Genomic DNA, 72,089 nt, shown 5'->3' on the forward strand with positions numbered 1-72,089 from the left:
GGATTCTGCACCTCTGAGCTTGATTGCATTGGTTTGATCAAATTCTATGTTGTAATAAGTAACAGATATAAACAGCCAGCACTGTAGAAATCATATATCGGCCTCTTACCATTTAATTACGATTACATTACAGTTTATGGTAGCACTTTAGTTTAGCCTGTTATGTATAACACTTTTTTAAATGGTAGATTTACACAGATTTACATCTGGCATGAGTGAACATTTTGCCCTCAAAGTTGACATGTGGGCAAGAAAATGGTCAAGCATAAGGATTTGAGCGAGTTTGACAAGGGCCAAATTGTGATGGCTAGACGACTGGTTCAGAGCATCTCCAAAACTGCAGCTCTTGTGGGGTGTTCCCGGTCTGCAGTGGTCAGTCTCTATCAAAAGTGCTCCAAGGAAGGAACAGTGGAGAACCGGCCACAGGGTCATGTGCGGCCAAGGCTCATTGATGCACGTGGGGAGTGAAGGCTGGCCCGTGTGGTCCGATCAAACAGACGAGCTACTGGAGCTCAAACTGCTCAAGAAGTTAATGCTGGTTCTGATAGAAAGGTGTCAGAATACACAGAGCATCTCAGTTTGTTGCGTATGGGGCGGCATAGCCGATGACCAGTCAGGGTGCCCATGCTGACCCCTGTCCACCGCCCAAAGCACCAACAGTGGCATGTGAGCATCAGAACTGGACCACGGAGCAATGGAAGAAGGTGGCCTGGTCTGATGAATCACGTGTTCTTTTACATCAAGTGGATGGCCGGGTGCGGCGGCGTGGCTTACCTGGGGAACACATGGAAATAGGTGCACTATGGGAGGAAAGCAAGCCGGCGGAGGCAGTGTGACAACAAACAGTTATGGTGGTGTGGTTAAGTTTAAGGGTAAAGTTAGGGAAGGGTGTGGTGGGATGGGTAAGTTTAAGGGTAAAGTCAGGGACAGGTGTAGTGGGATGGGTAAGTTTGAGGGTAAAGTTAGGGACAGGTGTGGTGGGATGGGTAAGTTTAAGGGTAAAGTTAGGGACAGGTGGGATGGGTAAGTTTAAGGGTAAAGTCAGGGACAGGTGTGGTGGGATGGGTAAGGTTAAGGGTAAAGTTAGGGACAGGTGTGGGGGGATGGGTAAGGTTAAGGGTAAAGGCAGGGACAGTGTGTTGGTATGGGTAAGTTTAAGGGTAAAGTCAGGGACAGGTGTGGTGGGATGGGTAAGTTTAAGGGTAAAGTTAAGGACAGGTGTGGTGGTATGGGTAAGTTTAAGGGTAAACTCAGGGACAGGTGTGGTGGTAAGGGTAAGTTTAAGGGTAAAGTCAGCGACAGGTGTGGTGGTATGGATTAGTTTAAAGGTAAAGTCAGGGACAGGTGTGGTGGAATGGGTAAGTTTAAGGGTCGGACTAGGGAGAGGTGTGGTGGGATGGGTAAGTTTAAGGGTAAAGTTAGGGACAGGTGTGGTGGGATGAGTAAGTTTAAGGGAATGGCTAGGGAGAGGTGTGGTGGGATGGGTAAGTTTAAGGGTAAAGTTAGGGACAGGTGTGGTGGGATGGGTAAGTTTAAGGGTATGGCTATGGACAGGTGTGGTGGGATGGGTAAGTTTAAGGGTAAAGTTAGGGACAGGTGTGGTGGTATGGGTAAGTTTAATGGTAAAGTTAGGGACAGGTGTGGTGGGATGGGTAAGTTTAAGGGTAAAGTTAGGGGCAGGTGTGGTGGTATGAGTAAGTTTAAGGGTAAAGTTAGGGACAAGTGCGGTGGTGTGGGTAAGTTTAAGGGTAAAGTTAGGGAAAAGTGCGGTGGTGTGGGTGAGTTTAAGGGTAAAGTTATGGACAGGTGTGCTGGGATGGGTAAGGTTAAGGGTAAAGTTAGGGACAGGTGTGGTGGTATGAGTATGTTTAAGGGTAAAGTTAGGGACAAGTGCGGTGGTGTGGGTAAGTTTAAGGGTAAAGTTAGGGAAAAGTGCGGTGGTGTGGGTGAGTTTAAGGGTAAAGTTAGGGACAGGTGTGCTGGGATGGGTAAGGTTAAGGGTAAAGTTAGGGACAGGTGTGCTGGGATGGGTAAGATTAAGGCTAAAGTTAGGGACAAGTGTGGTGGGATGGGTAAGTTTAAGGGTAAAGTTAGGGACAGGTGTAGTGGTATGGGTAAGTGTAAGGGTAAAGTTAGGGACAGGTGTGGTGGGATGGGTAAGTTTAAGGGTAAAGTTAGGGACAAGTGCGGTGGTGTGGGTAAGTTTATTGGTAAAGTTAGGGACAGGTGTGGTGGGATGGGTAAGTTTAAGGGTAAAGTTAGGGGCAGGTGTGGTGGTGTGGGTAAGTTTAAGGGTAAAGTTAGGGACAGGTGTGGTGGTATGAGTAAGTTTAAGGGTAAAGTTAGGGACAAGTGCGGTGGTGTGGGTAAGTTTAAGGGTAAAGTTAGGGACAGGTGTGCTGGGATGGGTAAGGTTAAGGGTAAAGTTAGGGACAAGTGTGGTGGTATGAGTAAGTTTAAGGGTAAAGTTAGGGACAGGTGTGGTGGTATGAGTAAGTTTAAGGGTAAAGTTAGGGACAAGTGCGGTGGTGTGGGTAAGTTTAAGGGTAAAGTTAGGGACAAGTGCGGTGGTGTGGGTAAGTTTAAGGGTAAAGTTAGGGAAAAGTGCGGTGGTGTGGGTGAGTTTAAGGGTAAAGTTAGGGACAGGTGTGCTGGGATGGGTAAGGTTAAGGGTAAAGTTAGGGACAGGTGTGGTGGGATGGGTAAGTTTAAGGGTAAAGTTAGGGACAGGTGTGCTGGGATGGGTAAGTTTAAGGGTAAAGTTAGGGACAAGTGCGGTGGTGTGGGTAAGTTTACGGGTAAAGTTAGGGACAAGTGCGGTGGTGTGGGTAAGTTCTAGGGTAAATTTTAAGGACAGGTGTGGTGGGATGGGTAAGGTTAAGGGTAAAGTTTGGGACAGGTGTGGTGGGATGGGTAAGTTTAAGGGTAAAGTTAGGGACAGGTGTGGTGGTGTGGGTAAGTTTAAGGGTAAAGTTAGGGACAGGTGTGGTGGTATGGGTAAGTTTAATGGTAAAGTTAGAGACTGGTGTGGGTAAGTTTAAGGGTAAAGTTAGGGACATGTGTGGTGGTATGGGTAAGTTTAATGGTAAAGTTAGGGACAGGTGTGGTGGGATGGGTAAGTTTAAGGGTAAAGTTAGGGGCAGGTGTGGTGGTATGGGTAAGTTTAAGGGTAAAGTTAGAGACAGGTGTGTTGGTAAGGGTAAGTTCAAGGGTAGGGTTAGGTGTAAGGGAAGTGTCAACAGTGTAATTACAAATGTAACTACAGAAATTAATTACAGATGTAATTACATGCAGGTAATTTAAAAAATGTAAGTACAATGTAAAAACATGTATGTACACAATAAGTGCATTGTATCAAATAATTAAATAAAATGTTATAACATAGTAGTTAAGGCCACCTAATATAATGCTCAACACTGCAAACTACACATACAAGAAAATGACTAAATATGATGGAACATGAACAAATCTACTGTAATTGTAATGCCGCAATCTTCATATTACAGACCAGTAATACTCACCCTGCACATATATCAATAGTTCCTGAGAAATGAGTATACAGTCAATATACAGTAGAGTTCAAAAGGGATTTTGTAAGCATATGGCTTATATCTTACACACACCAGACTCTATCTCAATCCTTGTCACTTGCACATTAAGACCAGTATAAAACTCCATGCGTGCTCACACTGAGTCATTGTCTGGTCTTTGTTGTTGTTGCTAAGGACTCACCTCCATTGTCTGAACGATTTCCAAAGATATTCCTGTTATTCTGTTTTCTGTATTTATTCCGAGGAAGAAGTGACTTTGATTTAATCCATATACCTATAGCTTGGCCAAGTTCCCAGTTTGATATCCTGAGTTTTCCCCAACAAATTCCTGTTTGATCTGTGGAAGATAAGGAGAGAATCTGTTCTTACCTGTATCGTTTACCTGAGCTCCCTATAGCCGTTTGTGGAGACTTTATCTCTTGTATATCCTGTTAAGAGACTGTGTGGTGGCATCTTCATCCATACCTGAATATGAACATTGATTTACTCGCCTCTTACTCCGTTCTGTTCAATAAACTCCCACGACTGGGTTCACTCTCCTCCTCTGTGTGATATTTGTGATAATGCATATCCCACCTGGACATCACTTTTGGCTACTGCATATTGTTTGTTTTATTTCCATATTGTTGCACACAAGTCTATTTTGCGGCTGGAATTGTGGTGAACTTACTGGTTCTTCTCACGTATTAAATCTGTGCGATTATTTTATTTTATTTTATTTTTTTAATTGGTTTACGCAAATGTTTGTTGTCCCGTATCATGAGTGCCAGGTTTTTAAGCAATAGTTTCAAGTTAAAAAACCTTGAGCCCTTGCTCTCTTGACTCATGCAGTTTCTCTACATTATGAATTGTTGTAAATTGACTTCAACTGTTAAAGTTTCCTCATAATTAAGAGCAAAAAGCAGGAGCAGAAACGGACACGTGTAGAGGGGTTTCACAAGAGTCTGAAACTTCCTCCTTCGGTTTGCTCTTGTGGTTCAGGATGGTAAGAACGATATGCCACGGAAGGACTGACAGCAGTGGCTCTTTACTCAGAGCAGAGAAATCCTTCTCAGAACAGCAGCTGGATACGCTCATTTCAAAAACATTTTATTTTATTTTATTTTCACAGAGAAGTGCGGCAGACCTCGCTGGGCTGTAACTTCACCGGAGTTTAAATGTGACCTTCATCACTTACAGATGCTTTTAAACACTTTAAAGTATGTATTGCATTCGCGTTTATGTCACTGTCTTAATTAGAATAACTAGTAATGTTCTAGCTTTTATTAATAAGTCATTTATAAACATTATATAATGCATTAAACGGTTCATAAATGAGAAAATATTAAAATCAAAGTACATTTGGATCTATATTGTACATTAATGAAGCAAATTGTAATGTTATATTATAAAACATCTAATGTATTTGTTATCATTTTCTTTTATTTATCTTTTCTTCTATGTTAGAAACTGAAGGTTTTGTAATTGAAAGATTTCACTTTTTTCTTTCAGTTGTCATAACCATGGCATCTGTCCGGCTTGTGCTTGTGCTGTGGATATATATTAATGTCTTGATTAAAGGTGAATCAACATTTTTTTACTCATTACATTTTGATTACGAGACCATTTCTCTTCTTTTTCTATTATTTTAACCCTTTTTTATTTATCTTAAATGTGTTGTTCTTTAAACAGGAAAAACATTTACAAAACCTGTTACCCTTTTCATCATTTGCTTAGAACATTGGGTAACACTTTACAGTAAGGTTTCATTGGTTAACATTAGTTATCATTACAATCAACACTACTTCTACAGCACATATTAATGTTAATTTCAAAATGTACTGATACATTATTAAAATCAAAAGTTGATAGTTAACAAAAACATGAACAAACAATGAACAGCTGTATTTTTATGAACTAGCATTAACAAAGTTAATAAATGCTGTAAAAATGTATTGCTCATAGCAACAGCATTGGCTATACAGTCAATTATTGTATTACGATATCAAATATGCATCAAATACATGTTTAAACACACCAAAGTTAATGTTTCTCTGATGTCGTGCAACAGCTCCCCACATATTTTGAAATAGGTTTGTTGTCGGGAATGTCACGCAATGTTGAGTCACAAGACTAGTGAAGAGGATCGTGTGTTGCTAGTTCATTCATTATTAAAGCCCAGTTTCTTTCCCTGCATTCATGTACAGTAGTGTCCAAAAGTTGGAGGGGATGTTTGTTTAAACTAGCCCTACAAGATCAATTAAACCATCAAAATATTTTAGATTTATTTTATATATACATTATATTTCATAGTGAAATAAAACCTGTAGCTGTAGTTTGCCTTTTTTGCCAAATTATTTTTTTTCAGATAAATGCCTTTACCAAAATTAGTTATTGGTTCTTTCCTCATATAAAAAAAAAAAAAAAAAAAAAAAATATATATATATATATATATATATATATATATATATATATATATATATATATATATATATATATATATATATATAAATATATAAATATATATATATATATATATATATATATATTTTTTTTATATATAATATATATATATATATATATATATATATATATATATATATATATATATATATATATATATATATATATATATATATATATATATATATATAAAGTGTTACCCAAATGGGTAGCAACTGAATTTAGGCTAATAGTTTGGGCTCTGTTGTTAACCTTTAATATTTATGTGCAAGTAGGTGCTCCCTATATAGTAATTAGTTATAATTTAATTCAGTTAAGTACAGACACTTTTTTTTCAGTCAACTATATAATATTTATCAATATATTAAAATAAATCTTCAAAACCGAGGTACGTACCGAACCATCAGATTTGTGTACCATTACACCCCTATTAACTATTGACATTAATGATATCTGCAATATGTTATGTTGGTTCTGTTCTGTTTACCCTAAGGGGGCTATCGCTGCTCTCCGTGCTCTTATCCATGCTAGGCTGAATGGATGCGCAGGGAGTTCTTGCCCAGAACTGAACCATACCGCTAATACAAACTGTATGCTAACTGATAATCATCTTTGATGATGGTGGTCCTGACAGAACATGTGTTCCCCATACTAAAGTGTTACCGAAATCTTTAACACATTTTTAATAATATTTGAATAAAGGGTGAAGATGTTTTGGCCACTGCTGTATGAGTATGATTTAAAACATTGATTCTTGATTTTAAAATCCTTCATATCCATTTATTATCCGCAGGGATTCAGGCATCATCGTGTGCCATGGTCCACACTCCTGCCTCAGTGGTGCTCGCTGGCTCGCCCGTATCAGTGTCCTGCTCCATCGAGGACGACTGCTTGCTGACTAAAGGCAAAGACTTTCGTGTGGTGTGGAAGATTGACAGCGATTTTGCCCCCAGCAATCTCTCTTACCAGGAGAGTAACAGGACCTATGGCATACTCATCCCCAGCCTACCACACACAGCAGACATCATTTGTGTCCTGTGTGTAGACGATAACAACTGCCAAATAGTCGATGGAGTGACAGTTGAAGTGGGATGTGAGGATCTTTTTTTTATGATAATGGACCTTTTCACATTTCCAAGTGTAGTGGTGAACAGGAGCAAATGTAATTTTTTTTTATTAAGCGTTTCCACGGCTTTCCGAGAAATATCGATAAACTACTAGATTTGCGATGTTGATAAACACGTCATGTGGAAAGGGTCCATGATTAAGTACTATGTTGCTAATTACTAACTGCAGTCATAGAGCTTAATCAGGGTCCATTCCATATTTAATCTGACACGAATGAAAACAAGGCTTTGATGTTGGTACGAACCTCAACCAGCAAAACATATGTTAAACAGACTGTATTTCCATCCTTCACAGCCTTGTTTCCATTCACACCAAATTAAATAGGTTGTCTGCTCTAAAAGGTCAGTTTTGACATTCACATCAAGAAATTGTATTTGAAGGATATGATATTTTCAGAAATGTAATAATCAAGAATATTCACCAGGCCAAAGTTCACCAGACTTCTAAATATCTTTCTTTTATCTTTAAAGATCTTCCAACTGTTCCTAAAAACCTGACCTGTGCTTTGGATGTAACACAGTCAAACAGACTCCTGTGTCGATGGGATCCTGGTCAGGAAACAGCCAGACTTCCTACAAAATATACTCTTCACGCATTGGGGTAATAATTTCTGCTGATATTTTCAAAACTGTAGCTTGTTCATGGGTCAATCTCACAAAGGTTGTGAGTCACTCTAAAATCTAAATAAAGGGGAAAAGAGAAATGAAAAATGAACAAAGTTGATTTTAGGATCATTAGGATTATTTGCATGGCAGTTTCATGACAATCAAGTACATATCCCTTGACAAATTTGCTTTATAGTAGTGTGTCTAGAGGACAGCACGGCCTTAAAGCACGAAGGTCCCCGGTTTGAGCCTCGGTTGAGCCTTTCTGTGTGGAGTTTGCATGTTCTTCCCGTGTCAGCGTGGGTTTCCTCCGGATTCCCCCGCATAGTCCAAACGCTTGCAGGTTAGGTGGATTGGACATTCCAAATTGGCCGTAGGTGTGTGAGTCCCAAGTCATATAATGGGAAATGTTGGGCAAAGACCTAGCAACTTGTCTTGGGCAACTCACAGGTATCGCACACCAGACGCACCAATCACTCTCCCAATGCGATGACGTACCACTCATGGAGGGGTTCTGGATTGGATTGGTTGATGAGATCTGGCTGGGGATGCCCCGGGTAAATTCCTGTTGGACGCAGACCGAATACTACATCAACTTTGCCTTGTGGGTAGACAGTGGAGCGACGTGGAGAAAGATTCCATCCATCACCACCCCAGAGCCAGAACCCACGCCCACTGCGGTTATGGATCCAGAGTGTGTGAGATGGTCATAACATCTGTGCCAGTCGGGGTTTTAGTGGAGCTGGACACAGAAGAATGTCTGATAGACTGGGAAACGGAAGTAGTGCCTTCTATCCTGCCCACCTACAAACCTACTCTTCCGCTGATTCCTTCCTACACTGATGTGTGTTCATCCCCACTGGTCCTGCCCAGCTCTGTGTCTTCTATGTCTTCATCGTTGCCAGTGGTCCCACCCAGCTCTGACTCTTCTATGCCTTCATTGCCACTGGTTCTGCCAAGCATAAAGCCTGTTTCGTCACCCTGTGTCAAGTCATTGTCATTGTCACAACCTTCCTCTCCCGCCTCCTCTGCATAAATCAGCCTGTCCATCAGCCCCATCTCCGCTGGTTCCCTTCTTCTCCTCATCTTCTCCTTTAACGCAATGCTGTGTGGATAAGCCTCGGGTCTCTCCACCTTAGCCCAAGTGGATCCCATGGCTCTGCCTCCAGCATCTGTACCCATCACTCCACCTCAGCCCATCGACCTGTCGGCTACGCCTTGGCTCCTCCCTTTCTTGGCTCCACCAGAGACCATTGTACTCACAGCTCCACCTGGGCTCCCTCGTCCCTCCGGCTTCACCTTGGTCAGTCGTCACCCTGCCTGCGCCACGGGCCTACAGATCTTCAGCTTCCCTTCACCCCTTCGGCTCCAGCGGGCTCTGCTCTCCCTCCGACTCCACCTTGGTCCTTAGTTGCACTGGCTCCGCCTCAGACGCTTGTCACTGTGGCTTCACCTTGGTCTCTAGAACCATCTGTGTTGCTCTGTCCCATCTGTTCTCGGGCTGCGCCCTGAGCTCCACTTCTAATGGCTCCATCACTGTCAGTCGTCCCCCTGGTGTCATTAGCCAAGACTCCACCATGGCTCCTCCCTCCATCGACTCCACCGTGGGCTGTCCTCCTGGCTGTCTTCTGTGTTGCTCTGGGATCTCGTAGGCCATCCATTCCTCCCTGGACCCTTCCACCATTCACTCCTATATAGCTCCTCCCACCATCAGCTCCTCCATTTGCTCCTCCCTGGTTCCTTCCTTTGTCTGCTCCACCCTGGTGCCTCCTGCTGGCATCCCTGCTGATCTTTGTTCTTTCCGCAGCTCCTCGCCCACCTCCAGATCCCTTTGTCAAACTGTTACGACCATAGAGGCCATGTAAAAATCACATTCAGTTTAGTGTTTTATTTTATTTTTCAAGTTCAGTTGTCCGGTATTGTCATGTTGTTTCACTTCTGCGATTACCTTGGCTTGTTTTATAGAATAAATACATGTTGTTTTTAGAACCATTTTGGACTCTTTTTTTTATCTTAATTGGACTTTTAAACCATGGCAAAAACAGCTTGTAAACATAACTTATCACCAGAAAAATGTAAATAACCCGTTAAACACAAAAGTAGTATGCAATAATTAAAAACATTTCCCCTTATAGAAACTTTTTGGCGTAAAGGGTTCTTTAAAATTGAGTCTGGAACTTGAGTCAGTCAGTTCTATATAGAACATAATTTTTTCTAAGAGTGTATAATAAACTTTTTGACTTTGTGAGATTCACTCGTGATTGTTCAATGGTAAATTAAATGGTGACATAACTGTGGTGACAGGTTTTTATAAATTTTCCATTTCTCCAGGGACAGATCCGAAAAGGTTCAATATGAGATCCCACCTGGAGAGCATTTCTGCTTGATTCCACGGAATTCTTATGATTTACTTTCAGAGTTGGAGGTTTATGTGACAGCAGTGAATGTCCTTGGAAATGCCACCTCTGCTTCTCTGAAACTGATCCCTTATAAAACAGGTAAAAAGAGCAATCAGCTTTATCCCTCTGTCAAGAATTCAGAACAAATGTGTAATTAGTGACTTCATACCAGGATTGTGCTCTATTCAGAAGTCAACGTAGAATTTTTAACTTAATTCATTTAATTGCTGAACGTATAAATATGAATTGATATACATGATGTTGAACAGTAGTTTGAGTAGGACTACAAAGCAGTACTTTGCTACTTAAAGCTACATTATATTTCTCAGCAACCAGGTGATAACTTAGCTGTTTCACAAATGTTGTGTTGGAATAATAAAATGCGAAGTTCTTTGAATTGCAATTGAGTCATTTTCTCCTCATGTCAAATTCTTTCAAAATCAGTCCAAAAAAAAAATCTGTCAAATCTTTCTTTGAGGTAGACCATTTATAATCAGCCTTTCAAAATCTTCCTTGTATTCAAAAATAGACCATGACATAAGTGGCCTGTCTAACGTATGTGTTGTGATTCAAGTATATATATCATGTATTGAATTACAGCAAAGATCTACGCTCCAAAGATTAAGAGGGTTGAAGCACTTAGGTCTGGCTGCTTACAGTACAGCTGGAGTCTTTCCCCGTCTCAGGCCTGGTTGCTGTTTAACTTCAGTGTAGAGTTGAGATTGAACAACCAAATCGGAAAAGAGATGGTAAGTGATTGCTTTTCATGATAATATTGCTTTTGCAAGTTATCCAAAAAGTGTCTTAAATATTCCTTCTATTATAGGTTTTCTCCTTCAGAAAAGAACAAGAAAACACAATAAAAGTATGTGACCTCCTTCATGGGACAGACTACATCAGCACAATGCGAGTGGAGTTCGGCTCATGGAGTGAATGGAGTGATCCGATAACAGCCACCACACTTATGAGGGGTGTGTTCACTGTCTTAAAATAAAATACTGTATTCACAATTTTACAAATGACTGTACAAATAATAATATTTATAACCTTTATAAGGCCCCGTCCACACGTAATTTTTTTTTATCATATCAGTGTTTTGTCCAGGCGGATCCAGCGTTTTGGGAGCCTGAAACCGGTATTTTTTGAAACAGGGTCCCAGAGTGGATAAATCTGAAAGCGACACCCTTGCGATTTTGTGTGTACAGCCAATCTGTATATTTTGTGAAACGATGATATCATCACACCATGTCTCGCGCATGCTCCAAGTCTTCTTCTCTGTTTTTAGTGTGTTTCTGTGGCAGAATTACAGCGCCACATTCTGGCCTGGCATATATACTACATCGTTTTGAGTCGATTTCAGTGGGTTTGTGAGTACGCAGATGTTTCTTGAGACAAGGGGAAAAAAAGATTGGATAGGGAAAGTGGATGGGGGGTGGGTGTGGCGTGGGGTGGGGCGGAGTCGGCATGGGGGAAAACAATCCATTCCCCTTCACTGGAAAAGCATGGTGTTAACCCAGTATAGCCAACGTAGAATCACTTCTGCCGCCCGACAGAGCAAGATACATAGAAAAACTGAGCCGTATTGGGTCGGATTGTCCGTACAGTATCTGTGACTAGACAAACAACCCAGCGGGATGGCCAGAGGGGCCATTTTCTTGTCAAAATGCGTGTTTTTACTAGCCTGGCTCCGCCCTCCTACGTACTTCCGCTCAATTTTCATTTTCCTTCAGTTCTCCGTCTGGGACTGTGGTATAGTCTTAGGTTTTCCCCGAACAAATTTTTACCGGTCCAATCAGCGAACAGAGGGCGTGGCTGAGAACGATGACGTTGATGTCGTGCGCTAGTTTGAGTTGTAGTACAGTAATAGTGGCGGAGAAAGATGCGAGTGAAGCCATTCATTCCGTTGTGGCACCGCCTAAAGAGGCCCTGTCCCAAATGGCACACTTCATGTGCACTTTCGGTCTTGTGGACTTAAAATGGCCGCTGCGTGCGTGTGTCCGTTAAGTCCACGAGACCGCAGGGTGTCCCATTTGTCATTTTAGGTCTCATAAGGGTGATATGCGCCCTCGATACGCACTTCTGCCGAGCCCGCACTGGTGTGGGTTACACAGCGGACTTCTTCCCGACAGTCAAAGCGGCATTACGTCGTGAAAGTGTGGACTCAGAGGAAGACCGTGAGGGTTTGGGACAGGGTCAGAGTGGCGGGAATACAAACAAAGAAACACAGGAAATAATGAAATACAAACTAAAAATCCATGAAAACTGAACACAATGGTGACAAGAACAGAACATATTTATCTGTGCAAAAATATTTGCTGTACTGACACTAGTTGTTTGTTTTTTCAGCACCGGTTGGACAATTGGACACATGGCTTAAAGTGAATGACCAGGACGCACAGCTCTACTGGAAGGTGAGAGTCTTTCTGACAGTCACTGAGATTTTGCCAGGTAAGACGTTCCTGGATCAACATTCCTGTCCGAAAATTAAGTCCTAACCCTATCCTAACCCCTCAACCTAACCGTACCCATTACTTATCTGTCAAATCAGAGGGAAATGAAAGCTGAGTAACGCTGGTGTAGAAACACATAACCATCAGTGTAAGCCTAAACTTGAGATAAACTGTAAACGTGTCCCTCAAATTTGACTGGTTGGTCGAAAAGTTATTTCAAGATCAACAAAGATGTTGATCCAGGAGCAAGTCATATTAGGTGAAATCATGTTTATCCTTTCTGACAGTCTTGACACAACCAAAATGATCTTTCTCTCTCTCTAATTTTATATTATATAGTGTATATACACCGATCAGGCATAACATTATGACCTTCCTAATATTTTGTTGGTCGCCCTTTTGCTGCCAAAACAGCTTTGACCCATGGAGGCATTGACTCCGCTAGACCCCTTAAGGTGTGCTGTGGTAACTGGCACCAAGATGTTAGCAGCAGATCCTTTAAGTTCTGTAAGTTGTGAGGTGGGGCCTCCATGGATCGGACTTGTTTGTTCAGCACATCTCACAGATGCTCGTTGGATTGAGATCTGGGGAATTTGGAAGTCCTCAAACCATTCCTGAGCCATTTTTGCTTTGTGGCAGGGCGCATTATCTGCTGAAAGAGGAAATACTGTTTCCATGAAAGGCTGTACATGGTCTCAACAATGCTTAGGTAGTTGGTACGTGTCAGAGTAACATCCACATGTATGGAGGACCCAAGGTTTCCCAGCAGAACATTGCCCAAAGCATCGCTGCCTCCGCCGCCACGCCTTCTTCCCATAGTGTACCTGGTGCCATGTGTACCCCAGGTAAGTGACACACACACACACGGCCATCCACGTGATTCATACTGTTGGTGCTTTGGGCGGTGGTCAGGGGTCAGCATGGGCACCCTGACTGGTCAGCGGCTGTGCCGCCCCATACACAACAAACTGAGATGCTCTGTGTATTCAGAACCAGCATTAACTTCTTGAGCAGTTTGAGCTCCAGTAGCTCGTCTGTTTGATCAGACCACACGGGCCAGCCTTCGCTCCCCACGTGCATCAATTACCCCTTTTCCACCAAGGCAGTGCTAGAGCTAGTCCAGAGCCAGAGCTAGTCCCAGTTCATAGTTGGTTCGACTGAGGAGCCTTCTAAGAACCGTTTGCTTTTCCACATGCTGAGAGCCACAACAGAGCCAGGTCTTACGTCACTGTATACATCTCATCTTTCTCAGCAACGCTAGCGAGGCAGCGGCAGCGTTGCCATGTCTGCGGTTATGCCGCAGGCTTTTTTTCATGACCGCGGCTTGAAGCGACCCCAATTATGTAATATTTAGCCCCGGGAATGCGAATTTTAGTAGGCAACCATGCCAAAAAACCACATATTTTACCCCCAAATGTGATTTTTACCAGGGAAGCCCCCCTGAAACGCGATTGGGCTTGTTTTGAGTAGCATTTGGGCGGGTTTTGTTGTGAAAACCTGGCGACCCTGGGCAGAGGGAAACACAAACACACCAGGCTTGTTCAAGATGCATCGGCGCTGCGGACACCGATCCACGTATGATGAAAAACGAATGAGTGAATCAAAAGCATAAGGAGTCGTATGCTCTCGCTGGACTCATTATCATACACCAATCGGTCTCTGCAAAGCACTGCTGCGAACAAGCCTTCCATCAACAATGCAAACGTTGTGTTACTGTTGATTCACAAGGTTTTATGATCCTACATCGGCATCAAAACACAACGAAAACACAGCGAATCCAACGCATTCACGCAGTTCGCCGTAATTTGTATAGATGGAGATTACAAACGAGCAGCAGCTGTTAGCTCCATTAGCTGCTATTTCAACAATGGCGGATCTCAAGTTTGTGTTGGTCTTGTTGACCCCGCCCCCAGCGCCTGACGTAATCGGTTCTTACTTCTAGCCCTGTTCTAGCCCAGCAATGTTTTGGTGCTACTTAAGAACCACTTTTCCTGGCTCGGAGCTGGGGCTTTGGGTGTGGAAACACAAAGAACCGATTTGAAACTAGGCTCTGGCTCCGATCTAGCTCTAGCTCTGCCTTGGTGGAAAAGGGGTAAATGAGCCTTGGCCGCCCATGACCCTGTGGCCGGTTCTCCACTGGTCCTTCATGACCCTGTGGCCGGTTCTCCACTGTTCCTTCCTTGGAGCACTTTTGATAGAGACTGACCACTGCAGACCGGGAACACCCCACAAGAGCTGCAGTTTTGGAGATGCTCTGACCCAGTCGTCTAGCCGTCACAATCTGGCCCTTGTCAAACTCGCTCAAATCCTTACGCTTGGCCATTTTTCCTGCTTCTAACACATCAACTCTGATGACAAAATGTTCACTTGCTGCCTAATATATCCCACACACTAACAGGTGATGAAGAGATCATCAGTGTTATTCACTTCACTTGTCAGTGGTCATAATGTTATGCCTGGTCGGTGTAGTGTATGTGTGTGTGTATTATTATATTATATACATAAACACACACACACACAACTAAATTTATGACCAGTCAGTTAGTGATTGAAATTTCTCTGACACATTTCACATTTGTGAACGTCATGAAAGTTCACAGATAAACTCTTTTGACAGAATCTGCGATTGTTAAAAAAAAAGTACATTATACACTAGCAATGGATGTTTATGGGAAAAGCCACTGCTGCAGGATAAATATTCAGATTATGTTATGTCCAATGTGTCAACTCACTGGTTATCTGGTAACTTTCACATGCAAAGATACCAAGAAGGGTCATGAAGCAAAACTTTGTTCGTTTTTTCTGTGATGACTGACAGCATGTCTCAGATGTCTTGAACCTGAAACGTCCCTTTAACCACAGCCCGTCTCATTTTAGCCCTCAAAACGTTTTCGTGCCAATGGCAGGATTTTGTCATACACTGTTGAATCAAAGGAGCCTAAAAAGACTTTGTGTGTAACTCAAGAAAGCCACTGCTTCTTCAATCTCACCAAGTGGATTAAGAAAGTCTACCTGAGAGCCACTAATGCAATGGGGAGCTCGGATCCTACCCAAGTGCCGGTGTATCGGAAGAAAGGTATTCCATTCCCACCGTAGGATATTTCTGACAGATGTCGTCCCAATGAAAAAATGAAGATTGATGTCTTCTTCTGGTCTTGTTTTAGGGCTGGACTCTGTGTCTAATTTCCGTGTGCATCATGAACTTGCGAACTCCCGGTCTGAGACGTCTGTGCTCATGGCGTGGGAACGTCCAAAGTCCTCCGGTGTCACGGGATACGTGCTCGAGTGGAGAGCTCTGTGTGAGACGCCGGAAGCTCCTCTGTCCTTCAGTATGATAGACAAAAACAACTCCAGCGCCATAGTAACAGGTATGTACCATTACACTAGTGTGAGATGGTTGTCTAGTGGGTTAAACCATGGAACTGGTACGCAGAAGGTTGCTGGTTCAATCCCAGCGGTCACCACCAGTGTGTCCTTGAGCAAGGACAATCACTTTACTCCATGTTGTTCCAAGGGGATTGTCCCTGTAATAAGGGCACTGTAAGTCGCTTTGGATAAAACCGTCTGCCAAATGCATAAAAATAAATATACTATTATCATGAATAATAATGTCAATCATTATGAACAGACAGTCAAAAGTTTGGATCAATTATGATTATGTTCACCTGAGTCGTGTTTGGTTTGGATAAAATCATCTTACTTACCCCAACTTTTCAAATGGTAGTATTTCACAGCAAATCAGCATCTCAGAATGGTCTTCTTAAGGATCATGTGACACTGAAAACTGAAAATTCAGCTTTGCCTACATAGGAATAAATTGCATTTTAAAATATGCTAAAATGTTGATTGAAATCGTGAAATAGCCTTAAACAATTACTAAATAAACTGCAAAATGTTAAGTTTTCTAATATATGTACGGATTGATTATGAAAGCGTTGCACAAGCTCGGGGCATCATCGGCTGGACACTATTAAGGCCTGTTCACACCGGGACGATTTTCGTGCACGTTTATCGCCGGCGTTTAACTCCTCGTGACTAAACAAAGGGCGCCAATGTGAGTGTGCACACCGACGCGTAAAACGCCAGGCGTAAAAGCGTCATTTAAAAAAAAACGCCTCGGGTTCGTTTTTTTATTTTGACGCGGCGCGTTAAAAACATGCCGACCAATGAGATCGCCGCTTTTGTTCACGTGCCTGGAGCTGCTGAAGTGACAGTAAAACACCACTTGGTGGTGCTCAAGCACAAAACGGTCTTGCCGAGCACACATTGATACAACGAAGAAGTAGTAAGTAGACAAAGAAGAAGATGAGCTGCTAATGCTGCTTGCCAGTTAGCAAAAAGTGTGTGAATGGTTTTGGCCATAGACATAATATGCCTATGGTTTTGGCAAGCACGTAAATACTGTCTCTCTTCTTCTTCTGTGTGAGAAGCGAGTGTCAGAAGCGTAAAGTGTGTACCGGGAGCGCTATCTACTGAATGTGCACGTTCACTCGGCGCATCGATGAAATGAAAATCACTCAAGACGCGCCGAAAAATGTCACGAAAAACGCTGGCGATAAGCGCACGCGATATTCGTCCTGGTGTGTACAGGCCTTTAGCCAGTGTTCAAAGTCCAAAGTGCGAAAAATCAGCTGAAACTGTGCTACGTGTTAGTTGCCAGGTAACCATTTTATGAATGGAGGGATTTGAGAATGTGATGTGGTTTAGTGCGAATATCTTATCTGATGTTCTGCATGTTTTGGAGTACATCATAGCTTTCAGTTTCTCCAGGGTTTTTTTCTTTCTGCAAGTGCTATATCATCCCCTTGGAATTAGGCTAAGGATATGACATTTTTGTTATTCACATATTCTTATTCTGTGACAACTTCTTTACATTAATTGATGTTGTTTTTTAAGTTGTGTACGTTTGAGAACGTTTTATTTAGAAAATTAAATGGTTCTTTCTACACAGTCAAATGGAATGCAAAAATACTTTAAAGTCCCAGTGAACCGGAAGTTGCAACTGATTTTATTTCAGTGCTGTGACATATTTCCAAGCGGAACGGAATATTGAATAGAGGGCAGGGTTTTACTTGAGCCACCTATAGAATTTTATAATTCCAAGGTGGCGACATGTTTGAGTCGCTTACAATTAACATTTTGGAACGCAACATGCGTCAAACATCTTCCCAAATTCATAATGAGAATAATTTATAAATCTGTTGTTGTCAACAAAAAGAAGCACTAAGGTCTTCCTGTGTGTTTCCGCCAAAATAAAAGCTCTGTTTAATGTTTGAAAAAAATCAACATTTCTTGTTTTTCAAAGAAGTCTCCTATGCTCAGCAAGGCTGCATTTATTTGATCAAAAATACAGAAAAAACTGTAATATTGTCAAATATTACTCCAGTCTAGATCATCTGTTCTCTAAGTGACTATATAGTAAAGTGAAATTTATTCCTGTGATCAAAGCTGAATTTATCATCATTACTCCAGTCTTCAGTGTCACATGATCCTTCACTAATCATTCTCATATGAGGATCTGATGCTCAACAAACATGTATGATTATTATCAGTGTCGAAAACAGTTTGAAAAAAATGTTTCAGGATTTTTTGAAAGCTTTCTATTTCAGAGAAATGCGGTTCTTTTGAACCTTCTATTCACCAAAGAATCCTGGGGAAAAGTGAGCATATTCAGCATAAGAGACTATGTGCATATCCCAGTGTGAACTGTAGTACTGTAAGGCTTTGAATATTAACACCTGACCACTCTTGTTGGTTTGCTACTGTTACAGTTAAAAACTGTACAAGGGTAAAAACATGACAGGCAGACATGATGTAAGCAACACAGCTACAACTAATAACATTGATAATGGCTGTGTGAATTATCAACAATCGTATTGGTGGCGCAGAATAAAAATCTGCTTAGGGCCCCATAAAGGCTTGGGTGAGCAGAAGAGAAACATTTGAATTATTCCAAACATTTGACCAGCAGTGTAATAATAATAAGTGTAAAATTATGTACATAAAGTAACCTTAAAGTCTTTTATATTTGTATTTGTTGCTGAAGAAATGCATGCAAATCTAATCATGGCTGTTTTATTTCAGGTTTAAGGCCTTACAAGCCCTATAATGTCTCTGTTTATCCCAAATACGTTGACGGGATCGGACGTCCTCTTACCTTAATGGCATACAGCAGTCAGAAAGGTGTGTAGTGCATGAAAGCAGCGGACATCTGAGGGCTTTCTGTGGACTGGGGAAGTGATGTGCAATAAAGCAAAGCTGGATAATGGTGCAACACTTCCATCTAGTGGGCTCAAATGTTCCTAGATGTATAATTCTAGCATGCTGACAAATGTTTTATATATTCTCACAGCACCCTCTGTGGCACCAAACTTTACAGTTGTGGATACCCGTCATTCGCAGGTCGAACTTCGCTGGGATGAAATTCCCCTTGAACAGAGAAATGGGATCATTCAAGGATATACTATTTACTTTTCGAATAAAAGGGGTGATTTGCAAGGTATTTGAGGATTTAGAGAAGTTGATAAAAGATTTTTGGAAGGAAGATTTCATTACTATTTTATTTACCATAATGTTTCTATCCTTTTTCAAGCTAAACAGACTAAGATGACCAACGTTGTGGTGGGAAATCTTCAACCACTTACCATGTATTTTGCCTTTGTAAGGGTTCATACAATGGGCGGAAGTTCAAACGGAACAGTTCAGGTCCTGTCAACTGGACGTATTGGTGACTATTTATGACCATACTGTTTGATTTTATATATATTGTATGTATGTATGTATGTGTGTGTGTGTGTGTGTGTGTGTGTGTGTGTGTTATACATATATATATATACATATTATAAATCACAGCTTAATGCACTTCATCAGACAAACTAATTTGACATTCTATTTATTGTATACCGTATACACTATAAAAAAAATATTGTTGGTTTAACTTAAAAAAGTAAGTAACCTGGTTGCCTTAAAATTTTGAGTTCATTGAAATAAAAAAATTTAGTTAATACAATTAAGGGAATTGGTTTAATAAATAGAAACTCAAAATATTATTGTATCTACATAAATTAAAAAAAGTGTTGTGATAAATCATGAAAATAACACAATTTGGCATGTTTCACTGCATTATTACAAATAAAACCCAATTACCAATATGCTTCCAAAATCTTTTAATAATATTTGAATAAAGGGTGATGTCGATCCTCAAATGTTCATTGTATTAACTCAAATTTTTTATTTCAATGAACTCAAAATTTTAAGGCAACTGGGTAACTTACTTTTTAAATATATTTTTACAGTGTAGAGGACAAAGTATGAATATTGAGACACAACTGATTTATTTTCATTATTGGTTTGACTGATTATTGAAAATGTTTTTCAGATGGAATGGAAATGGTGCTCTTTGTTATCCCAGCATGCATTGGGTTATCACTTCTTGTCATCATTGTTGTGTTTACTTGTCTGGGAAAACATGAACGGTGAGCAGACACAGAATTGTGTAATACACCGAAAAAAAAAGTTGTCGTAAAAATAATTTTCGTTAGAAATTGCTAGTAAATTTGATAATGAATTAAAAGGAAACGGCAATATACATTGAATTAGCCCTCTGAGTACCTCTGAGTAGTTTGTGTGTTGATCAAAAATTAGAGATTTTTCTATTTTAAAGAAATTATTGTACTATATTTTAGTTGGATAATAACTTATTTAATATTTTGTATTTTTAGGGGATTTTATGGCACTAAATGATATTTATGCAGTAGTTACAAAAAACATTTATTCACTTTTTGAGCATGGACCTTCTCTTAAACTGTCATAAATCGGAAGTTTGAGCTCTTTTTTATTTTTATTTTAATTATTTTTTAAAGACACTTGGCAGAATATTGCTGAAGTGAAAAAAGGTTGAAAAAAGTTATAAAATTTTAAAACTTTTGTTACGAAAAATGCACAAAAATAAACATTTTATAAAGAATATACATTTTCTTAAACAAGTTTTACTCTAAAACCGTGAGAAAATACATCTTAAAAAGGTGTTTTCCAAATTTGAAAAAATTAGCTTTCAGTAAGAATTTGTTTGTGCGCAGTACCAAACGTTTCCACTTGTTACAATGTGTCTCCCATTTGTGTGTGTGTTCACACAGCAAGTACCAAAACATTTACCAAGTTTCGTACCATTCCAATGAAGTAAACAAATGTCAAACATAAAATATGACTGAACAGCACCAGAGAGTTAAATGTGACATTTTGAAGTAGAAGACTAAAAGAGTATATTATTGAAAAACATACACCAATAACCTTAATTTACAACTTCTAGAAATCATTTTTACAGTGTTCCAGTAATATAACAGTTTATGTCTGGTTGTCATAGGGTGAAGATGTGTTTGTGGCCTATAATTCCTGATCCTGCCAACAGCAGCATTAAGAGGTGGACCACCACTGACTCACTGAAGGTATGATTAACTGCTGTATAAGCTATAATTTAACTAATTAACCTGTTAACTGTCACACCCTTTGAGCGTTGACATAGAAATGCACTATCCAACTTCAATGGTTGTATTCATGAATGGTTTGTGTAACCGGTCCTACTCGAACCACTCCACGCAAGATTCGGACCGGGGTCACTGGCGTGGGAGGCGGGTGCGCTAACAAGTTACGCTTAAGACCACAGCCTCTAACGCACCTCTTGAGATGAGGAGAGTGAGGTTTACACGCACAGCTCTTACTGGCCTACATCTGTTAAACACACCCCCCTAAACCTCACTCCCAGCTGGGTCGTGGCACCAAATGTTACCAGTCCTCCTCAACCCTCTCCAAGTGGGATTCCAACCATGGTCTCTGGTGTGGGGGGCGGGTGCGCTAACAGCCTCTAACGCACCTCTTGAGATGAGGGGAGTGAGGTTTACACGCACAGCTCTTACTGGCCTACATCTGTTAAACTCACCCCCCTAAACCTCACTCCCAGCTGGGTCGTGGCACCAAATGTTACCAGTCCTCCTCAACCCGCTCCAAGTGGGATTCCAACCATGGTCTCTGGCGTGGGAGGCGGGTGCGCTAACAAGGACGATAAAGACCCGTCCTCTAATGCACGACTTGAGATCAGAGGACTGAGGTTTACACGCACAGCTCTTACTGGCCTATGTCTGTTAAACTCACCCCCCTAAACCTCACTCCCATCTGGGTCACGGCACCAAATGCAACCGGTCCTGCTCGACCCGCTCCGAGCAGGATTCAAACCCAGGTCACCGGCTTGGGAGGCAGGCACGCTAAAATAGATGCTAAAGAGGGGAATGAGGTTTACACACACAGCTCTTAATGGCCTACATCCGTTACACTCACCCCTCTAAAGCTCACTCCTATCTGGGTCAAGGCACCAAATGTAACCGGTCCTACTCAACCCGCTCTGACCGGGATTCGAACCGTGGACTCCAGCGTGGGAGGCGCACACACTAACAAGACGCTAAAGACCACAGCCACTAGCATGCCTCTTGAGGGCAGGGGATTGAGGTTTACACGCACAGCTCTTACTGGCCTTTGTCTATTACACTCACTCCCCTAAACCTCACTCCCATCTGGGTCACGGCACCAAATGTTACCAGTCCTACTCGACCCGCTCCGAGCAGGATTCAAACTGTTGTCTCCGGCATGGCAGGTGTGCACACTAACAAGACGCTAAAGACTGCAGCCGCTAGCACACCTCTTGAGGTCAGGGGAGTGAGGTTTACACACACATCTCTTACTGGCCAACATCCGTTAAACTCATCCCCCTAAACGCGATCCGCTCCGAGTGGGATTCCAACCATGGTCTCTGGTGTGGGAGGCAGGTGCGCTAACAAGGACGATAAAGACCTGTCCTCTAACGCACCTCTTGAGATCAGGGGACTGAGGTTTACACGCACAGCTCTTACTGGCCTATGTCTGTTAAACTCACCCCCCTAAACCTCACTCCCATCTGGGTCACGGCACCAAATGTAACCGGTCCTACTCGACCCGCTCCGATTCAAACCCAGGTCGCTGGCTTGGGAGGCAGGCACGCTAAAATAGATGCTAAAGAGGGGAATGAGGCTTACACACACAACTCTCAATGGCCTACATCTGTTACACTCACTCCTCTAAAGCTCACTCCTATCTGGGTCACGGCACCAAATGTACCCGGTCCTACTCGACCCGCTCTGACCGGGACTCGAACCGTGGACTCCAACGTGGGAGGCGCACAGGCTAACAAGACGCTAAAGACCGCTGCCACTAGCATGCCTCTTGAGGGCGAGGGATTGAGGTTTACACGCACAGCTCTTACTGGCCTATGTCTGTTAAACTCACCCCCTAAACCTCACTACCATCTGGGTTGTGGTACCAAATGTTACCAGTCCTGCTCGACCCACTCCGAGTGGGATTCCAACCATGGTCTCTGGCGTGGGAGGTGGGTGCGCTAACAAGGACGATAAAGACCCGTCCTCTAATGCACTACTTGAGATCAGGGGACTGAGGTTTACACGCACAGCTCTTACTGGCCTATTTCTGTTAAACTCACCCCCTAAATCTCACTCCCATCTGGGTCACAGCACCAAATCTTACCGGTCCTACTCGACCCGCTCCGAGCAGGATTCAAACCCAGGTCGCCGGCTTGGGAGGTAGGAACGCTAAAATGGATGCTAAAGACCGCAGCCTCTAACGCACCTCTTGAGGCCAGGGAAGGAGGTTTACACACACACAGCTCTTAATGGCCTACATCTGTTAAGCTCACTCCTATCTGGGTCATGGTACCAAATGTAACCTGTCCTACTCAACCCGCTCTGACCGGGATTCAAACCGTGGTCTCCAGCATGGGAGGCGCACACACTAACAAGACGCTAAAGACCCGCTTCTAACGCACCTCTTGAGATGAGGGGAGTGAGGTTCACATGCACATCTCTTACTGGCCTACGTTACACTCACCCCTCTAAACCTCACTCCCATCCGGGTCACGGCACCAAATGTAACCGGTCCTACTCGACCCGCTTTGAGCAGGATTCAAACCCAGGCTGCCGGCTTCGGAGGCAGGCAAGCTAAAAGGATGCTAAAGACCGCAGCTGCTAACATCAGTTGCTAGCTCACCTCTTGAGGGCAGGGGAGTGAGGTTTACATGTACAGCTCTTACTGGCCTTTGTCTATTACACTCACCCCCATAAACCTCACTCCCATCTGGGTCACGGCACCAAATGTTACCAGTCCTACTCGACCCGCTCCGAGCAGGATTCAAACCCAGGTCGCCGGCTTGGGAGGCAGGCGTGCTAACAAGGATGCTAAAGACCACGCACCTCTTGAGGTCAGGGGAGTGAGGTTTACACACACAGCTCTGACAGGCCTACGTCCGTTACACTCACCCCTCTTAACCTCACTCCCATCTGGGTCACGGCACCAAATGTAACTGGTCCTACTCGACCCGCTCTGAGTGGGATTCAAACCATGGTCTCCGGCATGGGAGGCAGGCACAAAGAAGGACGCTAAAGATCATAGCCTCTAATGGCCAAATATGCAACCTTGAGTCTCAGATCTGTCTAAGGATATGTTTTTTGTAAAGATTATAAAAAGGCTTGATTATAAATTAATGCAGTAAATTTAGCAAAATTTGAAACATGAGATTGCCCACTATGGTGAGGAGCCTGCTAAAAGGTTTTAAAGTACCAATTCCATGGTAACACAATGTCCAAGTTCAAATTGGTTTTCACAGGATGATTTTTGAGTGTGTCAGCTTTCCAATGATACCTAATGTATGATGATTACTGAAATAGAAATCAAACTGTTCAGTAAATTCATATCTTAAAATGTTTTTGTCCAAGGGCTTGCCTACCTTTAAAGAAGACAAGGACCCTGTGTTGGTGTATCTGTCCCACTTCAGTCTTCTTGATCTGTCTGAGAAAGAGCCGTTCAAGAGTGACTACGTCAAGGAGAGCCAGTGGTCAGGTGATATCAACAGCCGCAATGACAGTCACAACTCTTTCCAGGACCGCGGCAGTTGCGACTCGGAGCAAGACAGGGACTCCATCCCTTATGCCACAGTGGTTTTCGGGGGTTCGTATCAAAGCCATTCGCCCCCACTGCCAGCCTACGTACGCTCCGATTCCACACAGCCCCTGTTAGAGGGGGACGAGCCTGGCAGCCCTCCACCATATGAGAATGTGTCGCTAGGTAGGCGTGTTCCCAAAGTAAAACACTTTACTGCATTCCCTCGGAATTCCGCTCAAAGTGAGGATAATGAAGAAGTTTGGGAAGAATTTCCTATGCTCAGATCGTTAGAGATCAGGGATACTGATCATAACTAAATTTAATTTGAGTATATAGAGAAACATGCAGGGGCCCCGAAAAAGCAACACAGGCTCATTGGAAAAACGACCTAACTTTTTGCAAAACTCAGAAAACATCAGGGGCGTTTCCTCCGAGGAGGCAAGGGAGGCACTGCCTCCATACAAAAATCACTATTAGAATAATAAAACCATGAATATATTACTAAATGTGACGCTAAAAAGTGTATAAATCACTCTAAAGTAACACTGTCCAACAGTGACACCAGCAGGTAAAGGGTCTCTCTTGCCTCCTCTGAGCTCCTTTGAGTTATAACAGACCCCCTAAAGCGTGCGGTGAGTTAAGTGGGGGGGTAATTGAGAACGAATGGCGGACAGTCAAGTGAGAGGAGTCAATGCCTCAATCGTGATATGGTTAGATATGATTGGTTTGTGCGATAAATCCCGCCTCTTGTTTTCATGCGCATTCTGAGTTGGCGAATCAGTCTGAATTGAATGAACAAAATAATGCCGTTTAATGGGAAGAGTAATTAAAAAGTAAGTAAACAACATTTAGACATTGTCATTTAGACAATACCGCTTTATGTCATTTCAAAATCAACCATGAAATGGCCTGAAAACATCAACTTTATTAAAGGTACATCTTCGTGTCTGTGACGGACAGTGTTTACAGAGATTGATAACTGATGACAATAAGTAAACGTCAGTTCACTAATAAAATTAGTTAGTAACATGAGCCTATAAGCGGGTGCACAATGCGCATACACTCTACCTATTACACACATTTGTAATTACTAAAAATAAAAGGATTCCTCTCTGGAGAAGCGTTCAGTCTTTCCTCCATGTAAATAGTGAATCCGCCATGGTGTGAGCACAATTGGCTTTTAAAGGGAATGGGAGATGAGACTCTGATTGGTTTATTGCGCGTTATGCCCAAAACACACCCATGACTCATTAAGAGACGAGGTACAACACTTTTGGACCATGCGTCTGGCGCACCAGCCGTTTTTTTCAGATCGGTAATATAGGGTCATTGCACTAAAACAGCAACAATTTTTATTCATTTTCAAACAAAATGATTGCAGGTTACAGGGGTACTTCATTTCATGCAGTTCCTTGCTAAATATTATGTCATGACCTCAAAACCCTTTAACCACAGTGCATGATTTGTAAACTAATACATTTTGACGTTTCCATCACATAACCAGCTCCATATGTGTGGCTCTTCTGATGTAGTAAACTTTATTTGAACACTATCAGTATGTTTAGGGTTTAGTGTAGGCGGTACGTTATATACAAACACGATAGCATTCACCTTTTAGCGCCACTCAACAGACAGTTCAGAACTGATACGATACATACAACAACCAACACAATAAAACGTTGACAGATTTACGTTCATCTGTTTCTGATAGAACTGAATACGCTTTTAGAGCCACTCACTGGATATTTGACTTGACAAAACGTGCAAAACTTAAAGGAACAATCCACCGTTTTTAGAAATAGGGCTTATTCAACTTCTTTCCTAAATTTAGATATGTGGGCAAATGCATTTTTGTCTCAGTGCATGCATTTAGTTTGGCAGGTTCGCCGCTAGCTTAGCTTAGCATAATGAATGGAATCCTATGTTGCCAGCTAGCATGTCCCGAGTAAAAGTGATCCAAACCCCCCCCCCCAAAAAAACACCTAATTACTTCTTGTGGCCTGCGTATTCACAACGAATACAAATAGCGATGCAGATTAAGACTAGGTGATTTCCTAGGCAGATATTAACTTGGGACTATATTAGGGGGAAGCACAGCCGAAGCACTGCTACTTGGGTGCAGAGATATCACGCAACACATGAAATCCCCAAACTTTGATAATATAGTCCCAAGTTAATATCTGCCTAGGAAATCGCCTAGTCTTAATCTGCATCGCTATTTGTATTCGTTGTGAATACGCAGGCCACAAGAAGTAATTAGGTGGGTTTTTTTTTTTTTGGATCACTTTTACTCGGGACATGCTAGCTGGCAACATAGGATTCCATTCATTATGCTAAGCTAAGCTAGCGGCGACCCTGCCAAACTAAAACAATGCATGCACTGAGACAAAAATGCATTTGCCCACATATCTAAATGTAGGAAAGAAGTTGAATAAGCACTATTTCGCCAGAGACACGTTTTCCCAATGAGCCCGAGTTGCCAACAAGTATACATTCACACTGAGCCTTTACGAGGTCTAAACCTGATGGATCACTGTCAAATATGGGGGGAAATCAGATGCGTATGGTTTTATATTATATGACATTATAACTCAACATTCATCATAACGGCACAATTTATTTTCCCCATATACATTACTGTTCAAAAGCTGCATTTATTTGATCACAAATACAGTGATATTGTGAAAAATAGTATTACTTTTTTAAATAACTTTTCAATTTTAAAATGTCATTTATTCCTGTTATCAAAGCTGAATTTTCAGTCTTCAGTGTCACATGATCCTCCAGAAATCATTCTAATATGATTATTTGCTGCTCAAGAAACATTTATGATTATTATTGTTATCAATGTTTAAAACGGCTTCATATTTTTGGGGGAACCGTTTAACATGATACATTTTTACTGTCACTTTTGATCAATTTAATGCCATTTTTTATTAATAAAATATTAATTTCTTTAAAAAAATCTCACTAACCCCAAACTTGTGAACAATATTGCATAATTATGTATATTAGACCATGAGCTGACTAAAATATTAATCAACTTTGAAATGCAATGTTCCACTTTGATCGGTTCGTCTATCATTGAATCTGAGGAAAAACTCTGTTTACAGTATGTCTGTGACTATTAGGACCACCATAATATTGCCAGGGACTGTATATCGATGACCGGCTGGTGTTACAACAAATGTGAGAAAGTGGACCCTTCAATATGGCAGCTCTAATAAAGCAAGGCCTTCCAAATGAAAGAGCTAATCAAGCGTGAAACTTGTCACAGAGGCATTTTATCAAGGTAGCCAGACAGCAAGCATTTACCTAAACATGAATGTCTATTATTGTGTAAGCACTTAAAAAAAATAAGAATAATGCTGCACGATATCCAGAATCACGTGTTAAAAGAAGCACATTCTGGTTTGTCGTGAATGAAGGGATGTTTGAGTCTAATTGATGGATCTGTGGGAGTAAATAGGACTGGCCAGTACTGATGTATGTTTCTTTTTTTGGGCTGTATTTTGTATTGAATATATGATTTGAATTATGTATGTACTATTAGAAAAGGAGCACGTCTGAATTGTATCTGTATGTTTTTATGTTTTTGTACGAGAGAAAATCTAAAAAAGGAAAGTGATAAATGTTGTTCATTTACTTCATAATGACTTACCTGATGTTTTGCTGTATACATTCACCTCTTGTCTGTCTGTATGGTGCTTTGAATTCAGTGTTTTATATGCGTTTTAAAAGAGTACAAATTGTGCTTGCATCTGGAAATGTAGCAACACCTCCTCTGGAAGGACAAAATAAAAGACTTGCATTTGGCCATTCATAATATTATACCGGTGCATTGTTTCCAGTATGTAAAGTTTATTCGAAAATGGAAAGTTTTTTAGAAGATCTGCAGAAACTGTTTTTTTTTTATAAAGGTGCTGATGGGCTACAAACCAGCATAAACGTGCACGTGTAGCTTCATGGGTTCAATCTACTAAATCTCAAGAATGAATTGTGTCTTACAGATGTTTCAAGTCAATGGCAATAAGTTTAGCAGTATAAGCTGATTCCTCAATGATTCAGTGTTTTGAATAAACTGGTTGTGTGACTGATTCAATGACTCATAAAGACAGGCGAATAAACAAATGGTTGAATGAATTATTCAACGCTCATTCAGATTACTTCAAATGTGTCAGTTTTGCGAATTCAAAAGAAAAAGAAAGTTCTAAATACTCATAAAAGTTAATTTGCTTGAACTAATTTGTTTAATTTGAGTTACTCAAACCAATTCATTATTTTGAGCGTTAGGATTTACAGAGGAGTTTCGGTTACTGAGCGTTCACACCGCCGCCGGCGAAAACGTCAAACTTCGCTCTGGCTGCCCTGCCAACGACGCTGTAAAAAAAGATTTGTGGACGTGCTGACGTATATCGAATGCTTGGTCTTTATTTAAAGGGGCTGCAAAGCAAACAATCAATCATGTTGTTCGGCCTTTGTGCAAACACACAGGTAGGGTATAACCGTATAAGATAACCTCATGAAATCATTTAAATGTGAAAGTAAAAAAAAAACTAACAACAGATAGATTGAAAGAACTTAACATGTTTGCTAACGAAATAAACCAATTAAAAGCCATTTGTGTGGTGTGTCTTCTGTGTTCATGGTTAAGTGCTAGTCTAATTTCAACATGCAGTTTATAGGAGACGTTTGCTAACATTGGTCAATAATTAACATTGATTTGTGTACAGCCTACATTACAATAACTGTCCTGGTTAATGTGCAGGATTAATGCAATTGGTCGAATCGGTGTTGTTTTGAGCAAATTAATTGTATTCCTGTTGAAAACTCTCATGAAGATGGGCATCTCTCAACTCTCATGAAGATGGGCATCTCTCAACTCTCATGAAGATGGGCATCTCAGGAACTGCTCTCCAGTGGTTCATGTCTTATCTCTCAGGTAGGGTCCTTCAGGGTGTCATGGAGAGGTGAAGTGTCTAAGTCACATCATCTAGCTACTGGAGTTCCCCAGGGCTCAGTGCTTGGACCACTTCTCTTCTCCATCTACATGCCATCACTGGGATCTGTCATTCAGAAACATGGCTTTTCCTATCACTGCTATGCCGACGACACTCAACTCTACTTCTCATTTCAACCAGATGATCCCACGGTTGGTGTTCTTATCGCTGCCTGCCTAACAGACATTTCTGCCTGGATGAAAGAACATCACCTGCAACTCAACCTTGCAAAGACAGAACTGTTTGTGTTCTCAGCCAACCCAGCACTTCATCACAATCTCTCCATTCAGCTAGGATCATCAACCATAACTCTGTCCAGGACAGCCAGGAACCTTGGAGTTGTGATTGATGATCAGCTAAAATTCGCTGACCACATCACTGCAACAACCCGGTCCTGCCGATTTGCACATTACAACATTAGGAGGATTAGACCCTTCCTATCAGATCATCCCACACAACTACTGGTCCAAGCTCTTGTTCTCTCCAGACTGGACTACTGTAATGCTCTTCTAGTGGGCCTTCCGGCATGCACTATCAAACCCTTGCAACTGATCCAGAATGCAGCAGCGAGGGTGGTCTTTAATGAGCCGAAGAGAGCGCACGTCACGCCTCTCTTCATCAGTCTGCAGTGGCTGCCAATAGCTGCTCGCATCAAATTCAAGGCACTGGTGCTCGCCTTCAAAGCAACCACTGGCTCTGCACCAATATACCTAAACTCGCTCATTCAGACTTACACACCCTCCAGGAGCTTACGTTCTGCCGGTGAACGATGCCTTGTGGTGCCATACCAGAGAGGCATGAAATCACTCTCACTGACCTTTTCCTGGACCGTTCCCACCTGGTGGAATGACCTGCCTATCTCAATTTGTTCAGCCGAGTCTGTAGCCATTTTCAAAAAACATCTAAAAGACACATCTCTTCCGGCAGCACCTGACCAATCAAGAATAGCACTTATCATTCTATTCATTTTCTGTTTGTCTATTTAATAAATTTTTTTAAAATAAAATAAACCCTATGTGTTCTGTGCTAATTAACTGAGACTTGTTACAGCACTTGCATATTGTTGCCCTTGACTGTTCTAGTTGCTTCTATTGCACTCATTTGTAAGTCGCTTTGGATAAAGGCGTCTGCTAAATGACTAAATGTAAATGTAAAAACAAGCGTTCTAGAGCGAAAATGTTGCCTATAAATAATGTTGCGCGCCTTCTATCAAACCCGCCACCGCAATCAACCTCTCCTCCATTTTGCTTGGGAACTAATGTCTCCCATTGAAAATGAATGACTTCCGGCCACTTTGACACTCTCGCCGGCGGCGGTGAGAACACACAGTTAGGATTAGGGTTTGTAATTATGCATAATTTACTGTTAATACTCTAGTAAGTACATGTAGTAACAACTACGACACTTTAAAATAAAGTGTAACCAAATTAAGAAAGACGAACAAATGTATTAAGTTCTTATCCAGCGAACAGGGAATGTTCTCAGAAATTTAGCTATAACGTTCTGGGAAGGTTCTTTCAATGTTATGAACAATCATTCTTCCAGTAACGTTAATAGAACGTTCCTTTAAAAGTTATCTGGTCTTTAATAATGTTCTCAAAATGTCAACAGATCATGGAGAATAATTTATTTCTGAAAGCTTTAGGTCAGTGGTTCTCAAAGTGTGATACTCAGGCTCCCTCTAGTGGTATGCAGAGGAATCACTAAATTAAAGTAGCTGTAAAGGCGATTCTAAAATTTGTTTCTGTTATAAAAACATTCTAAATGTTAGAAATGTATTGCTGAAACACGTTACAAACACTGTGAACTACTAAAACGGTGGCGCGATGACGACCTGGAGCCACTGAGCCTGGCCCCTCCCCTAACACTATAATGACGTTAGAGCACATCCGCATCAGTTCGCCCGTTCAATCACGCGTTGCTGTCACTACCGTTAGTTACTACAGCCAACAGTTAGCTAGCTAGTCATGCCTTCATCACGTAAATGCATATTACCTAATTGTAAAACGTATAAAAACCTTATAAAACAAAATCGCTGATATTAAAGGGGGGGGGGTGAAACACTCAGTTTCAGTCAATCTCATGTCAATCTTGAGTACCTATAGAGTAGTATTGCATCCTTCCTATCTCCGAAAAGTCTTTAGTTTTATTATATTTATAAAAGAAAGATGGGCTGTACCGAGTCTTTCCGGAAAAAAACGAGCGGTTGGAGGCGTATCGTGTGGGCGAAGCTAAAGAATCACGCGCAGCTATAGAGACAGAGCGTATTTAGGCCACGCCCACACCGGGGGGGAAAACAATCCAACGCTCTCCATTGACTTTGCATTGTGTGAGGCTGCATCCTTGTCATTTCGGACTTATAACAAAAAACAGAACAATGTCTAAAAGCTATGTGACAAAGTGTACAGCAAACAAGCTAAAAAACACAGAAATACGTTTTTATAATCTGTCGACCCAAAAAAATGAGAGTTTAAGGAGACAAAAGTGGATAAAGGCAGTAAAACGTGACGCTTCAGCAGAAGAATGGGTACATTTTGGGATCCTGACACTCAGTATGCCTATGTGTGCAGTAAATATGTTGTCACTGTTAAGTCAAATATCCAAATGTCTGTTTTATATATTATATTTATATATATTTATATATTATATAAATACTCCTGTAGTGTGTGTACTTCTCAGTGTAATATATACGTGTCGCGTCTGTCTAATGGCCTGTATCCACTTTTTTGTCCTTAAACGCTCGTTTTTTGGGTCAACAGCTTATAAAAACTTCTGGGTTTTTGGTTGTGGGTTTTGTTTAGCTTGTTTGCTGTACACTTTTGTCACATATCCGCTTTTAGACAATATAATTTGTTATAAGTCCGAAATGACAAGGATGCCGCTTCACGCAATGCAAAGTCAATGGAGAGCGTTCGATTGTTTTCCCCCCCGGTGGGCGTGGTCTTCAGATTATGATGCGTGTCGCTCTGTCTCTATTGCATTGAGAGCGTCTGAAAGCCGTGACATCCTTAAACGTGAAGAAAAAACGTTATCCTAAATAAACCATGGAGATCAATCAGATTTAGCCACACATATATGATCCAGAATCAGATCTAGAGGCTGAAATTGAACAGGAGAAGCAGCGACGACTACAGCAGGACGTCTCAATGGTGTGTACTGGAACTGTATAACATTATACTTGCTTAGCGGTTTGTCATGCGCGAGTTTTACAACATTTGTGTGCATTTCCTCGTGGTTTATGAGGATATAATTTGGTTAATGGACTATTATATGTGATTTAATGTTAGTAGTATCAAGCGGAAAGGTTTTGCACGTCAGACTAGTGCGTGTTTACATAGAAAAACAATGGAATAGTAGCGCATTTGAATGAACGAGTCGATAGCAAACAACACACAGACATTTGAAGCAGTTTTACTCACCGCCTGGTTCCAACACACGGCCGTGAACCTTAATCGCTGGAACCGCTCCATCTTTCAGCATTAGACCAGCTACAAATTCGGCGTCAAACTGGGCCTTGCTTATGAAACCATCGTCGCCGAAATGCAGGGATCTCATTAACTGTCACAGGGTGTTTTGGTGTTGGTTCATGTTCCTTGTTCCTCGTTCATGTTTTTGGTTTATCATGTTCTTGCTTTGTTTTAGTGTCATGTTCACAGTCTTGTCATGCACTTCCTGGTCTTGTCATGTGATTCCCATGCCCTCATGTGTTGTCCTGTCATTGGTTCATTGTCTCATCACTGTTCACAGGTGTCACTTGTCTTGTCATTAGTCTGTGTGTATTTAAGCCCTCATGTTTGCCATGTGTCTTTGTCAAGTATTGAATGTTGTAACCCGCTGTCGGTGAGTTAGTTAAAGCTCGTTATAGTTTGTTTTTGCCAAGTCCTTGTTTTATGTTTTGTTGTGAATAAAGTACTGCACATGGGTCCTTCAACTTGCCTCCAGTGGATACCGCGTTACAGAATACTTGACCAACAAAATGGACCCAGCAGTTGCTCTGCTGCGTTTACGCCAGGGGAATCGTCCCCTGGAAAATTATGTTCAGGAGTTCTGTGGACTTTCCTACCAAGTAGATTTTAATGATCAGGCACTCAAGGACATTTTTTATTTTGGACTAAATGAGCACCTAGCTTATTTAATGCCTGAGAGCACTTTGCCGTGGACTCTGGCCCAGTATATAGATCAGGCTCTTTTGTTGAGCGGCTCGGCCTTTACTGTGGAGACAGTGGATGAGGAGCTCCACTGTCCCACAGTACTCTCCACACCAGTGAGCCAAGCCCTCGTCCATGCTCCAGCCCACGTGCATGCTCCAGCCCTCGTCCATGCTCCGGCCCACGTCCATGCTCCAGCCCACGTCCATGCTCCAGCCCTCGTCCATGCTCCAGCCCTCGTCCATGCTCCGGCCCACGTCCATGCTCCGGCCCTCGTCCATGCTCCAGCCCTCGTCCATGCTCCAGCCCTCGTCCATGCTCCAGCCCACGTCCATGCTCCAGCCCACGTCCATGCTCCAGCCCTCGTCCATGCTCCAGCCCTCGTCCATGCTCCGGCCCACGTCCATGCTCCGGCCCACGTCCATGCTCCGGCCCACGTCCATGCTCCGGCCCACGTCCATGCTCCGGCCCTCGTCCATGCTCCGGCCCACGTCCATGCTCCAGCCCACGTCCATGCTCCAGCCCTCGTCCATGCTCCAGCCCACGTCCATGCTCCGGCCCACGTCCATGCTCCGGCCCTCGTCCATGCTCCAGCCCACGTCCATGCTCCGGCCCACGTCCATGCTCCGGCCCACGTCCATGCTCCGGCCCACGTCCATGCTCCGGCCCTCGTCCATGCTCCGGCCCACGTCCATGCTCCGGCCCTCGTCCATGCTCCGGCCCACGTCCATGCTCCGGCCCACGTCCATGCTCCGGCCCACGTCCATGCTCCGGCCCACGTCCAGGCTCCGGCCCACGTCCAGGCTCCGGCCCACGTCCAGGCTCCGGCCCACGTCCAGGCTCCGGCCCACGTCCAGGCTCCGGCCCAAGTCCAGGCTCCGGCCCACGTCCAGGCTCAAGGCCCAAGTCCAGGCTCCGGCCCAAGTCCAGGCTCCGGCCCAAGTCCAGGCTCCGGCCCAAGTCCAGGCTCCGGCCCAAGTCCAGGCTCCGGCCCAAGTCCAGGCTCCGGCCCAAGTCCAGGCTCCGGCCCAAGTCCAGGCTCCGGCCCAAGTCCAGGCTCCAGCCCACGAGCCCGCTGTCCCGCCCAATAAATTTTTTTTGGGGGGGCAAGGGGTACATGGAGGCCATGAAGGCCACGCCTCTGTGGCCCCCTGAACCGCCATTACCGCCATGGCCTGTTGAACTGCCGTTACCGCCATGGCCTGTTGAACTGCCGTTACCGCCATGGCCTGTTGAACTGCCGTTGCCGCCATGGCCACCCACGCCTGAGGGTCCAGGTCCGCCCATGCCACAGGGTCCAGGTCCGCCCACGCCTGAGGGTCTATGTCAAGTATTGAATGTTGTAACCCGCTGTCGGTGAGTTAGTTAAAGCTCGTTATAGTTTGTTTTTGCCAAGTCCTTGTTTTATGTTTTGTTGTGAATAAAGTACTGCACATGGGTCCTTCAACTTGCCTCCAGTGGATACCGCGTTACAGAATACTTGACCAACAAAATGGACCCAGCAGTTGCTCTGCTGCGTTTACGCCAGGGGAATCGTCCCCTGGAAAATTATGTTCAGGAGTTCTGTGGACTTTCCTACCAAGTAGATTTTAATGATCAGGCACTCAAGGACATTTTTTATTTTGGACTAAATGAGCACCTAGCTTATTTAATGCCTGAGAGCACTTTGCCGTGGACTCTGGCCCAGTATATAGATCAGGCTCTTTTGTTGAGCGGCTCGGCCTTTACTGTGGAGACAGTGGATGAGGAGCTCCACTGTCCCACAGTACTCTCCACACCAGTGAGCCAAGCCCTCGTCCATGCTCCAGCCCACGTGCATGCTCCAGCCCTCGTCCATGCTCCGGCCCACGTCCATGCTCCAGCCCACGTCCATGCTCCAGCCCTCGTCCATGCTCCAGCCCTCGTCCATGCTCCGGCCCACGTCCATGCTCCGGCCCTCGTCCATGCTCCAGCCCTCGTCCATGCTCCAGCCCTCGTCCATGCTCCAGCCCACGTCCATGCTCCAGCCCACGTCCATGCTCCAGCCCTCGTCCATGCTCCAGCCCTCGTCCATGCTCCGGCCCACGTCCATGCTCCGGCCCACGTCCATGCTCCGGCCCACGTCCATGCTCCGGCCCACGTCCATGCTCCGGCCCTCGTCCATGCTCCGGCCCACGTCCATGCTCCAGCCCACGTCCATGCTCCAGCCCTCGTCCATGCTCCAGCCCACGTCCATGCTCCGGCCCACGTCCATGCTCCGGCCCTCGTCCATGCTCCAGCCCACGTCCATGCTCCGGCCCACGTCCATGCTCCGGCCCACGTCCATGCTCCGGCCCACGTCCATGCTCCGGCCCTCGTCCATGCTCCGGCCCACGTCCATGCTCCGGCCCTCGTCCATGCTCCGGCCCACGTCCATGCTCCGGCCCACGTCCATGCTCCGGCCCACGTCCATGCTCCGGCCCACGTCCAGGCTCCGGCCCACGTCCAGGCTCCGGCCCACGTCCAGGCTCCGGCCCACGTCCAGGCTCCGGCCCACGTCCAGGCTCCGGCCCAAGTCCAGGCTCCGGCCCACGTCCAGGCTCAAGGCCCAAGTCCAGGCTCCGGCCCAAGTCCAGGCTCCGGCCCAAGTCCAGGCTCCGGCCCAAGTCCAGGCTCCGGCCCAAGTCCAGGCTCCGGCCCAAGTCCAGGCTCCGGCCCAAGTCCAGGCTCCGGCCCAAGTCCAGGCTCCGGCCCAAGTCCAGGCTCCAGCCCACGAGCCCGCTGTCCCGCCCAATAAATTTTTTTTGGGGGGGCAAGGGGTACATGGAGGCCATGAAGGCCACGCCTCTGTGGCCCCCTGAACCGCCATTACCGCCATGGCCTGTTGAACTGCCGTTACCGCCATGGCCTGTTGAACTGCCGTTACCGCCATGGCCTGTTGAACTGCCGTTGCCGCCATGGCCACCCACGCCTGAGGGTCCAGGTCCGCCCATGCCACAGGGTCCAGGTCCGCCCACGCCTGAGGGTCTAAAACCAAGCGGCTCCTCCTGCAGTTTCTCTTGAAGCCGATACGGAAGTGACTTAAACTGCAGTTCATGGACTGGCCACTAGAGACAGACTCCAGAAGGAGCAGAATCTCATTGAGCTCATGTTAAAATGCCCAACTTTACAGCAGAAAAACACGGGGGGGGGGGGGGGGGGTTTATAACTCATTCGTTTACATTATATAAAGCCTTAAAGTTCTGCATAATTAAGGGCGTGGCCATTTTGAGTGACAGGTGGATTGCCGTTTGTCTGCTGTCTGTTAGTCATCACCTCAGCTCCGCCCACATCCCGCCTCTTTGACCATTTTCTATTATCTGGGAGTGATGGCAAGATGGAGACGGCCAGCTCGACCCGACTTTGCGCTTCAAAGCGGCTCTTCAGAATCCTATGTGTGACGTCACGGACACTACATCCATATTTTTTTACAGTCTATGGTTTGAGAGCAGAGAATGCTGCTTATTTTTTCAAGATTTTGCTTGGCTTTTTTTTATTTTTATATGTAATTTAAATTTGGCACATATTTAATAACACATTTTTCCGTGGTGTGACAAACTCAGAACAAATATTCAATTTTGACTTTAAATATAAATTAATGTTAAAACAATACATTTTAATTTCATCTTTATTTGAGTAAGTTTTTTTTTTTTTTTTTACATTTAAGTACATTCAAGTTTTAATTTAACTTTTAGATACAACACATTTTAATTGAATCATTATTTTATTTACCTGTATGTAAGCACAGTGCAGTGTTAATGTACAAACAGCGTATTTACAATGTTAAAGTGGCTGACAACAAAAAAAAATAATCCTATTAGGAGTAAACTGCAGAGCTGTAGCTGAATAGTTAGGCTACTGTATTTTAATGTTGGTATAATGGTGGTACTTGGAGAGCCAAATATTTTCTGAGGTGGTACTTGGTATAAAAAGTTTGAGAACCACTGCTTTAGCGATGCTTGAACATTTCAGAACGTTAGGAGAACATTCAAAATCGCTCCAATAATGTTTGATAAATGGAATATTTCTTTAATGTTTGCATTCCCAAGGGGGAAAAAAACACAGAAATGTTAGAAAATTGTTCTTTTGATTGTCCCTTTTGAACATTCTGTTGACTAGAAGTGACTTTGCAACTACATGTCAACTAATTCTACTAACCCGAAACCTTCCAGTCTACTAATACTCTGAGTTAGTGGACATGTAGGTGCAATGTTACTTATAGTTAATGTAGTTAGAATGTGTTAAACGGACCATCAAAATAAAGTGAAACCCATATTTAGTTAGCTGGGTTATTACTTTAAAAGTATCAATGTTATAAAACTCCAACACTGAATAAATTGGCCTGTATTGTACTGTATGGTCACTGCCAGACGTGTTTCAGACAGCAACAGTATCAATAATCAAGTAGTCTCAAGACACAATAAAATACATTTTCAACCATTTATTTCACTGTATTCAGCGTCTTCCTGACCGTTTAATGCCACACATCCCATCCTCCCCTTGCATGAGAACCCATGAGGAGGAAATCCTGTGAAGCCATCAGTGGTTTGTATAAAGATGACAGGCGATTATCAGTTCTATACAGTCATTCATATTTCAGAGCTTTCTTCTAAAAATAAAAATTTGGACTGCAATGCATTCAAACACATTATCCTCAGGAACACAATAAACACATTGCAGGATCAGAACATCTGCTGGCATGACTTTGCTATAGTTTTCACTTTAATGAATCAGACCCGTGATATGAGTTTATGGGATTTCACCAGATTTCAGCCGAGATACGACAGCACTAGAGGCACAACACATTTAAGAGTTTACAATTCGGGCACTCCATTTAACACACTAGAATATATCATCTTCACATACTCTGAGATAAAAGAAACTGGTAACGCTTTACTTAAAGCCTTCAAATAGAATACATTATAAGTGTAATGCATTAACAATGCCTTATAACGCATTGCCTGGTTTAAAGGTGCACTATGTAACTTTTCCGTCCGCCAGAGGTCGCCCATTCAAAACTAAGGCGTTGTTTGATGTTGCCAAGTTTGAGCGCAGAACATTGGGACATGTGGTCTTCACCTCAGCCGGTGGGAAAGAATCGGGATAGGACTCGGGCAGAAATCATGTTGATGGATGTGATTATTAACGTTACTGTAGTGAAGCAGAGCAGGACGAGTGTTGTGGAGCTGAGGAACCGCTGGAGCGATTGTTAATAAGATGAAGTAGTGTTGTCACGATACTGGAATTTATAACTTCAATACGATACCTAAAAAAGTATCGATATTCGATACCATTTTCGATACCACAGGGAGAAAACGCTGCATATGCTGTCAATTAGATATTTTTAATATCATTTATTTTTTTGTCTGTCTATCAAAATTTCTTCTGAAGAGATCACTTTATATGATAAAGCTTTTTCTCATATATAAACGTTGATCAATTTCCATTACAATTATCTCACAAATATTTGCTAACTAATTTTGTTGCAATAGCTTACATAAAGCACAAGGAAGCTTGATTTCAAATTGAATTTAAAAAGACGAGTAAACCGTAATAAAATAAGAACAAATAAACAAATTACAAACAATAGCACAAATAAATACGATATAATAAAGATACAAATGAAATAGACCTGCCTGAAAAAATAAAGCAGTCTAACAGTGTTTTTTTTTTTAATTGTTTCTTACCTGAATAAAGTAATCAAATTTAAAATAACTTTGGCTAATCTTCCTTGTAAAAAATTAAATACAGATTAATAGGCTACACAAGTTAATGAGTCAAGAGCAGCAAGTGATTGTTTGTCTTTTTGTAGTTTGAATAATAAATAACTGCTGTCCCTTTAAGACCCGATGCACGCATTGATCCCAAACACTCCTGTTGCACATTCTTCCTGAACTGTTTACGTTAATACTCACCAAGATGGACATTGAGACATTTTTTTAATGTATTTGAGCATTAATAAGCTGGAAAAAGGAGATCATTTTTGCATTTTTATGTCAGACGCGGCTTTATTAATGTATGTGTGTGTACGTGAAATCTGCAGGAATGAGTAGAATTAACATTATGTGCAATCTCGCACGAAATTCAGACCGGTCACACCAACACCAACACGCTGTCATGAGGAAAAATCCAGCAGAACACGCGTTTGCCGTTTTATCGTTTCAGATATTTCCGTATCGATACATATCGAAATATTGATATTTTGACAACACTAAGATGAACGCAACACACGCCTCGCGAGCAGCGGGACTTTTATTATGCCAGTCGCCACTTCCGCTCCTCCGCTCATAGAGACAGAGCGTATTTAGGCCACGCCCACACCGGGGGGGAAACAATCCAACGCTCTCCATTGACTTTGCATTGCGTGAGGCTGCATCCTTGTCATTTCGGACTTATAAAAAAAAAAACAGAACAATGTCTAAAAGCTGATATGTGACATAGTGTACAGCAAACAAGCTAAACAACACAGAAATACATTTTATGATCTGTCGACCCAAAAAAATGAGAGTTTAAGGAGACAAAAGTGGATAAAGGCAGTAAAACGTGACGCTTCAGCAGAAGAATGGGCACATTTTGGGATCCTGACACTCAGTATGCCTGTGTTTGCAGTAAATATGTTGTCACTGTTAAGTCAAATATCCAAATATCAGTTTTATATATATTATATTTCCTGTCTCTGATGACGTTCTCCTCTAGTGTGTGTACTTCTCAGTGTAATATAATGTGTCTCAATGGCCTGTATCCACTTTTTTGTCCTTAAACGCTCGTTTTTTGGGTCAACAGCTTATAAAAACGTCTGGGTTTTTGGTTCTGGGTTTTGTTTAGCTTGTTTGCTGTACACTTTGTCACATATCAGCTTTTAGACATTGTTCTGTTTTTTGTTATAAGTTCGAAATGACAAGGAGGCAGCCTCACGCAATGCAAAGTCAATGGAGAGCGTTGGATTGTTTTCCCCCCCGGTGGGCGTGGCCTTCAGATTATGACGCGTGTCGCTCTGTTGATCATATTACACACATCTGAGTGTGTTGATGGTGTGATGACGTTACTCTGTGCGTTCTCTCGCCGCTGCTATGACACTTGTTCACACTGCAGTGAGAGGAAAGCGTTTCTGCAGAATAAAACCGCAAACTAACGAGGATATGATGTCATCGACAGGCCACGCCCTCACACGTCCCAGTTCCTCGGTTAAAATAGCATCTCACCATTTACAAATAGTAGGAAACATTTGGGATATTGTAAGAACAAAATATTTAACACTGGCCTAGTGGTTTTTGGATATTTTACTGAAAAATTTTTACATATTGCACCTTTAATACTCATCTATTCATCGTTATCCCTTTATAAGGTATAACGCATTTAAACACATTTCAGATGTAACAAGGAATCTGTGAATGTTATAATGCATTTTAACTTTGGTCACAATTATTTATGCAAAGATATAAGTATATTATGAATGCCTTTATAATGCATTATACATAAAGGCTTGAAGTAAAGTGTTACCCAGAATCCTTTTTCATTCGGCAGTCAGATTAGCATTTCCAAACAGCAATAAATATACTTTCTCATCGTTTCTCACGACTGATGTATTGCATCCTGATTTACTGACAAGTTTGCTCTAGGGAGACAGAAACAAACCTGCTTCAACAGAAGTTATGCTTTAGTTGCATTACACATCGACCGTGTGAAAGGTCAGATATGTCTGGAAAAGCATTAGGACAACACAACTGATCCTCCATTGAAACGCAAGAACTAAACGAGCAGAATTCTTCTGCTGTCTCAATCTGAATGAGAAAATCTCCTAATGGAAATGTTGTAAAGTGTGTTCTCATAAGTGCACGCATTTGATTGTACATTGGATTTCCACAAATGAAAGGTCAATGTAGCAGAAGGGTTGTCGCAGCTTCATTATAACTGGAAAGTGCATTTTATATGCATAGAAATAATCTGCAAGTGTGTGTGTAAGAAATCCACGTTACACTCAATCAGCCCTGAAACATGTGGATGTCCTCTTCACTGAAGTCCAGCTGTCTGACCAACCTGGAGACAACCAGAGAAACAGGCAATTCATTAACACACCAGAACATACACCTTTAGGAAGCGTACATTAACCCGTGTGTGTCCGTAGAGACATGTGTGATGAATTTGGCCGTGTTAATACAAACAGCATACATTTTGCAAATCATTTACATTTCTTTTCATAAATCTATTTTACACTAGGTACACAAAAATGTCCCAATTTAAATGGCAAAACGTAATCCCAATGCCATTTAAGCATCAAAAAAATAATAATAATTTGGAAAAAATTAAAAGACCACTTGAAATTGATTTCTCAATGTTAAGTGTTCTCTTAATTTTTTCCAGAGATGTATGTATGTATATATAAATCACACAGAACAAGGTTTTTTTTCACAGAAAGTGAACTGCACAGTCTCCTGTGAGGGTTAGGTTTAGGGGCAGTGTGTGTGTGTGTGTGTGTGTGTGTGTGTGTGTGTGTGTGTGTGTGGACTGGTAATCATCACGTTATGGGGACAAAATGTCCCCACAAAGATAGCAATATCCGAAATCCTCATCCTTGTGGGGACATTTTTAGGTCCCCATGAGGAAAACATCTTATAAATCAGACTAAGTGATGTTTTTTGAAAATGTAAAATTGCAGAATGTCTCCTGTGAGGGTTAGGTTTAGGTTTAGGGGCAGTGTAAGGGGATAGAATATACGGTATGTACGGTATAAAAACCATTACGCCTATGGAAAGTCCCCATAAAACATGAAAACCCAACATGTGTGTGTGTGTGTGTGTGTGTGTGTGTGTGTGTGTGTGTGTGTGAGGGTTAGGTTTAGGGGCAGGGTCAGTGTAAGGGGATAGAAAATACGGTTTGTACGGTATAAAAACCATTACGCCTATGGAATGTCCTCACATTTCACAAAAACAAACGTGTGTGTGTGTGTGGGCATTTTTTTGTGAAATATCAGGACACAAATGTGTATAATGACATGGGTTTTACAAAAAGAGGGTGAAATATGAGGACGTTCCCCATGTCCTCACTTTTCAAAATGCTTATAAATCACAGAATGAGTTTTTTTCACAGAAAGTGAACTGCACAGTCTCCTGTGAGGGTTAGGTTTAGGGGCAGGGGCAGTGTGTGTGTGTGTGTGTGTGTGTGTGTAAACCATTAAATGACTCACTGCACTGCTAGCTCTGTGAATCCAGTTGGGCCGCACACACACACCAAACACTTGGAGTTGTCCGGCCTCTCCAGGAAGTTCTGCAGCATACAGGCATCTATCCGCCCTCTTCCACCCGTCCACGAGTCTGCGGGCTCTGACAGAACACACTCCACCTCAAACCTATCAAACACACATGACCATCAGGAAGCTGCCTGACTGAATCTGAAATCAGCTGAACACTGTCTGCTGCTTTACAGCTGAAACCAAAGTCCTTTCTAAATTGAGGAATTTTGCAACATTAAGGCCCTATTTTACCGATCTGATCACATGGTCTGAAGCTGATGGCGCAGGTGCTCTTAGGGCATGTCCAAATCCACTTTTGCTAGTTTAAAGACGGAAAAAATGGTTGGTGTCTGGTCTAAAAGGGTTGTACCTCATCTCTTAATGAGTCATGGGTGTGTTTTGGGCGTAACGTGCCATGGCGGATTCACTATTTACATGTGAGAAGAAAGACTGAACGCTTCTCCAGAGAGGAATCCTTTTATTTGTAATATTTAAACGTGTGTGTGTGTGTGTGTGTGTGCTGCGCACAGCCTATAGGCTCATATTACTAACACACCCTTTAAATAACACACAAATACTGCACTAATGACTTTAGAGCAGGTGTGTGTTGGTCAATGGTTTCTGTTCCTCACAAGCTGCTCAGACTCAATCTGTACTGTATCAAGCACTGTATAAATAACCATGACTTGACGAAGGCCATTAACTGTTTTAGAGCCATAAGGTTCAGTCACAGTGGTAGGAAAAATGACATATTCGTGATGACTGTACCTCGCCCACATAATGTCACAGTGCAAGGCTAAATGTGACCAAGCCCACGGAGTCAAACATGTGATATTTCATGCAATGTGATGAATGATACCTTTCCTCTTTCGCACAGAGTTCCTCCAGCTGAGCGCACCAAAGAATGTCCCTCTCCTGACGGTTAAAGAACATCAGCTTGGTTTTTCTGAAAAGAGATAGACATAAATCGTGTTAAGTGTAGTTAAAGAAAACACTTAAACTGTAGGATCAGTTAAAATGGTGTGTTACTTCAGGCGATTATGAAGCATAACGAAAGAAGCACACTTAATCAGTAAAGCTGCGTTCACACTGTCCCAGAGGTGTTTGTGAATGACATTCATGGGTGTTATTCCGTGTTATAGACAATTAAATAATTTTCTCACTGCTATACACAAGCAGTCTGGAAGGAAAAGACTAAATATAAATTAGATTAGATACATTTATTTGTAAGGGGACAATGCAATTTCATAAAAAATATATGTGTGTGTACTCTGTTAATTATTATTTATATATATATAAAAACACACACACAAGCATGTATATATTTAAGAAAAAAATATTATTTTTATATATAAAACATTTATATTTATATATATTATAGATTATATAAATGTATATACATGCAAATATTTCTTAAATATATACATGAATGTGTGTGTATTTATATACAAATAATAATTAACAGAGTACACACACATATATTATGTAAACACAAACTTTTATTTTTATCTTTTGCCAAAAGGCTATTTTTTTAGTACTTTCGGTAATCGAGTAATTGGATAATATTGTGGTAATAAAAATAGACCTAAGCAAACAACAGCCTTGAAAATGACTTAAAATACATAACAATTTTTGGTTCAAAGAAAGTATTAAAAGCAAGATATCAAATGGTTTTATAGAACAACTTTTTAAATGCATAATATACATCGATCAGGCATAACATTAATAATAACACTGATGATCTCTTCATCTCCTGTTAGTGGGTGGGATATATTAGGCAGCAAGTGAACATTTTGCCCTCAGAGTTGATGTGTTAGAAGCAGGAAAAATGGCCAAGCGTAAGGATTTGAGTGAGTTTGACAAGGGCCAGATTGTGACGGCTAGACGACTGGATCAGAGCATCTCACACACACTCACTCCATGGTGATTGTTGTTACACTTTACAGCAGATCAAATCCTTGTTTAATATTGGCCAAACGATATTTAATTAAAATGTTCACTTAATCTTAATATTTGCTACAGCCACTGTAATTTCTTGAACAAGAATATGTGGACATCAAAACATGCAAACAAAGGGTTTCAACTTTTATTTTGAAATTGCGGTGAACAGTTTGCATATTTAGAAACATATTGATATATTCTCCTGTGTTGGCGTAGGTTTATAAATTATTAATGTTACAAATCTGATGAAATGGAGCACATTGTGTTCCCTGATGAATGTCATAAGCAACCCAAACTGATGGAGTCTGAGACGCTTCATGCCAATGATAGCAGTTCATGTGGAGCAGCATTTACTGTGAACGGAGCCGCTCTGAGACACGTGACCTACACATGTAAATGATTCAAGTGCAGATATTAAACCTGCAGGGCATATATGCATTTCACGGAATCACAGCCATTGTGATTTCACAATAGCATGGTTTAATAGACCCTTTTTCAGTTAGTAAAAATTGTGATGTTTTTTGTGGGCGGAGCTTAGCTGGAGGCAGAACGATTCTCCTGGTCGCTTCACTAACGCTAGTCAGCAAGTTTTTTTAAGGTGAGCTTGTTTATAAACAATGACTGGAGTAATTGTGTCTGAATATGTAAAGGTCACTCTGTCCGAGACCATGACTGTTATTTTAAAAAGTCAACCTTAAAGGACTGAACCAGATTCCCCGTACACACTCAACGGACGGACGATCTGACAGCATTACCTCCGGTTGACTGGCCTGGCATCTACACCCAGAACAGGCAATATGCTTATTTTAACCTTAGACTTTACGCAAGCAGCTGTTCTGGGTACTCCGTGTGATTTTATAAAAAATCATGTCAGTTTTTTATAAACACATATCGCTTTTTTTAATAGCCTAATGTTTTTACTCCACTGTTGTGCAGTTTTAAGGGGATATAGGGCATTTTTTAAATGTATTTGCCGAAATTAGTAATGTTATTTATATACAGGTTTATTTAAATTAGCAAATAATTTTGTTAAATTCACATTAAATATCAAAATTTCTCAGTTTAGGCTACTTCATGGTGAAAACATGAATGTGCATATTTTAGATCATTAGATGCCTATTACTATGTGCTAAACGTATACGTACAAGACTTAAAATACACAGATTTAACAGATTAGTTTTGTATCGTACGATCCTAAGTTCTGACTAGCCAGCACCTGGCACACACGCACGCATGCTCATTTATTGTGGATATTTAAAATGCTTTCTGTTTTCAGTGTTAAATAGTCTTTAGAAATAAAAGTGTATTGATCTTTGAAAAGGTGTTCCTGCATTATTATGCCATTATCATTATTTTAGATGAAAATGGTCTCAGAACGACAATATTATCGTTTATCGCAATAATTTCTTGGCCAATTTATCGTCCAGCAAAATTTGCTCTGTGCTGGTTTGTATTGGCCGCCTCCAGTTTTTCCTTTGTTTCGCCTCCAGCTAACGCCGCTTTAGAAAATGGTCTAATAATGCAGTTCATGGATTCTCGTCTGTGGTATTTTGCCGGTTACTCGACACGGGTAAATTGTAATCGAGATATCGTGACAGCCCTACGCTTTAATGTGATGAACTACGCCTATGGTCGCTATGCTAGGACACTTGAGGGTAGCTGACTTTATACATCCATTAAAAAAATACCTTGATACAATCAAAAGTCATTGCATTGCTGCAGATTTAAATGTTGACTTAAAGGGTTAGTTCACCCAAAAATGAAAATTCTGTCATTAATTACTGACCCTCATGTCGTTCGACACCCGTCAGACCTCCGTTCATCTTCAGACACAAATGAAGATATTTTAGTGTAAAGCTGATGCTGAGAAAGGCTTCAGATAGGCCTCCATTGGCATTCAGTACATTCACACTTCCAAGATCCATAAAAGGCACTTAAAACGTAGTTACAAAGTCCATCTCACCACAGTGGCTCTACAATAATTTTATGATGCAACGACAATAGTTTTGTGCGCAAAAAAAAAATCAAAATAACACCTTTATCCAGCCTGTTCTTGTCTTCCGTGTGTGTCTCCACGACGCATGCGTGAGAATATGACACAGATCCGGAGTTCGGGAATCCATGAAATGCACACTTAAGCACTTAATTTTGAGCACTACGCCGAGACCTAAAGCACGATCAATGTAGAATTCAACAGCTGAGATACGCGCGTCTTCCTCTGCTCGTAAACAAATCGCTTCTGGGTCATGTGTCCGAGCGCCGGATCTGCGTCATATTCTCGCGCATGCGTCGTGGAGGCACACGGAAGACAAGAACAAGTTGGATAAAGGTGTTGTTATTTAGATTTTTTTTTGCGCACAAAAACTATTGTCGTTGCATCATAAAATTATTGTAGAGTCACTGTGGTGAGATGGACTTTGTAACGACTTTTTAAGTGCCTTTTATGGGTCTTGGGAGTATTAATGTACTGAATGCCAATGGAGGCCTAACTGAAGCCTTTCTCAGCATCAGATTTCAACAAAAATATCTTCATTTGTGTCTGAAGATGAACGGAGGTCTGACGGGTGTCGAATGACATGAGGGTGAGTAATTAATGACAGAATTTACATTTTTGGGTGAACTAACCCTTTAAAGGGTCCCGTTTTTCCTGTTTTTTTGAAGCTTTGATTGTGTTTACAGTGTGCAATATAACATGTGTTCATGTTTCACGTGTAAAAAAAACAGTGTTTTTCACACAATTTACTTATCTGTATACCGCTGTTTTCACTGTCCTAAAAACGGCTTGAGGATTTCCCTGTTCTATGAAGTCCCTCCTTCAGAAATACGTAACGAGTTCTGATTGTGCCAGCGGTTCCTGTGCTGTGATTGGACAGCAGCTTAGCGCACGTTGCCCAGAAAGGTCCCGCCTCTTACCATAACGGGGAGATGAACGCGCTCAAACTACAGCCCATGAAGGCCAAACAAAGGTGATTTGACTCCGGGATGAAAATAACAGCGTCTGAACAACATGGCGACAAACGCAACACTTCCTCTTCTCCACGAGGGAGAGCAACAAGACCACGCCCCCTTTTTGCGTACTCTTGTGGGCGGAGGTTAGTCAACAAACTGATCAGCTGACATCTTTAAAGCAGGAAGTTCAGGGATGTAGTACAAACCCGCCGTTCGCTGTAGGCTTTGAAAGGGAACTTCTGTTAAATAAAATATCTCGCTTGGCATTGAACTTTGAGCTTTATAATTTTACAGGTATTATTTATGCTCTAACAACAACAACATTACACACTAACTAAAGTTTGAAAAATGGGATCACGAAGAACAGGACCTTTAAGTGAGAAAATGCGTATCTTTATTGTGTGTTTCTGACCTGATAAATGTGAGGTCCTGTAGGGCCAGGCGTATGAGGCGAGCCATGGGTGTGAATCCTGTGCCGGCTGCTAACATGTACAGATGAGTGACATCACGCAGGACACGCGTTGTGAAGGAGCCCTCAGGACCGCCTACTGACAGACTGGCTCCTGAAACAGACCAAAAACAGGACATTACTAAAGTGTGCTTGTGTTTAAATGCAATTCCAGCTTTCATGGCTATTTTCAAACCGGTAAACATGATACAATGTAATAAGAAATGTACAGTGAAAAAAAGTAGCTCGTCTGTTTGATCCTTCGCTCCACACGTGCATTAATGGCCGCCCATGACCCTGTCGCCGGTTCACCACTGTTCCTTCCTTGGAGCACTTTTGATAGAGACTGACCACTGCAGACCAGGAACACCCCACAAGAGCTGCAGTTTTGGAGATGATCTGACCCAGTCGTCTAAACGTCACAATCTGGCCCTTGTCAAACTCGCTCAAATCCTTACGCTTGCCCATTTTTCCTGCTTCTAACACATCAACTCTGAGGACGAAATGTTCACTTGCTGCCTAATATATCCCACCCACTAACAGTGTTCCAACTCATAAACTGTAAGGATGAATTTTGCCCAGCCCTGATGCAAAAGCACCAAACACTCCAACCTTCCAGGTTAAAAAAGTGTGTATGAGAAACACTAACCAATAGGAAGGTTGTCGAGGTGAGAGGTCAGCAGTCCATCAGGATAGATCTTTATCATGAGATGTATGTCTGAGCCCATTTCAGCACTGGACTGTGCAGGAGGTATCAGCGTCTGATCCACGGGTGTGTAGGGTTTCACAACATCTGTACCTGTTCGCCCAACACACAAAACCCACCAGCTGAACTCTCCATACACACCTTCTGATTCCTTTAGATTAGAAGAGCACTGAATGCGTGACGTTACCCTGGACAGACGCTTTGAGGTAGACGTGTCTCCCCACAGGAACTTGCATACGTGACCCTGGAGGAAGTCGTAAACGCAAGAGCTGCGTGTCATGTGTGACTTCTGCTTTTGAAACCAACACACATTCCCTGTAGAAGAGCCCTGTGATGAAATGATGTTATTAAAACAATATTATTTTTTCTTTGATTTATTGTTTTTTGAGAGAGAACTAGCAGCATATAACAACAATAAAGACATTTCACATAAAACAGGAAAACGTGCAATGTGGAGGAAATTGGGTTAATGTACTAACTTTATATTAAAATATTGATATCAGCCAAAATATCTGTTTAAATAGTCGGTTACACTTTATTTTCATGTTTAATAATACATTTAAGTACTGGGTAATATTAATTAAGTACATGTACTTACTGTAGGATTAGGGTTTGGTTTAGGGTTAGTTGCATGTAGTTGTGGCTAATTTATAGTTATTACTATGGTAAATACATGTAACATGTAAAAAGGACACAATGAAATAAAGTGTAGTCTTTTACTCTGTCTTAGAACAGTTTAACAAAAGGTTTGTAATTTTAGTGTTGTAAGAAAGACAGATACAAACACTTTCTTTCCAAACCCAGTCCTTGTTTTAGGCACTGATGCACATAATAAAGAATATTTGATTGAATATGAACACCTAAAATGGTAAAAATCATTATTTATTTGCATTTAGAACTATGCATTTACAAAAGATATGTGTGAACATTCCAAGAAAAGTGTTAATGCAGAAGCACAGCAGTAATACACCAACATAAAAATGAGAATTTGCATTAACACTGTCATAAATTAATAATATAAAAAGCGAATTATAAGGGGCCCAACACCGAGCCTTGTGGTATCCCTTTAGTCTATGCTATGTCACAGAACAACGTAATATCTCAAATGTGTTCCTCAATACCTTTATCTTTACAAACTTAATTTAGATGTTTGTCTGACAATTGCGTTGACAGGTTTGTCACTCACCCCGATCTTTACACTGAGTAAATGTGTCATGGAGTTCTAGCGGTTGGCCCACTTTCGTCCACTTGTCTTTAACAGATTTGCGCAGACACAACTGCACTTTTCCTACCGAGTGGGCCGTCTGGACTATAAGCAGAGAAAAATACAGAAACACTTATTTAGAGTGAGAAAATCTTTTGATAATTCATAATAAGCATTTCATTTTTTCCTTTACTTATCTTTTGGGGATATGTCAATAGTAAAGTACTGTGTGATGTATCTAAATTATGGCACTATGGCATTACCATGTTTGTAGTCTCATGGTAACACCATAGTGCTCTATGAAGTTCCCTGGAGTAATGCCATAGTAAATGTAATGATTCATTAACGTGGTACTGGACATTTCAAAGGATCACAGCAGGATCAGCTGATTCCATAAATGTACCATGGTACCACCATAGAGGGGTTTTTTGTACACATCATTTTCAATATAGTTCTAGATTCAAAACAAAAAAGCATGTCTAATTTAACACACTACTCACCATCAACACGTCCTTGAACTTCACCGGACAGGCCTGAAAAAGAAACATTGTTATGATAACTTGCAGGGCTTTACAGTGCGATACAGTTTTCAATGTGTGTAAAACACAACCGCTTGTTCGTGTGTGTGAGGTTAGTCGATGCCGCATGTGCTCAATATTCTTCAAAAACAAGAGTATTTGTTTAGCGCAAGTTAACTGGCTAATAATTCAATTGTTTATTTATTTTCAAGTAATCACAGTAGTTAAATATTTAACCCTTCTAGACTGTTGGGGTCTGGGCTTCATGAAAAATAAAAAAATCCCTTCATCTAAATGGCATGAGACTTTGTGACTTTCCCAGTACTTGCCATCATACTTCAGAACAATAAAAGCACTAACATTTGCTATAATAGTCATTTAATAATCTGTGAAAATGATTAAGGCAAATGAGTGGTCCTCTGCAGACATCTACTGGTTATAAAAGGTCAGCTCATGCCATTTTCATTTTAAAAGTGCTTGGTTACCAACACAGGGTTTCTGCAGGTTTAATGAAGGTACATTTAAGACCTTTTAAGACCATTTAAAGGAAATTTAAGGAATACATTAAAGGGAATATAAGTCATTATGTTCTCTAAATGTAAACATCTAGGAAGCGCACAACGAGTTTTACACTTCAAAGTTTGAAAATACAATTTCCAACAGATCTCCATAACTTTTTAACTTGTTTTACAAAAAAATAGCTTCACGTTTGAGATAAGAAATCTTGTGAATGTGATTTTATAATTAAAAGAAGAATAAATATCTGCCAATGGGTTCATAAAAAGCAACTTAATTTAAATGCAAGTTATTTCCATACCATTGACCGATATTTTTTCTTGTTTTAAGCATAAACTCACTTAATTTTATTCAATTTCTCAGAAAACAAGACTTCATTTCTTCATTTTGCATCTGAAGTAAATGTATCTTAATTAAAGGATGTTGCGTTTTTGTACTGGAAAACAAAAATCCTAGATATACATTTTTTGCAGTTCATGCTATTTAATTTTGCAATAAAATGTAAGGCTCTTTGAAATCTGTTTTGTTAAATTATATTTTGTTTTATAGTTTTTTCTGTTTAAATTTTTCTAATTAAATTGAATTAATCAAAAAGCATGTCTAAGAAATCATGAAACAGACCATTTAACAGCAATTTATTAAAGGTCCCATGGCATGGGAGTTTTTTTTTTTACATTAATATGAGTTCCCCTAGCCTGTATATGGTCCCCAAGTGGCTAGAAATTTTGATGGGTGTAAACCGAGTTCTGGCTGTCTCTCTCTGCCTTTGAGAAAATGAAGCTCAGACGAGCTGATCTGGAATTGTCCTGTTATGACGTCATAACAGGAAAGGTTACCTCCCTTTCCTCTAATGATCGCTGTCTTGATGCCCTAAGCGTAGTGCATCAGTGAATCAAGCCAGTGACTAAAACAATCGTTTCTGTTAGTAGCATGAAACAAATCCGTTTTTAAGAAGAACACAAAGAACACCATTTATAATGTCCGGAGCTGTCAATCACATGTCGCGAGTGTATCTGCACACTTGCCCAAACTGCGGTAATAATGAATGACGCTGTTATGCTGCACAAAGCTCTTACTGTACTCATATCGCCGTCGTGTTTGCTGTTAGTTGTGGTGAAAGCATTTTGTGAGAGAAAACCATAGACCGTAAAAAAAATATGGACGACGCGACTTGATTGACTTCTGCTGACCAGAGTTTAAGCTTTCGTAGGCCGCACACAAAACGCTCACATCTCGGGACCGAGTCTGCGCAGTAGAAAGCAGGAAGTAGAGGCGCGATTATCAAAAGCCCGCCCACACTCTCACAGATGCAGAACAATTCATTATGTTGGTGTGAAATAAACAGTTATAGAAATGTAGAAATTAAAGCTAAAGCTCCAATCTCCTCCCCAAAATCCCGAAAAAAGTCCGTTAGTGCCTCAGTGACAACTTCACTCAGAGAAGCCGTCAATCTCAGCTGTCAATCATGACGTCACACCCCCCGTTTTTATCGCTTCACATAACTCACTAAAACTAAACTTATTTAAAAAACGAACATTTGAAATGAAATCATCATAATAAAAACTGCCTAAAATGACAGAAACCATCTTTATGAAACAGTTATTTGAAGTGTAATTGAATTGTTTAGTGTGTCTCGCGTCCATTCTAATACATGGAGGGGTGGGGTTTAGGAGCTATACTGGGACCGGCCACTGGGGGGCGATCGAGGCGCGGAGGCTTCAGTTTCTCAGAGGAATGCTACAGGCTTGGAGAAAACACGCTGCAATGACTAGATCACTGCATTCACAGATCAACAGACTGCCTGTGTACTCAATGCTCAACACTGCAGCCGTTCATGTGATAGGAATAGATCATAAAATAATGCTATAATCCACACTTAGACGATTCGTTCATCTCGACGGCTGTAATGGTACATTACATGTGTTACAAAGGTGGAAGACAGAGAGTCGACGTGACTTGGACTGTTTATTCAGAGCTCTCAGATACAAATAAGCTTGCGCTAACAGCACAGCGCTCTCAACAACTCAGTACAATAAATGTAGTCCGAATGATGGCTAGACTTTACTGATGATTCAGGAGTTTATTGAAACCGTTTATCTCCAAAAATCACCGTAAGAGCTGAACAAAAAAACAAAGAAGTGCGCATAAACACTTTTCTCTTACGCAAACTCTCTCTCCATAGCATTATCAATAACAAACAATACAGCGAAATACACAAACGTACTCATTACAAATGACAGTAAACAAGCACATACACACCTATTGTCTTTTCGGGGGGTGCTAAACAAACTGGAAACTTTAAATCTGCTTAAACCCAATGAATGATGAACCATGAGCTCTCCCTCTTTTTTCATATCACTCCTTAGACTGCAACACCCATCAAAATAAAAGTCCCTACTTATTTACACAGATAGTACAGACCTAAAACCTATTTAAACGCACAGAAATGTCAAAAATGTACACAAAAACAAATTATAAGATATATTACAATGAAGTACAATAAAAAGTATAATAAAACTTCCTCCAGCTCTCCGTGGTTCACGAGTGCCCAGTTAGTCTCTCTCGGTCTCATGAGTGCAGTGCCTCGCTAAACCCCGCCCCCTCCGCAACATAATCTAACACTCATTTCAAATGCAAAGATGTCAGCCAATCACAACAGTGGAAGTTTTCAATGAAGTCTCAAAGCAGACACGCCCCTCGAAACAGGGCATTCAAGCCAGAGGGGTAATAACAGTATATGCCTTTTATTTCTAAATTATGACATTTTTTGATGTAAAAATCATACTAACAATATAAGTACACCTCAGGAAACATTATAAAATAATAGAGAAATGCCATGCCATGGGACCTTTAAAGGCCATATGAAATGTTCTTCATAATTATGTCTTTTATTTGTATGACATTTTTATGAATGGTTTCATCAATGTTTTCTGCATCGCAGATATCACAGGGCCATAATTTAATGCCAATGATATTGAATTTAAGACTTTCATCTCCAATTTAAGACTTTTAAGGCCTAACATTAAGCAAAAGGTGGCAGAAATCGTCCACTAAGCGTGGCACATTTCCCATATAATCTCCATGAATGAAAATGAGAAATGTAGATCTTCTTTAAATTGAATTTGACTGAAGTTTAACATTGTTGTTGAGGTTGAATTGTAAATGGATGTGGTTTGGATTGTAGTCAGAGATATTGGGCTATATGAAAAATTGACAATGTTAAGCAATAAGTGTTTTTGGACAAGGAAAGAGAATGCTTTGTCTGAGAAGTTTTCTGGTTAAGGGTTGGATTTTGCGTGGCCTGTGCGAGACATGATCAGTCCTTTTGCCAGTCACCAGCCTGTTTAAGCCATGAACTGTGCGCTACTTGCGGTTGTTTTATATGTAACGTATGTTTTATGCTACAAGATAGCAGATACACCACAATGTCTGTGTGGCCGGTGAAAGACTCACGCCAGTAGAGGAGGTACGACATCTTCCCCAAGAGCATCTCCACCCGAAGAGCATCACCCTGCAGATCCACCACCGCACAGCCGGAGCTGGGAATCTGGCGAGGGGAAAACAATAAAAGCCTTGACTTTACTAAACCCTCCTCTTCTACATCTGAGAGAAGACAACCACATAACCACTGCACTTCACCAACCTTTCGCTTGGTGTAAACAACAATACTGACAGTGGCATCTGTCTGGAACCAATCATACCTACAGATGAAAAACATGCTATTGAATCAAATACTAGTAAGACTGACAGCACAATAACTCTTTCTGAGAAGCGTCATGAACTCGACCTGAGCTCAAACACGTAACCTCAGCATTACTCAATAGACCACTAAGAAGAAGTTGGAATAAAACACACACAGACCAGAGCTTGTGTTCTTATAATAATATAAACATACCGCGGGCGATAATCTTTAGCGGGGAGAGGAGCAGATAATGGCAAGGGTGGAGGAACAGACAAACCTGGTGTGAAGAGACCCATACACACGATTACTCCTCATGAGTCAAATATTGGCATAATTAGCATTTATAGTGAGAAATTCACATGGTTTGCTGTCGTACCGTTCACATGAGTGCTCTCCGTCTTCTCTGTCTGAGCTGGAATAACCAGAGAATTAAAGCAAGATTGAATTTAAAGGAACACTTCAGGTTAAATCAAACAACAGCATGTGAACAAATTATTTCAGCCCAGAAACGAATTCCAGGTCATGAGACGATATGTTTTCATGTAAAATAATGATATGTTTATGCCAAAAGTGCTGACCGAACCTTGAAGAGCAGGACTGGCCTTCACTGCCATCCGTCCCACCAGACACTCCTTCAGCATGGACTCATAATTCACCCACCGGTGGACCTTGGGTGCACAAAAACACACTTAAACACACAGTAACAAAGCACTTATAAATCATTTACAAAATATTAGCTTTCATTTGATTCATAGTTTATAAATTGCAGTCTTCACATTGCTAACCCTCTGGTGTTGTTTGGTCATTTTAGACTGAAAAAAAATTGGAATGGTGTGAAAGTTTGTTACTTTTGCGGTAGTCACCACAAAAAAAAAAAAAAAAATCCTGGACTTGATTCGAATAAGCTAAATCAGTGGTTCCCAACCTTTTTACTGGAAGGCCCCACTCCTCTCCGAATCAATGATGCCCATGTGTATAAACACCACTGATACTCACAAACTTCTCCAAAACACACTTCTTCGGCGAGCATCCGTTATAAAACACTCACAGTACATTCATTTTGACAACCATGTGAATATATTGAACTGCGTTCATGCAGAAATATGAAGATGACCGGTTTCATTATTACTGATGTTTAGCGCAACGCTGTTTTCTGAATGAGAATAAATGGCAGAAGGCAGTGACAGCGCCGGGAGATTTTTCAGCCTTCTAAAAGGACCAAATCTGAGGTGTAGTCATATTTTGGCTTTTACAAAAGCCCTGAGGGAAACTTAATTGAAGATAGTCACTCTGTCTGCAGAACATGCCAGAAGAAATCGGGGGGGAACACTTCAAAACTACGAACGCAAGGCAAGTGGACTTTGACCTCAATACCAAAACTACGTCTGGGAAATAATAACGTGAAGCTTGAGCCAAAGAACAAACAAGTTCAGACAAGACTAGGGTGACATTTAAGGGATAATAATCAGGGCTTGACATTAACATTTGCCATCTGCGGGTGTATTTCTGCTGTGGCGTCTAACACAGTCACTCACACTAGCCACTTTGGCGGTTCAACTTATTATAGTCTTCTCAAAAGGCATCTGTTATAATCGCGTTGCGAATTATAACCAATCACACGTGTTTCTATTGAGTTTATGAATGCAATGTCTAATGATCAAAGGCGTTCAGCAGAACATCAGTCGCTGTAATAGGGGGGAAACCAAATCTGCGAACGCAAGGCAAGTGGACTTTAACTGCAATACCAAAACTTTGTTTGGGAAATAATAACGTGAAGCTTGAGCCAAAGACAAACAAACAAGTTCAGACAAGACTAGGGTGACATTTAAGGGATAATAATCAGGGCTCGCCATTTGCGGGTGTATTCCTGCTGTGGCGTGTAACTCACACTAGCCACTTTGGCGGTTGAACTTATTATAGTCTTCTCAAAAGGCTTCATCACGTTGCGCATTATAACCAATCACACGTGTTTCTATTGAGTTTATGAAAGCAATGTCTAATAATCAGAGGCGTTCAGATTAGCCAGAGTTATGTTCAGAGCGCGCTCTCACTGAAATCCACACTCAAAGCAGAGATGAACATGTGCTGTACGCAGGAGATTCACTCATTATACAGTGATTGACTGTTTTTGTTCTATTTCAGCACCGAAAATAGTTTCAAACAAACACAGCAGAACCAGAGCATCTGATATGACTGCCATAAAGTCGGCTTGACGTTTGCGAATTTAGGGACTGTCTCTATAGTAAAACATTGGTGTACATGTTTCTGACTTCAATAGCATTTGAAGAGAATGACTTATGGTCATAAAACGGACTGTAAAGTGTTCATCTAGGTGTCAGGTACGACGCACACCTGTTGGATTTTTGATATTTAATAAAATAGATATCATATCAAATATGGATATGCATTATTTCACTAGGATACTGTTTGGGCTCTTCCACAAAATATGCTAGATTTAGATGCTTCATAGCTGATAGAACACTGATGAGAATATTGCTTGAGAATATATTTACAGAGATAATATTAGAGATTAAATTTACACCAAATTATTGTTATTATTATTAATGCGTTGCTATTGACGAAGGCCATTATAAGGAAGGAAATCCCACAGAATCTAGCTTGAAAGAGTGCTTAGAGCTGCTTGATTTATTTGTTGATTTTCAAATATAAAACTTGTTGAAATGTTTTAAGTGTGTGCATCTGTTCTTTTTGAACACTTTCATCTCATTTGAAGAAAACCGTGATAATATTGAGAACCGTGATAATTTGGGTATCTATAATCGTAATGTGAAATTTCCATACCGTTTCATCCCTAGCGCAAGTACACGGTTTGTTTGCGCATTAATTATAACGGACACATGGTGCCTAATGAATGTCACCGCAATCGTCTTTACCTTCATTACAACCATCATCCATCAAAGCTTTTTAGCAACACTGGTTTTCTTTATCCAACTGAAAAGTGTAGTTTGATGATTCATGTTTATGAAGTGAAGTGGTTCTTTTTGTTGTAATTTATATAATTTATCTTTTATTATTTACCATATCAATAATAAAATAAATGAATTATATTCATATATTCAAATTCATTTTAAGTTATCTCGCGGCCCACAGGTTGGGAACCACTGAGCTAAATGGTCATAAAAAATGGTCACACTTGTGTTGTTCACAGTCAAAAATGACCACCATAGGAAATGAATGGCAAATTGGAAAATACAGAGAATTTTTGTGTGCACAATCTACAAATCAGCCACGATACAGCAAAAAAAGTGCACAGCAATCAAGGGGTGACACGCTAAACCATCAAGAGTGCAAAATAGACACATGCCAATTCACTCTATAAATATTTCATTACTATTACTTTAACTTTTTTAAGTTTTAATGACCTATTAACAACTCTGGTTTGGCCTCACCAGCCACGTTTCCATTACAGATTTGCGCAAAACCTTTGCAATATTTTCTAAATGTCGATAAAAAACTATTGCGCAATGACGGCTTTTCCATTATCTGATGTTATGCGACTAAAACATATTTTTTTCCACTAATGATAAGTCATTCCAAAAATGATGCCACGGGTGTTTGTAGGTTCATGTATATCCCAGTCACCGCACTGTTGCATACTTAATTAGTCTAATAACCTGATGTTTAGTTAAAGTAATGCGTTTGCTGCATTAATAAGATAGAATAAATGCCGGTTACTTTAAGGGTTGGGGAACGGGAAGTGATGTAAACGCTGAATGTTTTTACGACTGTTCGAGGATGTGAGACGGGTTGGCGAACACAATAAAGATTTAAAGCTAGCTCAAGTAAGAGTCGTATTTACATACATAACACGCACTAGCTGTTATTATTAATAGAAGGAGACGTAGGCGTGTTATTCAAGCATTAATAGCAAGGAAAGCCCCTTATACTTGAGCGTGTATGAGGTGTGTGTGTGTGTGTTTCTCCCTCAGATCTGCTTCAAGGCCTTCATGATCATTTGTGGCATTTCTTTGTTGTCTAGAATCTAGTCTTCCTGTAATTCTACTGTCTTTTATGGGTTTAATAAAGAACTCTGTCTCGTCTTCGGTTTCCATTGTAGCGCAAATTTTTCAAATTGCCTGAAAATCCACCTCATGCGAGTGTAAAAACTTTTTTTGCGATATATTGGAGTTTTGTTCAAAATTGATGCATTTCCATTGGACGTATTCGCAATTTCAGTTTGCGCAATTTGAAGGCTAATAGAAACGCAGCTACTGTTTATAAGCAGATATTCATATGTAACATTTACAGGTACAAAAACAGACTAACTCTTTAAATATGAGCAAACTAAACAACGATCATTTGTCAATTACAGTGAGAATGAATGAAGAACTCACCATTCATATACAGCCAATTAATGTAGGTAGAGACTTCAATTTACAAACAAGCAAGTACTGTATTACTGTAAGCATTCGAGATCAAAACATGGAGTATTTTCTGAAAGCAGTAAGTCTTTAAATGCAGGGTTTCACCTGGTCGAACAGGTCAGTGCTGTCAATCCCAGCAGCCCTCATGAGCTCCGCCTCCCCACCGGGATGGAAATCCATGTAGGCACTGATGTTATAGACCATACCTACAACACACACACACACACACACACACACACGGAGTCACGTCTGCATCTGTATCTCCAGTTATCGGATCGATGACGCATAAGAAAATGAGACGCTTCTAAAAAAACTGGCTTAGAATTATCAGCTTTGACAAAAGAAAAACTGAGACAAGATGAAAAATGCCACACTTATATTCAAGTCATCATGAAACAGAAGTTGTGCAAGTCCGTATGTCAGTGTGAAACGCTTCTGGAACAAGAACAAATGTAGGGGCGGGGCTTGAGTGTGTCTGTGGGGATTTGATTGGATGGTTGTGGTTTGCTATTGGTGGATCTCATGTGAGTGACAGGTGGCCCCGCCCTCGTCATCAGAGAAGAGCACATGAGCACAGTGTTATTTTACTTTATAAAGTTTGAAATATGGATATTTATCTTACACAAACGCATGGCTTCGCTTCAGAAGGCCTTTTTTAACCCCTGGAGCCATGTGGAGCAGTTATATGATGGATAAATGCATTTTTATGGACTTAAAAAATGACCCAACATTTACTGCCATTATAAAGCTTGGTAGAGCCAGGACATTTTTAATATAACTCTGATTGTGTTCGTCTGAAAGAAGAATGTCATACACACCTAGGGTGAGTAAATCATGGGATCATTATGTGAACTATCCCTTTAACAACAAAAGAGGGTTTGTGCTGGTGTAAGATGTTAGTAAATCTTAAACTCACCAAAGTTGCATTAAACAGAAATATTGTAAATATTATGACCATTTTAAAGAATTGTTGTATTGTATTAAACTGTAATGTATCACTGTGATCACCGCTGATTTTTCATGATCCTTCAGAGATCATTGTAATGTATAAATAAGCTGTGTTTGTACCTCTAATGCAGGTCCAGCAGTCGCTCCTGGTGTTGTGTTTCTTCAGCTCCTCCTCGCTCACCTCGATCCGTCTTCCTCTCAGTCCGGTCAGGTCAAGTCCACTCTTGGTCAGGCGGATCCAGTCCAGCAGACTGTGGCCGGGCTTCAGTGACACCTGTATCACACACACACACACACACACACACACACACACACACACACACACACACACACACACACACACACACACACACACACACACACACACACACACACACACACACACACACACACACGTTTGTAAACACTGCATTCACACACACACAGACGCGTGTTAATGTGATTTAAGACATTAACCAGACCTTGTTCCGGGACTGTCCGGCCGGCGCGACCCGCTGCTGGGACCCGGCGGAGGGGAAGGACTGCGACGGCACATTCAGCATCTCTGGTGCGTTAAAACAACCCCAGTTCCTCAGAAAACCTGTCCAGACACACTGGATATCACTAATCAGATAAATAAATAAATAGAAACTGGCACAAATACACGGAATGCCACTGGTCGAGGGAGTTTATTTGAGAGGAGGAAGTGTTATGGGAGTGTTACTATGAGACGCGACTTCCTCATTTTGGCAGGTGGCTTTATTTTTTGACCTATCCAACGTGACAACATGATCCAACTCAACTGCTCTAAACACACTCAGACATTAGAGAGACGGAATAAACAGAGATGACACCCGCTGTCACAATAACACTTCCCCAATCCCTAGTACTGTAAAAACGGTCGCGGAAATATGACGTCATTGACGTCCTCTGGCGATCGTGCGGATTTCATAATAAAAGACAAAGTATGACAAAGCTAGAATATGGTAAAATATATAAAAGCCGTCAAAATTATAAATACAAATTTTGTTGGATTTAGTTGTTAAATATATTTTTGATCATATTTTCTTAATACCCCCAGCCCCAGGTGTGATGGTATTGAATTCATTGCTATTTCGGTCTATCAGCCTATCATATATATTCACAGCCTATCATTGTGTTTAGAAGGATATTATTTATTATTTTGAGCCTGTGTATTTATTTATTTATTACTTTATTTGTTTGTGTATGTATGTATTTATTTATTTATACTTCTCTTTTTAATTTCATTTTGTGTCTCTGTGTAGATTGTAAATTGAACGCCAATATGTAACATGACTATGTAATGTTATGACAGATCGGTGTGCATGTGCATATATATATATATATATATATATATATATATATATATATATATATATATATATATATATATATATATATATATATATATATATAATTTAGTTTTGTTGTTGTTGTTGTGTGTATTTGCATGCGTCTATAAGTGAAAAAAGTCTTTGTTTGTGCAATATTTGAATGAACATGCATTAAATCGAGCAGATGCCCCTCAGATATTTACATTTTTATATTACCCTTAATATTTTTAAAGTTAGAATAAATAAAATGTTCAGAAACAAAATCTGTTTCAATGCATGAATATTATAATGATGCCCCTGAAATGAATATGATTACCTTGGCCAGCATAATATCTGATCTTCTGTCAGAAAACTGCTACTGTCTCCACTTAAAGACTATTTCTTAAACCTGGCAGTTATTATGCATTTAATAACTCACCAGACAAAACACTGGAGATGATGGAAAAGACTATTGAAATGTTCCCTCTGTTTTCAGATCCATAATCTTCCTCCTCCTCTTCCTCAAAGTCCTCATCGTCTTCCTGTACCATTCCAGTGATATAACTTTCACGATCAGTGGTTTTTTAAAAACATTACAGCTAATAATCAGTCAGATCAAACAAATGCATGGCTTTATATTTTGACAGGCGCCACATGCTGATCGTGCAGGACTTTTATTATTGGCTAATCTGAGTAATCCCACCAATAGGAACTAGTAGAGATTATACTGAACGAGCAGGAGTTAAATCTTCAAAATAAAAGTCCCAGTCCTAAAATAAGTATCATAGTTTAAAAATGTGGCCATTGTGAACCTCAAACGTCCTCTTATGTCCTTCCACCGTTAATCAAACACTCAGTTACTCAGAATCACACTTTACATGGCAAGGATTCAGACGTGGTTTTGATGAAAAACAAACTGAATTCTTAGAGTTGTACTTGTCAACAATGCATTGGGCAAATGCTACTTTTCAGATTCTTTGATAAATTGATGCACAACTAAAAATGTCTTGAAGACTGTATGATAAACATAAACTGTAATGTAAAATGTAAATGTAATGCATGAGATGAGTTTGACTGCATTTGCATCTTTACATGCGGTTTCTTGGGTTCAGTCATCATTCACAGAGAGAGAGAGAGAGAGAGAGAGAGAGAGAGAGAGAGAGAGAGAGAGAGAGAGAGAGAGAGAGAGAGAGAGAGAGAGAGAGAAGAGAGAGAGAGAGAGAGAGAGAGAGAGAGAGAGAGAGAGAGAGAGAGAGAGAGAGAAGAGAGAGAGAGAGAGAGAGAGAAAGAAAGAAAGAAAGAAAGAAAGAAAGAAAGAAAGAAAGAAAGAAAGAAAGAAAGAAAGAAAGAAAGAAAGAAAGAAAGAAAGAAAGAAAGAAAGAAACTCCATTGGATACCCTTCATTTCTCTGCTACACCCACTAGAGGGGAACTGGAAATATAATATATACAACTGACATTTGGATATTTGACTTAAAGGGATAGTTCACCCAAAAACGAAATTTGTATGTTTATCTGCTTACCCCCAGCCCCAGGGCATCCAAGATGTAGGTGTCTTTGTTTCTTCAGTAGAACACAAATGAAGATTTTGAACAGTGTGATAGTCGTATAATAATGTCTATGGGGATATTTTAGAGTATGAGAGCTATAAAAGTAAAAACACATAGACATACGAATCCTTATTAAACCCTGTGGCTCGTGGCGGCACATTGATGTCTTAAGACACAAAACCATCGATTTCTGTGAGAAACCCAACAGTATTTATGTTATTTTTTTACCTCTTATCAGACGAATGTCATCTTGTATTCCCAGCACCATAACTTCCGGCAGGGCTGGACTGGGGCTAAAATTCGGCCCTGGCAAATCCAGCCCAATCGGCCCATGAGTCCCTCTTGAATGTTTTAACTGGGGTTAGGGCCTTAAATTGGAGTAAATAAATAAATCTAGGACAGGGACAACTAATGATGGATATTATCGAATTTACTGCAAATGCAGATAACAAACGTAATATTGCACTTTTGTCACACAGAAATGCACTTGACAGTAAACCACTGATTTTGAGCTAGGATACATTAAAGTGAATTTACTGCTTTTAAGATCTGTCATCATTTACTCACTCTCATGTCGTTCCAAATCTGTATGACTATCTCTCTTCCATGAAACATAAAAGAAGATATTTTGAAGAATGTTTGTAACAAAGCAGATAGAGCAACTATTGACTACCATAGTATTTTTTTCCTACTATGGTAGTCAATAGTTGCTCTATCTGCTTTGTTACACACATTCTTCAAAATATCTTCTTTCGTGTTCAGCAGAACAAAAAAACTCATACAGGTTTGGAACAACTTGAGGGTGAGTAAATGATGACAGAATTTTTAATTTTTGGGTGAACTATCCCTTTAATGCATGGGATCCAGGCTTTAAAGCTGTTTTGTTGAATTATAATTTAATTACTCTACACTCTAAAAGAAAAAGGTTCTATATGGCACCAAAAATGGTTCTTGGCTCGTAATGATAGGGGAACCTTTTTTAGTGCTATATAGCACCAATTTTGGTTTAACTGTAGGTCAGTTTCATTTAACTGGGCATGGTAGTCACAGGTAAAATCATGCTCCTCATTGCCATAGGTATAATATGGTTTCGAAAATAAATAAATAATAATAAACTATATTGAATTTGGTTGTGCTAGAGTGACAAGTTTGTAGTTGTGTGTACATTGCTGTTTTGCTGTATTGCTGTTTTCCAATTTACCTCGTGATGTATTTACATGGTCGCGGCTGTTTTCAGCTGATTCACCACAGAATCTTTAATGTTCCCATATCACACGATTGTATAAAACAACATTCGGAGTCAAAGTGCCGGTTCATCACTTCATAGAGCAGCAGAAACGCAGCGCACGTTCGTCGGCGGCAGCGCTATTGCGCCAATATTCGCCTTTTGCAGTTTCATGCGCCCAAATTTTTAAACAGCGTCTAATATGGACACAGTCTATGGAGGAGGGAAGGTCTCTCTCGCTTTGGCCTGTCAATTCAGAAGACAAACCAATGGGCCGCTGTCCCTGCATGATGGGCCAGTCCGTGGCAAATAAATAACCTTGTATCGGCCCCAAAGTGCGTCGGCCCACCGGGAAAATGCCCGGTATGCCAGATTACCAGTCCAGCCCTGACTTCCGGCGAATAAGGTCAAAATACTGGCGTGATCAAAGATATATATACGTAGATGCCTCATTCGACCGATCCGCGCAGGCACTAATGAGAAATCTATGTATATATCTATGATCGCGCCGGTGTTTTGACCTTATTCGCCGGAAGTGATGGCGCGGGGACGGCTGATACAGAGCCATAGAAAAAAATTAAATACATTTATAAATATGGATATTTTTCTTACACAATCGGTTCGCTTCAGAAGGCCTTTATTAACATCCTAGAGCCGCGTGGAGCAGTTATATGACGGACAGATGCATTTTTTATGGACTTCAAAAACAGCAACTATTACTGCTATTATAAAGCTTGGATTAGCCTGAACATTTTTAATATAACTCAGATTTTATTTGCCTGAAAGAAGAATGTCATATACACCTCAGATGACCTGAGGGTGAGTAAATCATGGGCTAATGTTCATTTTTGGGTGAACTATCCCTTTAAACGCTCGTTTTTTTGGGTCAACAGTTTATAAAAACTTAGTTCTGGGTTGTTTAACTTGTTTGCTGTACACTTTGTCACATATCCGCTTTTAGACATTGTTCTGTTTTTTGTTAAAAGTCAGAAATGCCAAGGAGGCGCTTCACGCAATACAAAGTCATTGGAGAGCGTTGGATTGCCCCCCCGGTGGGCGTGGCCTAAATGTGCTCTGTCTCTGTGGAAGCTATGCAATGTGATGCATTCTGATAAAGTACAAACAATAATAATCATCATAAAGTATGACCTAATGCAGTAGTACGGTAGTGATCATGGATCTGTGCTGCTTTTCCCAAAAACATTGCAAGTCGATCGGACGCAATGCTTTCTAATGCTCTTGGGCTTTGGGAAATGCCATCTTTTCATTTTTGCAGTCACAGAAAGATCTGACGTTCCACAAAGTCAAAGAGTGAGTGTTTGTGAGCATGAATGCAGTTTGATAGTTTTCTCTCAGATCTGAAGATATAGACTAAAGCTTGTCATTTTAAAGGAGTATTCACTTCAGAGTGAAAATGTCCTTATGTTTCACCCCCACGTCATCCAAGATGTCCATGTCTTTCTTTCTTCAGTCGAAAAGAAATGAAGGAAAACATCCCAGGATTTTACTCCATATAGTGGACTTCAGTGGGGAACAACGGGTGGAGGGTCCAAATAGCAGACGAGCATTTGTGGTTAAAAAGTATATCATTATTATTATTTATTTTTTAATAAAATGACTGATGGTTTTAAGATAAGACCCTGTTCCTCGTCCTCGTCCCCATTGAATTATATGGAGACAAATCCTGGAATGTTTTCCTCAAAAACCTTCATTTATTTCCGACTGAAGAAAGAAAGACATGAACATCTTGAACGATGTGGGGGTGAGTAAATTCTGAAGTGAACTACTCCTGAAGTGAGACATTCCCTGATCGGGGACTTTACTATCGGCTTTACTTATATAACACTATGACAAACCTTTCTGTTTTTAGTACATCATTGTCATGTAAACATATAGTTTCTAGTAATGCTGAAGAGCTTGACTTACTGGTTCAGGGGTGTTTGACTGGTTTAGAGATAAACCTATGAAATGTGTCTCGAGGGCCAGAGATGCCCAGCCCTGATATATAGCACATTTAAGCACAGTAATGCTGACCACAATAAACAACACACTATACAACAGGACATATGCAATTCAGAACATGTGATAAACTGACTGTTTAAAGATAACCATATCCCATTAGACAACACTGTTCAAATAAGCCAGTCTTATGTTGCTAGTACTTCAGCATTTCACAGAAGTTGTGTGTAATGTTGGAGTTTTGCACTGCTGCTTTAAAGGCACAATATGTAAGATTTTTGGATTCAAATATCCAAAAGCCACTAAAACATATTAATAGTAGCCTACAATATTGACAATTAAGTGTCTCATAACACTCAGAGTAGCATTATAACATCACTTTAACACACTCACAAAAAAGCTCCGCCCAATCAAGTCATCAAGACACGCCTTTGTTTTGAATAAGCAACATCTAGTGGAGAAAACGTACATATTGTGGCTTTAAGGTCTTACATTTTGAAAAGTGAATTCAAGATTGAAAAGGAAGTTGCACTGATCTTTTCTTCCTTATTGTGCCGTATATCCGAGTGAAAGTCTTGTCAAACAAGAACAAATGTAGGGGCGGGGCTTGAGTGTGTCTGTGGGGATTTGATTGGATGGTTGTGGTTTGCTATTGGTGGATCTCATGTGAGTGACAGGTGGCCCCGCCCTCGTCATCAGAGAAGAGAGTCGATTCTTTCTTTTGGGAGACAATAACTTTATTTTGACTTTACAGCAGCAGAACGTTTACATTCACAAACAGCTACACACTGCATGAAATATTAGACAAACCATAATAGATGCATTATGGGAAATGGAGTCTTGCTTGGGACAGAGACACATGTAGAGGTAAAGGGTCAATCGCGTGACGCTATTCCATTAATCGGTCTTTACCCTTTCATGCATGAATTATGGAAAACATTATCTAGATTTTTGTAAGATTCTTTTAATTACTGAAATATGATGCTAAAATTGAAATCCATTTTAATTTTTATAAAATTCAGTTTTATTTAAAAATTATTTAACTGTCCACGTATGTGGACACCATGCAACAAAGGCGTAAAATGGGACAAAAAGCCACAGATGATAATATGGAATATTGTGCTTTTATTGTCATTTTATGCTATGCATAACAGCTCAGATATTTAAAACATCAATATTACAATATAACAACGATAAAACACATAGTGTAGGAACTATAATTGCTAGTTACATATATGTGGAAACCTAATAGCAATATGGGCTGGGCTTTGCTGGCACACACTCCTCATCAGTGCGGTCACTGTCACACACGCACACACACACACACACACACACACACACACACACACACACACACACACACACACACACACACACACACACACACACACACACACACACACACACACACACACACACACACACACACACACACACACACACACACACACACACTCTCTCTCTCACACACACTCCTCATCACACACACACTGTCCTCTGGTATATTCTCTGTTATTCTGAACTGAATGCTTGACCTGTGCTGTCTCTGTTTGGTAGGCAAAATACTAATTTGTCTCGGTATGTATGTGTAAAGTTGCCATTTAATGCCATAATATGTCATTTTTAATGGTTATTTATGTTGATATATTTGTTAAATGTCTGTTTTATTACAATATAAGACAATTCAAAACATATTTGCAAAAACAGAACACATAGAACACACGATTTTATCTAGCACATTAGAAATTGTTGCACCAATTAGATTAAAAAAGGTTAGAGAGAAACCTAAAGCACCACGGTACAACAGTGCTACACGTTATCAAGAGAGAAACTCGTAACTTAGAGCGTAAATGGAAACAAACTAATTTAGAGGTCTTTAGAATCGCGTGGAGAGATAGTATGTCACGTTATAAAAAGGCCCTAAAAGCAGCCAGGGCTGAGCATCTCCGCAAAATAATAGAAAATAATCAAAATAACCCAAGGTTATTATTTAACACTGTGGCTAGACTAACAAATAAACAAACATCGCCTGAGCAAAATATTCCGTTACAGTTTAGTAGTAATGATTTTATGAATTTCTTCACTGAGAAAATAGAAAGCATCAGAAACAAAATTGTAAAAGTACAATCTTTAATGATGTCTTATGATTCAACCGCAACTATCGCCCGTCAAGAACTACTACACCGCTTTACAACTATAGGACAGGAAGAGCTAAACAAACTTATCATTGCATCTAAACCAACAACATGTTTATTAGATCCAATACCCACTAAACTACTGAAAGAGTTGTTACCTGTAGTGGAAGAGCCTCTTCTCAATATTATTAACTCATCTTTATCTTTAGGTCATGTTCCAAGAATATTCAAGTTGGCAGTCATAAAACCTCTCATTAAGAAGCCACAATTAGATCATAATAACCTAGCAAATTACAGACCCATTTCAAATCTTCCATTTATGTCTAAAATACTAGAAAAAGTTGTGTCCGCTCAATTGTGCGCTTTCTTGCAAGAAAATGATATCTATGAAAAATTTCAATCAGGATTCAGGCCGCATCATAGCACAGAAACTGCACTCGTTAAAATCACAAATGATTTACTTCTAGCTTCTGACCAAGGCTGTATCTCAATACTAGTTCTACTCGATCTTAGTGCTGCGTTTGATACTATAGATCATAAACTACTCTTAGATCGACTTCAAAATTATACTGGTGTTCAGGGACAGGCATTAAACTGGTTTAGATCGTACTTATCAGACCGCTACCATTTTGTCTGTCTAAATGGGGAAAAATCAAAGATGACGTCAGTAGACTATGGGGTGCCGCAAGGATCCGTGCTAGGCCCTCTGCTATTCTCTATATATATGCTGCCACTTGGTAATATTATAAGAAAATATGGAATTAATTTCCACTGTTATGCTGATGACACTCAATTATATATTTCATCACGACCGGATGAAAACGCTAAATTATCTAAACTGACAGCGTGTGTTGAAGATATTAAATACTGGATGACGTGTAATTTTCTGCTATTAAATTCAGATAAAACGGAGGTATTACTTATTGGTCCAAAAAACTGCCCACAAAACCTCTCACAATACAATTTTACCTTTGAAGGATGTCCTGTCACTTTATCCACTACAGTAAAAGGGTGTTATATTAGACCGCAACCTGACATTCGAAAATCATATTTCATATGTTACAAGAACGGCATTTTTCCACCTTAGAAACATTGCTAAGCTACGTAACATGCTATCTATTTCTGATGCAGAAAAGTTAGTTCATGCATTCATGACCTCGAGATTAGATTACTGTAATGCTTTATTAGCTGGTTGTCCTGCATCATCGATAAACAAACTGCAGTTAGTCCAAAACGCAGCTGCTAGATTTCTTACTAGGTCAAGAAAATATGATCATATAACACCAATTTTATCATCTCTACACTGGTTACCTGTGAAGTTCCGTATCAATTACAAAGTATTGCTACTGACCTATAAAGCCCTAAATGGTTTAGCTCCAGTGTATCTAACGGATCTTCTATCGCCCTACAATCCATCGCGCTCTTTAAGATCACTAAACTCAAGGCTTCTGGTCATTCCTAGGATATCTAAGTCCACTAAAGGAGGGAGGGCTTTTTCACATTTAGCTCCTAAACTCTGGAATAGTCTTCCTGATATTGTTCGAGGTTCAGACTCGCTGTCCCAGTTTAAAACTAGATTAAAGACGCATCTCTTTAGCCAAGCATTCACATTATAATTATCTTTTTATACTACAGTTAAATCGGATCAAAAGCATTAATATAATATTCTGAACAGCAGCTACGCTAATCATTTCCCATCTGCTTTTCTGTTGTCATCTCGGGACACTAGTCCCGAGGTAAATAGTTCATCAGCTCCAGTTTGTATCCAGCCTCTCATGGAGACTTCAGATGCCCCGACACCTGTGATGAGACGACTCGACGCCTGTGAAGAGACGACTCAACGCCAGCGTTGTTATGGCCTAAATTAATACACGATTGATTAACTTTTTCGAACATTATTCTTTAACATTGTCTTTCTAACATTTTTACTGTACATCTATGAAATGCACTTTCTGTAAAGCTGCTTTGAAACAATGTGTATTGTGAAAAGCGCTATACAAATAAATTTGAATTGAAATTGAATATACTAGCAGGTTACAGAAATCAGACTTTATGCAATCTGACTCCACTGTTGCATGACGTCCACATACGTGGACAGTTCGTTTTTGTTGTATAAAAACAGCATTTTACTCTAAATTTTAGTTTTTAAAATACTAACATATTCATCATACTTTACTGTACATACTAAACATTTTTTTTTAGCTCAATTGACCTCTTTATGTAAAAGTTTTTCACAGATATGCCTGGGGCATTTGGCACATGGCTATCGCTGTCAGCCATCTTGGATTAATGATGTCATCAAGCAATGAATATTTGGAATACAAGACAGTAGCCACTGTTAAAATATTGCTGTCAATCTACTGACACTGCCCTCAAGTGGTTTGGAGAGAATTACCAAGATTAATGAACCCTAAATGGAGTTAAATTAACTGTCCCCAAATGTGGACACCATGCATGAAAGGGTTTTTAAGCGATTTAAAGCGTATTTTAAGGTCTTTTTTCAGTTATAAACACGTCATATTCACAACTTTAAACACATTTTTGTGCAGCACATTACAGTGATTTGATTATAATTCATCTCAAAAAATAAGTTTTTAATTATAATACCTACACTCTAAAAAATGCTGGGTTAAAAATAACCCAAGTTGGGTTAGAAAATGGACTAACCCAGCATTTGGGTTGTTTTAACCCAGCGGTTGGGTTAAATGTTTGCTTAAAACAACCCAATTGCTGGGTTAGTCCATTTTCAACCCAACTTGGGTTATTTTTAACCCAGCATTTTTTGGAGTGTACAGTACTGGGTCCAAAACTGATGTCCGGCCTAGAAAAACTTCACATCTTCACCCTTTATTCAAATATTACTAAGAATTAGTTTTTGTAAGCATATTGAGTTGTGCTTGTTTTATTTGTGATAATTTCGCAATGAAACTTTAATTACTACAATAGTAATTACTCTCTTGAGATGACATCAAAAGTGGAAAATGTTGGTCAAAAATGTACATTTACACAAACTGACCACCAACCGCAACGATGGCATCTTTCTGTTTTAGCTCAACTGTGACAGAATGGAAAGCACAGGATTGTGGGATATCAAAGGCAGCGAAGGATACATCTACGCTCCTTCATAAATCCATCAGATGAAGGTCTCTCAGGAAAGTCAAGGTTTCTGTAAGATTAATAAAATTAAGATAATTTTTCAGGCATTATTGATATCAATTCCTCAATGAAAAACATTTCTCTGTTGTTCCATACACAGAAATTTGGTTCAGAATTTTTTTTCTATTTTAGTTTCAAAGATTTTTTTAAAATATTTGATTGCTCAAACATCGAGGAAGTGAACGACAATATTGTAGGCTACTATTATTATGTTTATGCTGGCAAAATAATACATGCACAAATGGAAATGTAGCGGTGCTAAGCTTTCCTTTCCTCTCTTTATGAATGAACTTGAGCTGTGAAAACCATCCAACGACCCAAAAATGTAAAAATAATACTTAAATATTTAACATTTGTGACCTTGTGTATACAGTAGTGTCCAAAAGTGATGATGTCCAGAGGGGGTGTTTGTTTTCAATGGCCTGAAAGAAAAATATTAAATATTTTATATCTATGTTAAACATTTTAAATATGAAGGAAGAATAAAACACTAAACTTGGTTATGGTATTTATCTGACAAAATTAAATTG

The 72,089-nt window shown here is 40.7% G+C and overlaps 2 protein-coding genes across 3 annotated transcripts; one reads left to right on the forward strand and one right to left on the reverse strand.

Annotated features, from left to right (window-relative positions):
- Positions 1–4,530: 4,530 nt before the first annotated feature.
- csf3r (colony stimulating factor 3 receptor) lies at positions 4,531–29,164 on the forward strand. Of its 2 annotated transcripts, none has more exons than XM_079836939.1 (16): positions 4,531–4,750; positions 5,043–5,111; positions 6,787–7,086; positions 7,592–7,721; positions 10,058–10,224; positions 10,726–10,874; positions 10,952–11,096; positions 12,472–12,536; positions 15,453–15,651; positions 15,740–15,943; positions 18,660–18,758; positions 18,928–19,074; positions 19,168–19,302; positions 19,954–20,050; positions 20,938–21,019; positions 24,386–29,164. In XM_079836939.1, the coding sequence occupies exons 2-16, from the start codon at positions 5,054–5,056 to the stop codon at positions 24,866–24,868; spliced, it is 2,460 nt and encodes an 819-aa protein (XP_079693065.1). In that variant the 5' UTR covers positions 4,531–4,750; positions 5,043–5,053; the 3' UTR covers positions 24,869–29,164. The 2 variants fall into 2 exon arrangements, with proteins under 2 accessions (XP_079693065.1, XP_079693066.1); XM_079836940.1 differs by having other exon boundaries at positions 10,064–10,224.
- An 8,963-nt stretch (positions 29,165–38,127) lies between these two features.
- cyb5r4 (cytochrome b5 reductase 4) lies at positions 38,128–61,123 on the reverse strand. The gene is made up of 16 exons (XM_079838040.1): positions 60,684–61,123; positions 60,343–60,496; positions 59,380–59,480; positions 55,473–55,557; positions 55,266–55,301; positions 55,103–55,166; positions 54,851–54,908; positions 54,661–54,754; positions 50,674–50,706; positions 50,156–50,278; positions 49,157–49,297; positions 48,913–49,062; positions 48,228–48,378; positions 43,785–43,871; positions 42,881–43,042; positions 38,128–41,733 (listed from the first exon to the last, which is right to left on the reverse strand). Exons 1-16 carry the CDS (start codon positions 60,762–60,764, stop codon positions 41,679–41,681), a joined length of 1,575 nt encoding a protein of 524 aa, XP_079694166.1. The 5' UTR covers positions 60,765–61,123; the 3' UTR covers positions 38,128–41,678.
- Positions 61,124–72,089: the final 10,966 nt, after the last annotated feature.

Source organism: Gobio gobio (assembly GCF_949357685.1).
Source record: "Gobio gobio genome assembly, chromosome: 15".
NCBI lineage: Eukaryota > Metazoa > Chordata > Actinopteri > Cypriniformes > Gobionidae > Gobio > Gobio gobio.

What these genes read in the sequence shown, in the direction of transcription:
- cyb5r4 (XM_079838040.1), bottom strand. Translation starts at nt 60,764, where the DNA reads ATGCTGAATGTGCCGTCGCAGTCCTTCCCCTCCGCCGGGTCCCAGCAG. An exon ending in CTGCTGGACCTGCATTAGAG is followed by an intron (nt 59,481 to 60,342) that starts GTACAAACACAG and finishes TGTGTGTTGTAG; the next exon opens with GTATGGTCTATAACATCAGT. An exon ending in CCTCAAAGCGTCTGTCCAGG is followed by an intron (nt 49,063 to 49,156) that starts GTAACGTCACGC and finishes TTGGGCGAACAG; the next exon opens with GTACAGATGTTGTGAAACCC.
- csf3r (XM_079836939.1), top strand. Translation starts at nt 5,054, where the DNA reads ATGGCATCTGTCCGGCTTGTGCTTGTGCTGTGGATATATATTAATGTC. An exon ending in CCTGTCAACTGGACGTATTG is followed by an intron (nt 19,303 to 19,953) that starts GTGACTATTTAT and finishes AATGTTTTTCAG; the next exon opens with ATGGAATGGAAATGGTGCTC. An exon ending in CCACCACTGACTCACTGAAG is followed by an intron (nt 21,020 to 24,385) that starts GTATGATTAACT and finishes TTTTTGTCCAAG; the next exon opens with GGCTTGCCTACCTTTAAAGA.